The sequence below is a fragment of the Carassius auratus genome, unplaced genomic scaffold, assembly GCF_003368295.1.
Source record: "Carassius auratus strain Wakin unplaced genomic scaffold, ASM336829v1 scaf_tig00025698, whole genome shotgun sequence".
NCBI lineage: Eukaryota > Metazoa > Chordata > Actinopteri > Cypriniformes > Cyprinidae > Carassius > Carassius auratus.
Window position 1 is genome coordinate 199,102 of NW_020525450.1, and position 72,089 is coordinate 271,190.

Here is a 72,089-nt window from a genome sequence, read left to right on the forward strand (position 1 = left end):
AGAGTAACAAACGAGAAACGGCATAGTCTCTGTGCACCGCCCCTACTTTCACAACAACACTACAGCCATAGCTGAAGCCTAACTGTGCGTTCACACCGCCGGCGTCTAGAGCGTCAAAAATCGCTCTTGCCACTCTGCTCATGACGCTGCAGAAAGATTTGTGAGCGCTCAGACGCTCTAACGTAGATCGAATGCTTATTTTGTATTTAAAGCGCCCGCAAAGCAAACAAGCTTGTTGATCTCGTGCAGACTAACCACAAGGAGTTATAACCTCATTAAATATTGTTGTGGACGAAATATTAGGATCCTTTACTTAAAATGAACAATCTCATACACCTTGGTCCCCGTATCACTTTTAATTAATTTTTTTATGTCCCTGTAGGCAAACAGGGACACATCATAGATTAATACAAACGCTAAACAGCAATAATCAACCTGTCCTTTATTCTGCTTGAGAACTAATGTGCCAACTCTCAAGCATTCACCGTGAGACACACGCAATTGACTCTTTTCACACGCTTTGACGCCACACATCAATTTTTTCACGCACAGAAAAACCACAAAGCAAAGAGGACACGGAGACCAACAGACTAGACAGAGCAGGTTAGTTATGATACATAGGGCTGTGCAAAAAATCGAATGCGATTTTCATGCACCTCTCATCAGTAAAGACGCTCCTGTAATTAGAAGTATATCTCCAGCATGTGCGTTCAGATCAGGGTTGCCAGGTTTTCACAACAAACCCTGCCAGGTTGCTTCTTAAAACTAGTCCAAAACTAGCCCAATCGCGTTTCCGGGAGGTTCCCCGATAAAAATTGCTTCCCGGGGTTAAAAAATAAATTTTTGGGAAGGGTTTCCCTGGTAAAATTTGCATTTTAGGGGGTAAATATCACATTATTGGTATTGGGATTGCTTCAAACCATGGACATGAAAAACAACCGCAGACTTGGCAACACTGGTTCAGGTGGAGCAGCAGTAACTGCACAGAGCCTTAGTCTACCGACAACTAACACAAAATCGCTTTCGAAATCGACAAAGAATCGCCTGCGATTTTAACATCGATGTTGTGTAGATTGTCAGTGAATTACGGCTCCGTGTAGTAAATGCCAACCAGTGTTGCCAAGTCTGTGGTGGTTGTTTTTCATGTCCGCTGGTCACAGCAACCCCAATACAAATAACGTGATATTTAGCCCCTAAAATGCAAATTATACCAAGGCAACCCTGCTAAAAAACCTATATTTTAACCCCGGGAAGCAATGTTTTATCGGGGAATCTTCTGGAAGCGAGATTGGGCTAGTTTTGAGAAGCAACTGGGCAGGATTTGTTGTGAAAACCTGGCAATCCTGATCTGAACACACGTACTGGAGATATACTCCTAATTACAGGAGCGTCTTTACTGATGAGATGTACATAAGTAAAGACATGCACAGCCCTATATAATAAAATGGGTAACGTTAAGTTATAGCTAGCTAATTATCAAACGCAGCTACGGTTAGCCATTGCTAACATTAGCACGTTTATCGAACAGCCTTCGATACATTTCTATGTTATAACTTCCCGAAAACAAATACACAAACATATAAAACAAACTTCTAGCGAAATACTAACAGCATCTAACTTGCAAGTTCTGAGTCGAACCTCATTTCTTTCAGGTCCATCAGTTGTCTCCAGCGATTAAAAGCAGTGCCGATGTTTACTCTGGTATTCTTATCGGATTTGATTTATGATTCTGAGCGCGTTGTTTCCCTGTAGCGGGTGTTGGTCTCTTGCCAAGGGCTGCAGCTATCCTTCCGCTCTATTCCCTGAACTGAAAGTAGTGGGCTGTACTTTCCACACGATTGACATCAGGTTTAGGTACGCCCTGCTAGTTATTCGTGTATTGCAGGTTGGCTGGTGGTTATGTCGCCCACATATCGCCTCCCATGGCCGAAACTGGTATTACAACACCTGCCGGGCCGGGGCTAGTAATGCTAATGCTAATTAAGGTTGATATCTCTGCAGCACTATAACTTGACATTTTTTTAATGACATCATCGCCCTTATTTCTTCTCATTCTTTTGATGCGTGTAGGTCATGTTATGGATATTTTTACCTCAATTTCTGCATATGGCACCTTTAAAGCCAGAGTCATTAAGTGTAAATTAAAATAAACTTTATTGGCATTAAATATCTCCTTATTTCTTGTCCATGCAATAGTGACAATAAAACAGGAGTTTGCAGTGGAGACATTAAGTTCATCATACAAAAGACAGAAAGAGTTTTGTTTTGTACACTACAAATTTGCATCACCGTAGGTATTTTTCAAAATTATACATTTCCCACCTGATGGAATGGTACCTGTTGTTATTGAATTTTTGACTAATAACATTCTCTTACAAGGCTACATATTTGACATTGAACCTGTCTATTCCAGACAGTACTTTGTATTGCAGTAAATCTCAACTGTGGTCACTCAGTTCTTTTAGATTATCCATATTTTAAGAAAATGGCAACATCTCCACTGTCGCATACAATAATGACTGAAATAATGAGCTTAAAGGGATAGTTCACCCAAAATAATTTCTCACCTTCAAGTTGTTCCAAACCTGTATGAGTTTCTTTCTTCAGCTGAACACAAACTAAGATATGCTAAAGAATGTTGGTAAAAAAAAAAGTGAAAGTGAAGTGACATTCAGCCAAGTATGGTGACCCATACTCAACCTATGTCTTTAATATTATTAAAATGTGCCGATGCATTGACTCGGCTGCATATTTAGTCTGTCTGTTCAATTAATTGCATAAACTTGGTACCAAAGGTATTATTTACTAGAAAATAAGCAATGCCTGATCAACTGGACCACAGTTTAGAATGTTTTTTTTTAATTCCTGTGAGTCATACAGCTCTGGCTTGTCTCTCTCCCTTACTCCGTGTGGGAAGCTGATGGACATGAAGTCCAGGCAAACGGCCCGTATGAAAGGGTTCTGGACCAGAGCCAAGGAATGGGCACAAAAAGTCAAAAAGTCCCGCAATCAGGCAAAGATTTTTGACAACAGTGCCCTGCTGGTAATAAACATTTTGTCTTTCTATTTTGGTCAGGCATTTCAGGTTCCTGTCAAATTACAGAAATATAGATTTGTATTTACATTGTGCAAGGAAGCAGCAACTATGGTAATGTCATGCAGTTATGTGTCATAATGTCATCAACCCAAATGCATTTGCAATATTTCAGATAATAATGAGCTATATATATCCATATATAAATATTTAAACAATACACATAATTTAGCCCTGCCTACAACTTGTATTCATTCACCCCCAGTGTCCAAGGCAAACTTTACACTAAGAGGTTTTTCTTTTGGTTCACTGCACTGTAAAAAAATACATAAAAAAAAGAAGTGAATTGCATGGCAGCACAGGATGCCAAACGTTTACCATTAATGAAAATATTAGTTAAAGATCGTTAAAAAAGAAATGGTCAATGACTGGCAGAAGCATTTGTCAAGCAAAAACTGTAAAAGTAAGGTAAAATATCCTAATTCATAAGTGTTTTACAAAAAAACTGTTAGATGATTATTGTGAAACATGTATAAAATGTAAATCTCTTGCGGTTAAATATTATTTAGCCACAGCACACCAGCAACTACAGGACGAATTAGTAATTTCCTGTAAAATGTGAAACAACAACAACAAAAAAATACAGTATGGTCATGCAGTAGAGTATGTTAAGTCTGCCCCAGCTGATGCAGGGGCAGTACAGAATATTTTAGAGAGAAAGTTTGATTTTCTTACAGGGAAAGATACATTTGCATATGCCTCAGTTACTCCAGAAAGGACCTTCACCCTTATAAAACCCCATACTAACTTTTTTAAAGACAGCTTGTGTGAATAATAATAATGTCTTTCTTGTCTTTGTAAACCTGTCTAAGAAATCTCTTTGTGTTTGCTTATTGTTTTTCTATGTTAAGGTGAAACTGAAGGCCCTTGGGTACTTTCCCCTCCTGATATGGGGAAAGTATAGACCACAAAACAAAAAGTGGATGGGCCAGCTCCAGTGCCCCTTCGAGCTGCCAGTGGTAGCCCATGCGATCCTGGAGAAGATATTGTGCTTATTTGAAGGTTTGTTAGAAGGTAGGTCACATCACAACATCAGTACATTCATGACTCTCTATTAAGATTGATCCTGTATTGTGTACCTATCCAGTTGGATTGGTTTAAAATGTCACTACAGAGATTTGTTTTTAACACAGTCTAGATTGCTGATTGTGGGTAAATTTGTTCTACTTATTTGTTGTCTTAAAATTGTTATATTTCTTTGATTACTCACATTTTAAACCACATACTGCATCTTAAAAGTCTTGATTTTTGTATTTTTTTTTTTTATCAAAGCATGTTATCCTGAAAGAGAGGAGATGGGGCAGCAAGAGAGGACAGGAGAAGAAGATGAGTCAGAAAGAGAAATAGATGATGAAGACCAGAGAGTACATGGGGGGCAGCGTAAAATAGGAGAGACTGAGTTGAGGGATAGGCAGGAGATGGAGATAGAGGCACAGGGAGAGAGAGTAGAGAGTGAGCGAGGAGAGATAGAGGTACAGGAAGACCAAGTGGAGAGACTAGAGATGGAGGAACAGGAAGAGAGAGTAGAGAGTGAGAGAGGAGAGATAGAGGTACAGGAAGACCAAGTGGAGAGACGAGAGATGGAGGAACAGGAAGAGAGAGTAGAGAGTGAGCGAGGAGAGATAGAGGTACAGGAAGACCAAGTGGAGAGACGAGAGATGGAGGAACAGGAAGAGAGAGTAGAGAGTGAGAGAGGAGAGATAGAGGTACAGGAAGACCAAGTGGAGAGACTAGAGATGGAGGAACAGGAAGAGAGAGTAGAGAGTGAGAGAGGAGAGATAGAGGTACAGGAAGACCAAGTGGAGAGACGAGAGATGGAGGAACAGGAAGAGAGAGTAGAGAGTGAGCGAGGAGAGATAGAGGTACAGGAAGACCAAGTGGAGAGACGAGAGATGGAGGAACAGGAAGAGAGAGTAGAGAGTGAGAGAGGAGAGATAGAGGTACAGGAAGACCAAGTGGAGAGACTAGAGATGGAGGAACAGGAAGAGAGAGTAGAGAGTGAGAGAGGAGAGATAGAGGTACAGGAAGACCAAGTGGAGAGACGAGAGATGGAGGAACAGGAAGAGAGAGTAGAGAGTGAGAGAGGAGAGATAGAGGTACAGGAAGACCAAGTGGAGAGACGAGAGATGGAGGAACAGGAAGAGAGAGTAGAGAGTGAGCGAGGAGAGATAGAGGTACAGGAAGACCAAGTGGAGAGACGAGAGATGGAGGAACAGGAAGACTTTGAAGAGCTGGCACTGATGGAGACAGAGAAGCAGAGAGAACAGGCAGAGGAAATGGGGAAAAAAGAGATTGAGGCAAAGAAGAAAGTAGTAGCACCAAACAGGTAAGTGTCAATACAGAATAGAAGAGGCAGAGAATTAAGGACAACCTTGACTATGTAAAATATGAGATACAGAATGGTAAAGAATGTGTCCATGTACTAAAAGAAGTGGCACACCACATTAGACTCAGAAGTCAGATTGTATTTCACAAGTTTCTCTTTCTTTTTAATAACATGGAGTTATTTGTATGGCAGCAGTTAGGTATCCGGTATGTCATAATGCAATGTGACAATGCCCAATGGTGAAGTCATCAGAGAAAGTGCCAACAGATTGTCCTGCATTACTGTGTACTCACAAGTGTTCACCTGGTTTGCAAGACAGACGCCACACACCTCTATTACAATTTACACGTTTCTTTGTTTCTCTGTACAAGAAGTCAACTGTCAAGATTTCAGCGAAAAGGACAAGGAAAAGAAGCCAAAACAATGATGATGGTAGGAAAAATGCTATGCTATTTTTAATTCAACATTAATTAAATAATAAGTCCTAAACTCTTTTAACTAATCCTAATCTAATAGCTTTTATAAAAATATAAAACTGTTATTTTTCATTTATTTGGGGCTTCAGAATAATCCGGGGAAATTATGATGCATTTACTTCAGATCTTATATTTCAAAGAGAAATGCATACAATACCCTTTATGTGGGTTTATACGCTTACATTGCAATAGTTTGTACTTACTTAATTAGTTAATTTGTCTTTACAGCTCACCCGTATCACAGCACACTGGACATTTTCCCAGTGCAATATGTGTCCAAGACACGTGAAAAGAAGATGCACAGCAATACGGAGAAAATTCTGTACGACTGTAGGTGCATAAACTGATACTATACTACATCAGGAGAAGAGTGCTGAAATTGTTGCTTTTTATCAGAAAAGTCTAAATAATAAGTAATTAATGTTAAATAATTTGCCGTTAGAGCATTTTAATTATTAAACCATTCTCTTCTGCTTTCTCCAGCCCATTCTATCGGGGAAATATGTAGAAGCCTAGCAGGGTTTATAAACCATGTCAGAGGCTATCCTTATATATATATAACCTATTTCACAAATTAAATACATAATTTGTGTATATTTTATTTTGCCATTACTTTCAGCCAAAAGGCCCGGCCCCCATCTTGGGAACCGCAGGAGAACACCAGAATGACTGTATCGTAAAGGAAAGTCTGCTGAAAATACTGTTGTCTCATTGATGGTGCAAAGAAACAAATGTTGTGTCCCTTAAACTGGGCCATGTGCACAACATTAAAGTTGTATTGCATAGAATTGATTACAATCTAATTAAACAGTATTTGTTTTATAAATCAGTTTCATTATTTGTTCCTTATGCTGGGTGTTGGGAAGGACTTCATCACATCCAGTATTTCCATTATCCAAAAGACCAATCGTTGTATTGTGCAGTTTGCCTTTCCACTACCTTCCACCCAGAGAAACTAGTTTGCATTGTCTGGCACTTCCTATGAGCATTTCACAATAAAAGTTCTGTTGTTTCTGCTCCTCTGAAAAATAGGAAGTGATATTTTCACTAGAGTACTTGAGGGTGTATGAATATCTTTCATTTAGTCCTGTGACAAAGTTTCATTTTCACCTCATTCTGGCCCCATATATTCAAGCTATTTAATCAAGCACAATCACGCCTGTATGTACAATAGTAACCCCAAAACTGTAAAATACCAAAATAATAAAAGTTTACACACAAAAAGATATCCCTCTATATTCATATTGAGCAAAACGTATGACATAATACCTATTTTTAGCATTTACCCTCTTTTAACATAAAACATTCACATTTATGGGAACAGGTATGTGCAATATACAGAATAAAGGAAAATTATATGTAATGCTATTTTTGTTTTCATTTATAAATATTTAATATGTATCAATATATAGCCATACATGGTCAATGCATATATTGCAGTATATTGATAAATATAAGCACTGGTTTCTCATATGTATATATGAAAGGGATTATGCAATATACTATATTTTGCAGTATAGTCACATATATTTGTTGTTCCGTATGGATAACCTTTTTAATCTTTGTAGTAGCCTACAAGGTATATAGCCATCTTTGTGGTTAAGAATAACCTTAGTTGCATTTTGTTTTCATACTCTTCGTTGAATGCATTATCTTTAGATGTAGTTCGTTGCTGTGGTGGTTGTTATTGATGTTGCTTTCGCAGCGAGACGCTCCTCCAGAAACCATGTAGCTTGCATTACGTACTTCCACCCAGAAGTATTATCTTCACAGACACTCGCTTTTTCTTTTTTTTTTTATCTTTATTGACTTTCTATTGAACCAATGAACATGTTTACTGCACATATTTGGCCAAATGTATACAGACACCCGCTTTTTAAATGATATCTTCAACATTTCTCCACAGAATTACAAATTGATAACTCAACAATACGTTATGTTCATGTAAAGGCTATCACCTTTTATAATTTCTCCTTGGAAAATGAGAAAACTTTTTTTTTTTACCAGTTTTTGGTAGCATACGATTACGGTAGTGCTTTGTGTTGTGGGCGGAGTTTGCGCTTTGTACTCTGTACTGTTTTGGCTAAAATATCTGAAATAAAATAACATATCTACTTTTTGTTAACATAGGTCATATAGATGTAGTGCAATTATTAGTTTTGGCTGTACTAGATATTTTATATATCCAGTAGATTATCTTTTTACAACCCTACTTTGCAAACCAGAAGAACTACTACTGTAGTGCTGATTTCTATCAAGCTGCATGGTGTGGATATTAGGGAAATGTAGTTTTTTTCTTTCTTTTTTTAAATAGTGTTTTTCTTACAATTGGAGGTTGCAAATAGGGAGATATGAGTATAGTGTGGGTTTAGTGGGATGGTAAACATGCCTATGTAATCAGATTTTAAATATCTAATTGTTAAATGGGGTCAAACAATTTTAACCAATTATAACCCATATTTTATCTATATTTGGATAACTGCCCCCGTTCTCAGGTCATGAGCTCTCGATATCTGTAGCCCCTTGTGTTGCTGAATTATAAGCCTTCAAACATGTACCGACATGAAGTATCGAAGGTCAGTGTCTCAAAACAGGAGCCATGTAGAATCTTCATACTAACATATGTTACTCTCCAGGGGCCTCATTTATAAACGTTGCGTACGCACAAAAGAAGGCGTACGCCACTCTCTACGCAATAATTGATATTTATAAAAAGCAAACTTGACGGGAAAATGTGCGGTCCTTCACGCAAGCTCTGACCCAGGCGTACGCACAAAAACGGGTGAAATGAGAAATGGCGACACCGTCGGCAGATGGAAGAAACACGTGAAAGTGAAAGTGAAAATGACAATACTGCCTCTCATAAATAACATGACTTCACAAAGCAAGTCTTACAATTAACAGCCTACACGAACACCCGTTTGATCGATCAGCAGTGAAACAAACAAACAAAATCAAACGAAAATTACAACAGAAATTCAAATGAACACATATTTGCAAAAAGAAAAGTGAAATATGTTCTGCAATATTGGCATGTTGTGCAATTCATCCTCATAAATAATATAGTTAACAGAACAAAATAATGTACAAAACTGATATTCTCGTCAATGTGTCCGTCTGGCGGAGCAGATATAGTTGCAATTAGAAAGACAGATAGATAGATAATTAAGGAGATAGATAGATAGATAGATAGATAGATAGATAGATAGATAGATAGATAGATGTGTTAATTGTCCACTGGGGAAAGTTGTTTTCATAGTAAAACATTTCTTCATAAGCTACGGAATTATGATATTCATGCATATGCCTTTAGTTTGTTTTATTTTTGATAAAACAATGTATGGCGTGTGTCTCAACCATTCAGAAAGCAACAAGAAATTACATTTGCGCTGAACAATTTCCCATTTCCACGTCGATTATTACCGACATCTGTAGCTTGTCAGATGCAATTAAATGGATGGAAATAAAATGTCCCATCACAATGCGTAATGACGCACAATGGCTGATCTTGCGCTTTTAGAAGATGTGGCAAATGGAAGAATTCGGAGTGAACGCATCTTTAGACAGCAAGAAGACTTGCTGGCAAACGAGGACGAGTGGCTTATGAGCCGGTTCCGACTTCAAGTCCTAACAACACTAGGATTCCTGGCGACTGGCACTTTTCAGAGGGAATTGGCTGACAGGTCAGGAATATCTCAGCCGACCCTTAGCCGGGTAATGCCAGACGTGTTAAAAGGCATAATAGCTTCGTCCCATAATTCCATAAAGTTTCCATACACGGCGGGTGAACAGGCAAACAAGAAAGCTCAATTTGCAGCTATGTATGGTTTCCCAAATGTCATTGGTGCTATTGACTGCACTCATGTGCAGTCTTGATTTCGCCCAACTCCTTGGCCACCTCTCTGATTGAACTAATGACTTCCCTCTGCATTTCAAGGACTGCATCGGTGAGGACACGTCCACTGCTGGAGGGTTGAGAGCCGCGTGCCGTGGAGACGCTGGGTCCAGACAGCTGCTCAGCTGCAGCATCGTAACCACTGGCCCCGCTGGAACACCCAGCAACTGAAATAAAATTGTTCTATATTAATAAACTGTAATTGTGTAGCCTGCATACATGTGACTTTGACTGCATTCATTTTACTTATTTCTCTTACCTGTGTCACCCGGTGCATCTGGCGCGTCAGTGTCCCCCTCCGCCTCAGTCACCACTCCACTTAATAGGGATCCCCAATAATTGCCGCCAGTCTCTCATCAAGAGGGGTCAGCTCCGGTGTCCCCTTTCCCCCACCCGTGGCAGACACACTCTGGCGATGGAGCGCAAGACGTATTTTTGCCTCGACTTTGATGTCCAACCATTTCTTTTTTATTTCGGCCACAGTCCGAGGTTGTGAGGCTACAGCATTTACAGCGTCTGCCACCGTTTGCCACTCAAGTGCCTTTTTGGCATTAGTAATGCCCACACTGTGCCCTCCAAACAACATTTTTCTCCTCTTTTCCACCTCGCCAACGATAACTTCTACTTCACATTGAGTGAAGTTACGTTTTTTTGATTTCCTCTCTGTGTTTGCCATGATTTCGCAATCAATGAATATTAACTTGTGGGCGTTTCACGGACTATTTATGGGCAACTATGGGCGTGTCATGAAGCCGCAAAAGCTGCGCTACATTTAGAATTGATTGTGATTTATTAAGGGAAAAATCCGTAGGATGTGCGTGCGCACAGTTTTATAAATCCGAATATTTCTGTGCGTACGCACGTCCTATGTTTCATCCGTACGCCACTTCTGACGCAAATCCTACGCAAAGTTTTATAAATGAGGCCCCAGGTAACGACCTTTCCAACGATGTCTCTGGTTCAGCTATACAACAAAGTTTAAATTTTCTAATTTCACGGACACAAGCCATCTCAGGTCTAGTTTCAGGGAGCACACAGGCTCAATATATAAAATAAAGCTTTTAGTTTGTTTCTGACTGTGTAAACAGATTCACACACACACACACACTCTCTCTCTCACACACACACACACACTCACAGTCTCTCTCACACACACACACACACACACACACACACTCACAGTCTCTCTCTCACACACACACACACACACTCACAGTCTCTCTCTCTCTCTCACACACACACACACACACACTTGTATCTATCTTTGTGAGGACATTCATTGACACAATGCAATCTCTAGGTCCTTATCATAACCCTACCCATCACAACTCAGTGTCTGAGCTGAACCCTGACCCTAAACTGCCCAAATCCTCATTATAACCTGATCCCTGATCTCTTGACCCTCAAACTGACCTTTACAGGCTCTCAGAAAGTGAGGACTGGTCAAAATGTCGTTCATTTTACTCATTTTACTCTCTTGGTCCTCAATCCAATGGACTAAAAATGAAACTGGTCCTCACAAAGACAGTTGTACAAGTACACACACACACACACTGCTTACATGAATATCTATTTATACTAATGCTGCTACAATGGTAAAAAACATTTTTTTAAAAACACAGACTAAAAGACTATGGTCTATGACAGGAGTAGGCAAGTTCCGTCCTAGAGAGCCTTAGTCCTGCAGAGTTCAGCTCCAACCCTGAAAAAAACCTCACCTGTCTGTACCGTAGTAATCCTGAGTGGATTGATGAGCTTGTTCAGGTGGGTTTGATTAAGGTTGAAGCTGAACTCTGCAGGTCTGCGGCTTTCTAGGACCGAACTTGCCTACCCCTGGCCTATGATGGGTAGTCGTCTCCTCTTGTACTTGTAAAATTATTATTGGTATTTAAAAACGAGAGTGCATTACACATACCGTTGGCTCTGTTGCATCCTCTGTATTTATTTAAAGATTTTTATTGATCTCTACAACAAAGAGCAAACAGTTTTCTGTTTTCATTTTGCTCCTTCCAACACCTGTCACTGTTGGAAACTACAAACCCCATTTCCAGAAAACTCAGGATGAGAAAGTACCATTGACACAGGCATATATTGGGATTTTATATGCTCATTCTGGCATGCTTTAGCTCCTCCAAATCACCTGAATGGTGCTTCATGGTCTGGAATATATAATGTAGTAGCCTCAATATCCCTGTTTAAAGTTGATTATCAGATGGATATGGTCATAACATTTACTTTGCATGGCCTCAGATCACGGAGCTTCTTAAAATGATATTGCAGTTTGCGTTGTTGCTAAGAGGTAAATTGCATAACTGATTATTAATACTGCTATGTTGTTTTGTATCCAACCCTGCTAACCGATCATCTGTATAACATGTGGTTTACTAGATGGTTGATATATATTTAGACAGGAACTACATTGTTTTACACAGTCAGTATTGAAGTATATAACATGGCCAGTAGCTATCAGTGTAGTATGTTTCATACATCGATCTTAATATGTGATCTGGTGTGACTGTGACCTCTAATGGTCACTTTGCCAGTCCATTTCCTCCATTTCCCCTTCATCTTCCACCAGCTTAGGAGTTGGTTGAAGAATGCCTCTGTATGTGCATGCTACAGTCTGCTGCTTGAGTTTGAGGTAATGCAGTCTTCTCTTAAGTAGACTGATGAGGCCCTTGGAGGCCTCCTCTGTGAATCCATTGGGATAGCCTATAAATCCACACATGAAGAATAATGGAATTACCGTCACACTAAACATTTTATCAGAGAGAAATGTTAAATACAAAGTCAAACTGGAAAATAATAACTGGATAAAAGAATCTTTGAAGGCTATGTACTAGCATGATTGCTTTTCATGTGAAAACAGTTTGACCTATGAATTTTAAAGTGCATAAAGCCATATAGTTTGAGTTACACTTACTTCCTGTTTTTATGCAATCTGAAATGGTGGCTATCAGTGTCTGGACCTTTGCAGCGGAGTCCTTAAGGTACTGACAGTGCTGCATCATCTCCTTCACAAGGATCTGCTTTTCTTCTGTCAGTCGTAAGACCAGCATTAGTTGATCAAAAAGCTTCTTCTTGGCGAGAACGTCTATACCGTCTGAAGGAATGAAAACATCATACATTAATAAACTAATTTGATGTTGATACATTTTAAATAAACACAAAGTTAAATATTAATACAGCACCTGTGTTCTGTTCCTGCCAAGGCCATATCATGCTCTCTGCAGCTTTGTTGGATAGTTTCTGTACAACTGAGTGTGTTTCCACAGGATCACCGTCAGGTTGTTGGTTGTATCTCTGGATCTCATCTAGCAAGCGCTTCTTTTCTTTGGCAATCTTCTGAGTAATCTTCTGATGCATTTTGTTGCGATCTATAATAATAATAAAGACAATGGTATTAAAAAAGAGCTGCCATGGCATTTAATGAACCGAAACAATATAACTTCCATCTACATCACTTACATTTAATAATACATACCATTCTGTCTATAAAGGTAGTGCTTCTTCTGACAAATGCTCACGAAGAGTGCTTCGATGGAGACCTGCAAACCACGAGCATCAACAGAACTGGCTGCTGGATTTCCTAAAGAGAAATGTTTCAAACATTAAGTTTTAAGTTTTCTTAATTGCGCATAGTACAGCGGCAACAGACACACTTTAGGACAATGTTTAATTTGGACAGAAATCTATCTCGTATGTTTTTTCATAATGTACTGGACACTGACTGCATGTTTCATCATCAACATCATTCATTGTGGTGCTTTACATTAATTGCTGGCTACATCAAAATCTAAAAGTAGTTAAAAGCATCACCTCACATTCTGTATTGTGTGCTTGGGCATGCATCACGAAGCAACCCAGCTAACAGGGAACGTTCCCATAACTTTCACTAACATTATCTAAAAGTTATGTAAATGTTAGAAAAAAACGTTCCTGACATAATGTTTCTGGAACAGTCTTATAATGTTTTCATAGTTAAAATACATTATCGTAACTTTAGGGAAAACATTCTCATAACAACATTCTTGTAACGTCTTTATGATGTTATATTTAATTGACTGGTGTTCTCAGAATGTTGAAGGAAAACGTTCCCATAACACGTTCTTGTAACGTCTTTATGATGTTATTTTTAATTGACTGATGTTCTCATAATGTTGAGGGAAAACGTTCCCATAACAACGTTCTTGTTACGTCTTTATGATGTTATTTTTACTTGACTGATGTTCTCAGAATGTTGAGCGAAAACGTTCCCATAACAACGTTCTTGTAACGTCTTTATGGTGTTATTTTTAATTGACTGATGTTCTCAGAATGTTGAAGGAAAACGTTCCCATAACACGTTCTTGTAACGTCTTTATGATGTTATTTTTAATTGACTGATGTTCTCATAATGTTGAGGGAAAACGTTCCCATAACAACGTTCTTGTTACGTCTTTATGATGTTATTTTTACTTGACTGATGTTCTCAGAATGTTGAGCGAAAACGTTCCCATAACAACGTTCTTGTAACGTCTTTATGGTGTTATTTTTAATTGACTGATGTTCTCAGAATGTTGAGCGAAAACGTTCCCATAACAACGTTCTTGTAACGTCTTTATGGTGTTATTTTTAATTGACTGATGTTCTCAGAATGTTGAGCGAAAACGTTCCCATAACAACCTTCTTGCAACGTCTTTATGATGTTATTTTTAATTGACTGATGTTCTCAGAATGTTGAGCGAAAACGTTCCCATAACAACCTTCTTGCAACGTCTTTATGATGTTATTTTTAATTGACTGATGTTCTCAGAATGTTGAGCGAAAACGTTCCCATAACAACGTTCTTGTAACGTGTTTATGGTGTTATTTTTAATTAACTGGTGTTCTCAGCATGTTGAGCGAAAACGTTCCCATAACAACCTTCTTGCAACATCTTTATGATGTTATTTTTAATTGACTGATGTTCTCAGAATGTTGAGCGAAAACGTTCCCATATTAACGTTCTTGTAACGTCTTTATGATGTTATTTTTACTTGACTGGTGTTCTCAGAATGTTGAGCGAAAACGTTCCCATAACAACGTTCTTGTAACGTCTTTATGATGTTTTTTTTACTTGACTGGTTTTCTCAGAATGTTGAGGGAAAATGTTCCCATAACAACGTTCTTGTAACGTCTTTATGGTGTTATTTCATAATGTTGAACAAGTACATTCTTAAAACACCATTATTGGAATGGTTTCATTTTCGAAGTGATGACAACAGAAATTACAAGTGTGACAAGTATGGTAGACTAGGCTATATACCACATTTCTGATCTTTGTTTCTATTTTTCCTATTTGTTCCCTATATTGTCCTAATGACAAATGTGGTTAGAATTGGTTTATATTATAATATACCTTTGCAATAAATCATCATGTCTTTGATCAACAAAATGTATTTTTTTAGAACAGAATATGACAAAACATATAGCCTATCTTATTTTAAATTAAATAGGCATAGGCTATACTGCAAAGGTTATGTCATGACATATTTTATTACAAACTTTTCCTGAACAAGGTCTACATTGTGAATGGATCTTCAGGTTTTGTACACCACAGGCTTTATTTTATTTTATTTTATTTTATTTTATTTTATTTTTTTGCGCTGAAGTGGACAGGACAGAAAAGTCTTGGGTGGAGAGAGTGGAACAGGAATAGCATAGAGTCAGGATTGGAACACCGGTCGGCTACCTAACCAGTAACAATTAGGCAACTGCATCCAAAGTACCGCAAGAGAATCAATCTCGCGAACAAACCAGAGTTGCCAAGAATTGGGCTACTTTAACACTGCTCCGCGGGTTGTTTTTCATGTCCGCAGGTTTTAAGCGACACCAATAACGTGATATTTAACTCTAAAATGCTCTAAAAACCCTCACAAAAAACGTGTATTTTACCTCACCGGAATGCGATTTTTCTGGGGGATCCCTAGAAACATGAGTGGACTGGTGTTGTGAAAATCTGGCAACCCTGAAACAAGCCGTCTTAGGTTCTGACGTCATCACGGTGCGTATGCTTCATGCTGCGCCGTTTTCAAATGAATGGAATTTAAAATCTGCAGCTCACCTTTATATATGTCTACTAGGGATGGGCGATACCACATTTTTTCAATGCGATACGATACCAATACTTTTTGTTACAATTTTAACGATACCGATACTAATACCGATACTGCTTATAATTTTAAAAGTGTATGTGATTTTTCTAAATAATCATAATTTAGTATATATATATATATATATATATATATATACATTTGCAGTTACCATGGCTACAAGAACAATGATTTGTGGTGTTTTTGTTAAAACCATGGGTAATTTTCGTAAGGGAACCTGAAAAAAGAATGTGTGTTTGAGCCCATGTGAAAAAGTAGCACAATTTACATATGATTTACAGTTTGTTTTAATAAATATCAAACATTCAATTCAATTGTGCATTATAGCTGACACCTACATGAACAATTACAGTTGTTTTTATGACTGTAAATCATTCTCCTCAAATGCTACTGACGTTAGAAAAGTGTATACCAATATCGCATGTAACTTTAGAAATGGTCCCTAAATTTGAGACTCTCGAACGTCCAACGTCAAGCCAACTTCATTTTTTCCTAGTTTTCTTTTCTCTGCGCCGGATTGGTGATGTCCTTTACCCAGGCATAGATGTCCATCCATTCAGCCGCAAACATGAGGTGCGAGCGGTCGCGAGCGTGGATGGGAGAATGGTGCAGTCCAAACCCCTCCGGGATTTGGAGCCCTATGCAGACTCCATATTCTGCGTATAGGGAGTGGCGGTACTGTTGTCATCTTTCGAGCAAGTCGCGACCGTGCATGCCGTGTTGTGATGGTGAATGGCACATTGCACTGCGCGCAGCCGCATACCAATCGGTGTTAACGTCATACTACTGTGTCCGCGAGACCTTTTCTTTTTAGATCATACACACACCGTCCCGATTGGCCTGCACACACTGCTTAAAACATTTAGTTATAAAGAAATTATAAATATAATTAAGTATCGATACTTTGCAGAAAATACCACAATAGAAGCTTCTGAGTATCGATATATCGATACTGCACATCCCTAATGTCTACCTCTGAGGCCAGATCGCAGCCATTCTAACAGGTGAGTCGATTACACAGTAGCTTGTGTTTTTTTTCTTTAATATGCAAATTTTTATGACCGGGTAGCTAAATAGTTTAGAAGCTTGCAGTTATTTATGTGGGAGACCATTAACTTATAGGCTAACGTTATTTGTTGTTGTGTGGGATTTACTTTGAAGGCCTTTGTTAAATTGAACTCCTATTTGTGTGCAGACAGGCTTTGCCGCTTTATATTTGATAAGTTACTGAATCTTACACGTTTCATAACATTCTGTTTTAACGCAAAATATGTATTAATTAACATTAGCCGTGTTTCCACTGTAGGGCCAACAGCAAGTGCATCACTACACGAATCAGAAATATATTAATACGCCATGCTAAAGGATACGCATTTGCTTAAAGGCCATTAATGTCTTACAAAAAAAAAATGTATGCCTGTAAATGTCATAATCACTCAACTGAATAAAATCAGGTTATTGTAATTGCTATACTTTTCTGTGACTGTTAGTTGCACATGTAGGCTAATTAGACAATTAATCAGCTATATGTCAATACTTACAGTTATATCTCTCTCTTTTTCTCTCTTACAGTTACTTTGCAAAAGTTTCTCAAACATGGAGTCTGACATGAACGGGGTCAGATTTTTTTTATTTTATTATTACAAAAAGAGAGTGGTTAGTACTTCAAGGTTGTAAGAGTTTGCACTTGAATACAGTGTCATATGCATTGTTGTAACTCCAGCTGTGTGTGATCTTTGTAGAGGTGGAGTGGGCTAAGCGCAGCACAACAAACCAAACACCAAAGCAACCCTGTGTTTTCCATATTATTTTATATAATTATGCACACAGTTTTATTTTTCTTGGTGCAGATATTGCTGTGTAGCATAATACAGCATTACTTTTATTTTCAGATTGATTGGCTGAGCCTCATGGGAGGCAACACACCTGGAGAGTCGGTCAGAAGACTGCTTGGGAAACTCTGGACAAATGCTCTTTGGGCCCAATATAGTCTTAAAGGCCGCAAGGGAAAGAAGAATTTCCAGGAACTGGAAATATGTAATGTCATAATCCTTGAGTAGTTTCTCAGTTGTTTCTTATTCCAAACATTTTATAGTAAGTTGCAGAAGATAAACTTTATTTTCAGAGCAAGCTAGGCCAAAGACTGCATATGAGCCATTGAGGAAATGAGCAGTGTTTTTGTATGCTTAATCATCATTTATTATAAGTAGCAGTAACATGTTTGGTTTTTGTGTATCTTAACTGGATTTTAAGATGCCTGTCGTCGAACACACACCAAGGTGCTGGAAAAAGTAATTGAGGACTTCATTTCAGAAACACTGAAGTTTGCACCACACAGAGATAAGGTAAGGCTTTTTTAGTTTGTAAAACATTAATAAGGAAAACATAGGACATATAATACAGATTATACTGTATAGTAATACTATGTTTTGTTTCCATAGATGCTACAATCTCAGGCCGAAGCAGAGACTTAACACTTAATTCGTTGTTTTACACACAGAACGTATTTTATGTAAGATTTGGAATGTTTCAGTTTGTGGAATGTTTGAGTATATAAAATGTGAAAGTTAAGATATCAGTAATGCCATTTTTTTTTCATTTAAATGTACTGTACGTTACAGTATACTTAAAGTATCCTTGGCAAAATGTAGACAAATACAATATGAATGAATATATTAAAATATGAAAAATGTTTGTGTAGTGTCTTTAAGTTTTTGGTGTAGACAAATATAATTAAAATATTTTACCAAATGTTTGAATTTATATTTGTTTATAAAAAAAGTTCCCAGGATAATGTTTGGAGGATATTTGGATATTTTATATGACGTTTAAACATTAAGCATTTTTCCCCCCTATCATTTTCCTAACAAGATGAAAAATCTGGACATTTGGAATGTTTAAAATCATTTAGAAATAATGTTTTCATAATGTTTTCAAGATGATAGAATGTAATGTTTCTATAACGTTCACACATACCAAGAAAGAGCGTTACTAATACATAAAAAAAAGCACATTTCAAACATTTAACGAACATTCCCTAATAACATGTTCATTACGTTTTCAAGATGATAGAATGGAATGTTTCTCTAACGTTCACATAAACCTACAAAAAACGTTCCTAATACATTACAAAAATGCACATTTCAAACATTTAACGAACATTCCCTAATAACATTTTCATAACGTTTTCAAGATGATAGAATGGAATGTTTCTATAAAGTTCACATAAACCTAGAAAAACATTCTAAAACATTCCTAAAACATTTTAAAAAACATTCCTAAAACATTTTAAAAAATGCTAATTTTAAACATTTAAAGAACATTCAGTAATGACGTTTTCGTAACGTTTTTAAAATGGTAGGATGGAATGTTTCTGTAACGTTCGCAGAAACCCCACAAAAAATGTTCTCAATACATTAAAAAAACTTGCCGCTCTCAACATTTACAAAGCATTCCGAAATAACGTTTTCATAACTTAAGGGAAATGTTAGTAAAACGTTCTGACAACTCATTTTTGTTAGCTGGGAATGTCTCATTTCCTGAAGAGACTGAGGATGAGTCAGGACCTCTGACACCTTCTCCAGGTATGACACATAACGGCAGGTCACATCCATGGCCAAAAATACAGCATCCTGGAACTCTTTTTGGAGAAACATTGGATATGCAAAGATTTCTCCTCTATACATATTCAGACCTTTTGGCGAAAAACAAGAAATAAGTAGAGAATACATTGCACACTGAAGAATAGGCGTCAGATGTTTTATCTACAAATATTTTTCATTGCAATCTATCAAGACCAATACCAACCTTTGAGGAGGAATCCATGCCTGCACACAGCAATTTCTACACCTTCTTCGTCCAACTTGTTGGCCTGCTTTGATGTCTCTCTTGCTGCTGTCCATTGGGATTCCCCACACATTGCTTTTCCTGCTGTCTACCAAAGTTAAAATTTTAATATAAGGGCTGCACGCTCAAACTCACTCAAAAGCTGAAAACTTGACAGTCTGATTAGATTTTGTCTTTGATTGCCTGACCCATCTTCCATCTGCAAATCCCTGGAATATAACAAACAAATTGAAATTATTTGCCATTTAGCATGTAGGATGAAATTTGCAAAAGTCTAATTTTGTCAGATATTGTGTCAGACATACTGTATGGGCGGCAACCAATACTATAGATATACTGTGCACTCTGGATTAAAATCTAGTTGTATTTTGTTCATTCAGCTCAGCAACTTCACTCTTTGTGAAAGTCTGATTGCATTGCTAACCTCAGCAACCTGCCATTGCCATCTCAACACCTGGTCAAAGATTCCCTCATCCGAACATCTCATTTTACTTCCAGTTAGTTATAAAATAAGCCAAAGATATCCGCTGCTCAGCCTGATTGAAAACTTACACTCTTGACAGCCCCCCGGACTTCCTCAACAAAACTGGACACCTCAGAGTCTTTGGATAAAAATACTCCATCAAAAAACCCTGGCTCTTCACTCCTACAACAAAACTTCTGGATAACCACTTTAGTAAGTTTTACATAATAATGATAATAATAAATTATAATAATTGTATTCATGTGACACTTAAAAAAACAAGTTTACAATGTCTAACATGGCTATTATATTCAACAGCTACAGTATCAACAGCTTAATTTTAAATAACAAAATGAGAACTATATTATTATAATGTTAATAGCAAGGACATACATACATTGGCTGTTTTTAATGTGTACACAAAACTCACTGGTTTGCTTTCTGGAGTTTTCTGTCTTCATCCTCTGAAACAGCCACCATTAGCCGTGTTTCCACGGCTTGGATAAATCAGACATCAGCTTCTTATTCTCTATCACAATCGTGAATTTATTTAGTAACTTATATTATCTGTCACAAGCCTCGTCTCGAGAGTTTTTCTCACGTTGCCTATCATAAAAGAATATAGCCTAATAATGTTTTTTGTTCGGGAGTTTTTATAAAAATAGAGATATTATCATTCATTCTAAATGTGACGGCTACTGTGGCTAATAAACAGAAACAGACTCGACTGAATAAGCAGGCTATTTTCATGAGCTTTCAAAATCAATAAATAAAATGGATATAAGTGTATTTATGTGTGATTAATTTTGAGTCCTGATAAATTAAATCAATATGATCAATGTATCACTTATTCTATAGTTAAAACATCGATGCTTTTGATTTTGAATATATAACAAAGCATGCAAACAAACGGCCTCTTTTATCATCTTCGTTTTGTGATCGCACATGTTCCAGTGCCTTATTTTTAGTTTTCTGATAACTTCTCTTTGTTGGTGAAATAATGAGGTTACATGACGTTGTTCTGAGAGGCGTGTAAAGGGCGTGTTTTAGTGACGTGCAGCGGTGCTTCAAGCTCCACTGTGGAAACCCTGCGCTATTCTGGCCTCGGTGCTACTGGCCTGGGGCTATGAGCCCCTCCCGGCCAGCTTTAAGCCCTGGCTCACACTGACCCAACAGTGGAAAAGCGGCTAGTGACAAACAAATGGCTCCTTTTCCAGAAGTTGGTCCTCTTCAGAGTTGCAGTACACATATTGCAAAAAGCTCCTCTGAAGCATCTGCATTCACTTTGCCAGTCTGAAAAACAATTTATAGAACAGTTTTATGTTCTGTCAATGTTCCTTCTCAAACTAAAGAAAGGATGCAACTGCCAATGTGGTCTAATATGGTCTTCAGTTCAGTTCATTTCAGTAACCTGAAATATTACAGCCACTTGTGGAACTTAACTTGATTTGTGGGTATATTTGAATTTGTGCCTTGTTTGGACTCAAAGACTATTTTTGCCATACTATCCAGAACGAATAGTGAATGCATTTGTCTTTCAGCTTAAAAATGTGTCCTCACTCTTCCAAACCACTTTGTTCTCTGGTCCAACATTGCTGTGCAGGCTTTCCCTGACATTCCAGGAGCTGTTGTCTTCATAGCTTCAGAGGAATAGAACAGATCTTGGTGGAAAAGTGTCTGTGCTTGCATGGTAGCGGGCCAGTAACCACTCCTTACAAAGTCACTGACCTCTGGAGCCCATTTATATGTATTATGTATATATATTTAATGTATTTATAAAAGTCATTTATGGTGGTCTGCCTACTGTGCAGAGTGTGGCGTTTATGAACTGATTAAAATCTGCACAAAATCACTCTGAGAGCAAACATTCCCTGCAACGGATGATGGCTTCTGTCACGTGACACTGGTTGCACTTCATCTGGACAATGTTCTCAGCTGGACAATGTTCTCTCACAACAAGTTGTGAAGGTTTTGTGGCCTCGCCTGTTGCCAACATTGTTGGACCCCTTTCTGTCTTTGACACCAACTGGACAAAGATGGATGCTGAGCAAAAGCATGCCCATCAATGCTCTCTGAATCCCGTAGAAGCATATTAAAATCTTCAGAGAGAGAAAGAGAAAAATAAAAACATACTAGAAATCCAACATTGCAGTTCCACTACCACTGACTTCTTTTGAGGCATTTCCATTGCTTTTAATACAGGAAGAGTCCAGTGATAGTAGAGAAGGCAGAGGGTGACAGGATATATTCTGTGTAGGTGCTGGCTGTAAGTAGTGTTTCCCACTTAACTGTGAAACTAAACTACAAACATTTGATTTTGCTGAGAAACAGTGATGCTATTGTCTAAAATTTTCCTATTTCTGTCATGTTGACAGGGCTGAATGCACCAAATTGTGGTAAATTTAATATTTGAGTCATGTTTGGGGAGTGTGGAAAAGCATAAAAGGAGCATCAATAGATGACTAGTTGCTAAACATAGCTAAAGTGCAGGTATAATGAGGCTTCCTTTTTACGGAACTAGTTGTTTTTATTTGAAGCATACAATATTATGAAAAGTGTTTTAAAGTAGTTTTTCTACCTTCCAGGATTTTGGTAGCTAGTACCTAAAGTTGTGTTGGTGCAGCTAGCACATGGAGAAGTACCAGTACCAACTGTTTGGAAGTAAAAAATAACATAAACCACATAGAATTAAGTATAGTCCTTTCAAACACTTTGCCAGATGTACAAAAATAAAAGCTGAAAACTTGCAACATGGAAACTATCAAACCTAAATGCATTTGTCATTATAATGTAATTGTCACAAGGTGACGATCTTTAGGGGCGGAACCAAAATTCGGGAAGTTTGGTTCCGCCCGGAAGTGTTTCCGCCCCGTAGCGCCGTAAGAGGGAAAATCAGGGAATTCGATGCACCTGTGCCTAGTTAGGGACAGCGGTTGGTGATTGGAGGATACGCTGGACAAGACAGTACTTAAGGCCAAGTTATTTCACAGTCTGGGAGCTCTTTCTGGTGTGTGTGAAGCACTGTGTCGTGCCCGTCTTGGTGCGCTGCTGGTGGCTGTCTAACTCTCTCTCTCCCTCCCTCAGGCTGGAATTGTATGATTGTGAAGACATCGCGAACCTTAAAGGTGGAGAAGTGAACGGATTATACGGCGAATTGAGACGACGTGAAAAAGGGGATTGGAAGCGGCATTGATGTGAGTACTAAGAGCAAGCCGAAAGTGCCCTGTATATTGACCTGGTGTTGTGTAGATCTCCCCAGGAGGAGGAGGGCGGCCCTACCCCTAATATAGCGTGGTGGGAGAGCCGAAGGAATACTTATTGAAGTAGTCACAACGACGACATCACTAGCTAGGCCGCATATTCCATCGCCAGATCCGAACCAAGCGAAGTGAAGGAAGATGGGTGTCCTTTTCGTACACTGAGTGTGGTGGGTGAGTCTTCGTGCTGTGAAAACCTAAAATTTTGACGTGGTGCTGTATATTGCTGTGGGTTGCTGTGTATTGCCATGTGTCCTGTCAGATAAAACCCACGCACTACGTCGCGGGAGGACAAGGAGACTGCTGGTTCTAGCCTAGTTCAGTACAGTTTATGTTGTGAGCGTGCTTCAGATCTCCGGAGATAGCACGGTACGCTGTGTCCAAGTTGATACCTGTGGAGAGGAGGAGAGAGAGTGAATAACACGAGGAGGAATAGAGCGAACCCTGTACTTACAGTACGCTGTGTCCAGCCCAGAGGTGAGAGCCATTCAAAGCAAACTAACTGTGCTATTGTGCCCAAGTTGATACCTGTGGAGAGAAAAGGAGAGAGAGTGGGTAACACGAGGAGAGACCGAGGAAACCTGTACTTACGCCGCTGCCTGTGGAGAAAGAGAAAGTGAGTGAGCACCCAAGGAACGAACGGTGTGAACCAGTACTTACTGTGAGCTGCAATCAGCGAAGAGGTGAGAGCAATACCAAGCCGAATTAACTGTGCCTTTGCGTCCCAGCCGTTGCCTGTGGAGGAAGAGAAAGAGAGTGAGCACCCCGAGAACGAACTGTGTGAACCAGTACTTACCGTGAGTTGTATTCAGCGAAGAGGAGGAAGAAGGAGGGCGCTACGGATACCTAAGACTCTGGCCGGGCCCCGAGTCCCACGCCCCGGATCCCCGTGGCCCCCTTGCTCCCTGACCTCTTCCCGGCCATAGCCCATCTGGAGGGCTGAGTCAGAGTTTAGTTTTAATTGCCCTTTCCCTATTCCCCAAGCTATTTTTAAATATTTAAATAAAGATTGTTTTATCACTTGTTCTCGTGTTGTTTGGCCATTGGGTTGGCTTTGGGGACCTCCTCGAGGTGGAAGTTGAGAAGGGGTGTGGCTTAGTCAAAGCATAGCCGCCCCTGGGTGTGACATAATTACAATATGAAAGTGCACGCATACAGAATATTGAGTAACAACAGCATTATCAAACCAGCACCTTCTCTAAATCACACATCACTCTTCATCTAAAGTATTTGACATCAATTTGATCAGATGTACACTAACCAGCAGATGAACTTTTTTTTCCTCTGTTTGCTGGTGGTCACATGCTGCCCATCACGGTCCCTCTTCCACCAGCTCACTTTAGATTGTCCTGTGACTTCAGCCTTCTGCGTTTCTAACTCTGTGTTACGTTTCTTTATGCACATGTAATGAAATGTAGATGGGTGAAACACAGGCATAAACTAACTTAATTACACATTTGTGAATAACAAGAATGAAACTTGCCTGTATCTCTTCGACAAATGCATCCCCAAGCTGAAGAACAGCTTCTAGCTTCTTATTTCCTCTTGAGACTGTACTTAAACAGGAAATAAAGGTGTCAGTTAGATCTGAGATCTGCCTGCAACTCAAACTTGCTGACTATTAGAATTGAATGGAAAGTTTGGACCACATCAAGTCATATGAGGGTTTAATTTTCGGGTAAGAGGATGGTGGTGTCTTGACTATTTGCAGGAGAATGCAGATTTTCATTACAACCTTTGGATGTAACTATAATGATATTTCTGTTTATTTTACCAAGGCTACAATTATGTCACCTAACATATTAGCTATTATTATCATCAACTACAGATTCAAGTTTTTTTGTAAGCAATTACTGTTTTTCAGCTGAAGAAAACGGGTCTAGTCTAAATCTTGCTTCATTTTCCTTTACATTTAATCATTTAGCAGGTACTTTAATCCAATGCCACTTACAAATGAAGAGAGCAATATAAGCAATCAAGCCAACAATGTGTAATTTAGGTAAATGCACTATGTATGATGATGACATTAGAAATCAAATATCTTGGGGATAAAAGTCTAATCTAACCCTACAGTATCATGCATCTGAAAGAATCTAGTAATGTCTGCATGTGGCTGAATTATTCCATGCGCACATTATAGACCCCTGGGGGATCCCGTAGGTTATGACTAACCATGCCACTTTAGCTAAAAACATTAGCAAATACTAATTCAGTCTGTTGATTTGTAGTGTTGTCATCAGCCATGTCTAAAAGCTGAAGAACCATGTCAAAACATGATAAAAAAAACAGCTTTTTATTTATTTCAAACTGCAACAGGCATACAGTAGAAGTTAGCTTAGGCTAATGTCAATGGTAGGATACCAGATGTGCTAATTAAGGGAGCACCCCACGGTTCCATTAACAACTAATTTTTTTATTCCATCCTACCATTTTAAAAACGTTACGATAACGTCATTACTGAATGTTCTTTAAAAGTTTAAAATTAGCATTTTTTTTCTAGGTTTATGTGAACGTTATAGAAACATTACATTCTATCATCTTGAAAACATTATGAAAACATTATTTCTAAATGATTTTAAACATTCCAAATGTCCAGATTTTTCATCTTGTTAGGAAAATGATAGGGGGAAAAAAAATGCTGCAGGTTTAAACGTCATATAAAATATCCAAATATCCTCCAAACATTACCCTGGGAACTTTTTTTATAAACAAATATAAATTCAAACATTTGGTAAAATATTTTAATTATATTTGTCAACACCAAAAACTTAAAGACACTACAAAAAAACATTTTTCATATTTTAATATATTTGATCATTTTCATTCATATTGTATGTCTACATTTTGCCAAGGATACTTTAAGTATACTGTAACGTACATTTAAATGGAACAAAAAAAATGGCATTACTGATATCTTAACTTTCACTTTGTTATGTGGTAAGAACGATGGAAGGCCAGGGTGGGTGCAGTTAACAGTCTTTAATAAAGCAAATGTCTTCGCTGAATAATTTAGTACAAAAATCACAGGCTTCTATCTGTGCCAAAACAGAAACATACAGACGACTGGGTCTAAGAAAAAAACAACATAAATCCACAAGGGCAGAGGCAGGGACCCCGAGATGCATACAGCCCGTCCAAAACAGTGAAGACAGCTGGCAGTGTGAACAGCCAAGGGCAGGCGCTGCACAGGTACTCAGCAAACAGGCACAGCTGGATAATACACAGTCCAATGACAAAATAACTCACAGTAGAAGCAATGACCTTACATTCCACGGAAAAGACAGTACAGGACTAGGAAACAGACGTGTCTCACGAGAGGTCATTGAATAATCCGACAACAAGACAGGGCTAGAAAGAGGGAATAAGAAGCAGAGACAATCAAGGGCAAAAGAAGGGACAGGTGAGGAGAAGGGAACGAAAGGGGAAACAGCTGAAAGTGATAATGAGCGGAGGAGTGGATGTGTGTGCGTGATAGTGTGAGTATGTGACCACATTTTATATACTCAAACATTCCACAAACTGAAACATTCCAAATCTTACATAAAATACGTTCTGTGTAAAACAACTAATTAAGTGTTAAGTCTCTGCTTCGGCCTGAGATTGTAGCATCTATGGAAACAAAACATAGTATTACTATACAGTATAATCTGTATTATATGTGCTATGTTTTCCTTATTAATGTTTTACAAACTAAAAAAGCCTTACCTTATCTCTGTGTGGTGCAAACTTCAGTGTTTCTGAAATGAAGTCCTCAATTACTTTTTCCAGCACCTTGGTGTGTGTTCGACGACAGGCATCTTAAAATCCAGTTAAGATACACAAAAACCAAACATGTTACTGCTACTTACAATAAATGATGATTAAGCATACAAAAACACTGCTCATTTCCTCAATGGCTCATATGCAGTCTTTGGCCTAGCTTGCTCTGAAAATAAAGTTTATCTTCTGCAACTTACTATAAAATGTTTGGAATAAGAAACAACTGAGAAACTACTCAAGGATTATGACATTACATATTTCCAGTTCCTGGAAATTCTTCTTTCCCTTGCGGCCTTTAAGACTATATTGGGCCCAAAGAGCATTTGTCCAGAGTTTCCCAAGCAGTCTTCTGACCGACTCTCCAGGTGTGTTGCCTCCCATGAGGCTCAGCCAATCGATCTGAAAATAAAAGTAATGCTGTATTATGCTACACAGCAATATCTGCACCAAGAAAAATAAAACTGTGTGCATAATTATATAAAATAATATGGAAAACACAGGGTTGCTTTGGTGTTTGGTTTGTTGTGCTGCGCTTAGCCCACTCCACCTCTACAAAGATCACACACAGCTGGAGTTACAACAATGCACATGACACTGTGTTCCAAGTGCAAACTCTTACAACCTTGAAGTACTAACCACTCTCTTTTTGTAATAATAAAATAAAAAAAATCTGACCCCGTTCATGTCAGACTCCATGTTTGAGAAACTTTTGCAAAGTAACTGTAAGAGAGAAAAAGAGAGAGATATAACTGTAAGTATTGACATATAGCTGATTAATTGTCTAATTAGCCTACATGTGCAACTAACAGTCACAGAAAAGTATAGCAATTACAATAACCTGATTTTATTCAGTTGAGTGATTATGACATTTACAGGCATACATTTTTTTTTTTGTAAGACATTAATGGCCTTTAAGCAAATGCGTATCCTTTAGCATGGCGTATTAATATATTTCTGATTCGTGTAGTGATGCACTTGCTGTTGGCCCTACAGTGGAAACACGGCTAATGTTAATTAATACATATTTTGCGTTAAAAAAGAATGTTATGAAACGTGTAAGATTCAGTAACTTATCAAATATAAAGCGGCAAAGCCTGTCTGCACACAAATAGGAGTTCAATTTAACAAAGGCCTTCAAAGTAAATCCCACACAACAACAAATAACGTTAGCCTATAAGTTAATGGTCTCCCACATAAATAACTGCAAGCTTCTAAACTATTTAGCTACCCGGTCATAAAAATTTGCATATTAAAGAAAAAAAAACACAAGCTACTGTGTAATCGACTCACCTGTTAGAATGGCTGCGATCTGGCCTCAGAGGTAGACATTAGGGATGTGCAGTATCGATATATCGATACTCAGAAGCTTCTATTGTGGTATTTTCTGCAAAGTATCGATACTTAATTATAGTTATAATTTCTTTATAACTAAATGTTTTAAGCAGTGTGTGCAGGGCAGGCCAATCGGGATGGTGTGTATATGATCTAAAAAGAAAAGCAGCAGGGGTTCAGATAAAAAATCGGCAGCTGGCAGCAGGAAGTGGCTGCCATTGACAGCTGGAAGGCAGTAACTGACAGCCGGATGGTAGGCGGGACCTGCCATTCGGTGGGAGCCAATCAGTATCGACCAATGTGGGCGCAACCAATCAGATATAACTGCACCCAAACGCTTCAGTAATGGTTGCGATTGATCAAATGGCAAGTTCAGAAATTGGTCATCGGAGTAATTAATGTTTTTTTGCGTTGTAAGTTTGATTTTAATTGTTATCTTGGTGAACGACTTGGTAGACTTGGTGCCTACTTTGGTTTAATTGTTCAATGAAATCTAATTAGTGGTAGCAACGTCGTTTGTGTACCTTGTTAGGGGCCTACCATTAACTTCAAATTACGTTTGACGTACCATTTAAATATTAACGTTTGTTAGCGTGTTAACAGTCTATTGAATAATATAAAAGAATGTTGTTTGACTGGAATGATAGAAGATAAATTTGCAACACTAACCATATATCTTTGCATGTTAAGTCTTTCAGGAGATTGTGTGATATACATTAACTTTAGAGTTCTTTTTTTTTTTGCACTATTGAGGTGTGTTTTCTCTAATACTATGCATGTGCAGAACTGTTCTGTGTACCAGTTGAAGTTGTAAGCATGTGAATGCAAAACAATTTTTTTATTTTATTTTTTATTATCTATACAAAATATAATGGACCGGTTCATAATTCCTTATAACTTTTAGGTCTAGTTTCACAGACAGGGCTTGGATTAAGCCAGGATTAGGCTGTAGTTAAATTTAGAACATTGAAGTAGCTTTTGTAAACATGCATTTAGAAAAACAAACAAAAACACATTACTGATGTGCATCTTGAGACAAAACCATGGCACTGACACTTTTTTTTTTTTTTTTTTTGTAATACCCAATAGTTGCCAGATGCTGTCCTGTTGGAAATTCTTCTTTACGTGATCCTGGAGGAGGGGTGATGCTACATTACTAAGTCCCTCTTTGGTTTGTTCCAAATTCAGAAGTCTGCTGTACTGTATACAGACTCCTTTCGAAAGAGGGCACAATCCAGCTGGCTTGACTGAGTATCTTCTTTTACATATTTGATTAGAGGTTTAAAAAGGTGCCATAACATTACATTTCTCAGTTACCATGTCTGAATGTTTATCTTTGTAATAATGCTGTTTTCATGCTACTCATCTCAATATACAGGTGGAACAAAATGGAGAACAAGTCTAAGCCATGTCAGGAATTCAACAAAATGTACACCCTGCAGACACTGCGATGAGGTTTACAACAACTGCTTATCGGGTGTGCAAATTATGCATGAAAATGTAATCACTGCTCTGTGTACAAGATGACAAGATGCAATGGGAATAATCATTAATATGGCTGTGCATGCATGTCTACTGTTAATAAAGCAATTTGGGTATTAAAGTCACCATTTTCTTATGAATAATAAAATGCAGCAGCTAGAGTTCTTCCTAGAATCAGGAAGTATGACCGGATTAGCCCAGTTCTGTAAACCCTATCAAACTCCCTATCAAACATCGTATAGATATTAACATCTTCAATTATATTAATCTGTTTCTTTCTTTATTCGGAGGTCACTGCAGTCACCCGGATCCAGTACGTATCCAGACCAGATGGTGGATCAGCACCTAGAAAGGACCTCTACAGCCCTGAAAGACAGCGGAGACCAGGACAACTAGAGCCCAGATACAGATCCCCTGTAAAGATCTTGTTTTTTCTCCATTCTGTCACCGGTGGAGTTTTGGTTCCTTGTCGCCTCTGGCTTGCTTCGTTGTGGTCACTTCATTTACAGTGATATCATTGACATGATTGCAAACGATTCCACAGATACTATTTAAACTGAACCGAGCTCAAGGATGACATCACTGAACTGAATGATAAACTGCCTTTTAAACTGACTACAAACTGAGTTTACTAATGTCATTCTGCATTATTGACTGACACACTATTTTCCTATTTAATATTGTAAAGTTTTTTTGCTTTGATCTGTATTATTAAAAGCACTATATAAATAAACGATGCTTGACTTGACCATGTTGCAAGAGGAAAATGAGGAGAGATGCACATCCACCCTGGGTTTTACAGTGATTGGTGCAAGATGCTGGAGAAGTAACTCCGTATGCCTCATCAGTTCTGATCTAAGAGTCTTGAAAATACCTCCGGATTGTTGTTAGTGATTCTGATTGATATTTTAGTCTTCTTGCTTACTGGATATATTTTATACGGTTTACATTGTAAAGCACTGACTTTGACAACTTACTAACCCAGTTACAAATTTAACAGCTACTTTATACTATATATATATATATAGTTGTTTCTTGAAATACTACAAATATAACCGCAAATTATGATTTTAAATAAAGGTCTCTGAGACTTCTCTCTTTTCAGTCATTTGTGTATATAGCCTATAATAAATATACAACATACACCGAGTAAGTGCCACTCTCGTATATAAATTGTTTTATTTCACACAAACAATGATACATGCATGCATAAACATTCAGCTGGAAATTAACGTTTAGCAAAATGATCTTATTTCTTTGTTTATATTTGATCAATATTTTAAATCAAATAATATACAATACTGACCTTTATACTTATTTAAAAAAGTATTAAACATAATCATAAGTGTATATAATTATTTATTTGTCTTGTTGCCGCCGGCAGCCTCCCAATTTCCGGGTATTAGCGACAGCTGCCATCCGGTTTTATTGGCAGCCACTTTCTGCTGCCAGTGACAGCCACTTCCTGCTGACAGCTGCCGATTTTTCGCTGAACCCCCTCTCAAGAAAAGGTCTCGCGGTCACGGTAGTATGACGTTAACACCGATTGGTTTGCGGCTGCGCGCAGTGCAATGTGCCATTCACCATCACAACACGGCATGCACGGTCGCGACTTGCTCGAAAGATGACAACAGTACCGCCACTCCCTATACGCAGAATATGCAGTCTGCATAGGGCTCCAAATCCCGGAGGGGTTTGGACTGCACCATTCTCCCATCCACGCTCGCGACCGCTCGCACCTCATGTTTGCGGCTGAATGGATGGACATCTATGCCTGGGTAAAGGACATCACCAATCCGGCGCAGAGAAAAGAAAACTAGGAAAAAATGAAGTTGGCTTGACGTTGGACGTTCGAGAGTCTCAAATTTAGGGACCATTTCTAAAGTTACATGCGATATTGGTATACACTTTTCTAACGTCAGTAGCATTTGAGGAGAATGATTTACAGTCATAAAAACAACTGTAATTGTTCATGTAGGTGTCAGCTATAATGCACAATTGAATTGAATGTTTGATATTTATTAAAATAAACTGTAAATCATATGTAAATTGTGCTACTTTCACATGGGCTCAAACACACATTCTTTTTTCAGGTTCCCTTACGAAAATTACCCATGGTTTTAACAAAAACACCACAAATCATTGTTCTTGTAGCCATGGGAACTGCAAATTAAGATTATTTACTAAATTAAGATTATTTAGTAAAATCACATACACTTTTAAAATTATAAGCAGTATCGGTATTGGTATCGGTAATGTTAAAATTGTAACAAAAAGTATTGGTATCGTATCGCATTGAAAAGATGTGGTATCGCCCATCCCTAGTAGACATATATAAAGGTGAGCTGCAGATTTTAAATTCCATTCGTTTGAAAACGGCGCAGCATGAAGCATACGCACCGTGATGACGTCAGAACCTGAAAGACGGCTTGTTTCAGGGTTGCCAGATTTTCACAACACCAGTCCACTCATGTTTCTAGGGATCCCCCAGAAAAATCGCATTCCGGTGAGGTAAAATACACGTTTTTGGTGAGGGTTTTTAGAGCATTTTAGAGTTAAATATCACGTTATTGGTGTCTCTTAAAACCCGCGGACATGAAAAACAACCCGCGGAGCAGTGTTAAAGTAGCCCAATTCTTGGCAACTCTGGTTTTTTCGCGAGATCGATTCTCTTGCAGTACTTTGGATGCAGTTGCGTAATTGTTACTGGTTAGGTAGCCGACCGGTGTTCCAATCCTGACTCTATTCTATGCTATTCCTGTTCCACTCTCTCCACCCAAGACTTTTCTGTCCTGTCCACTTCAGCGCAAAAAATAAAATAAAATAAAATAAAGCCTGTGGTGTACAAAACCTGAAGATCCATTCACAATGTAGACCTTGTTCATGAAAAGTTTGTAATAAAATATGTCATGACATAATCTTTGCAGTATAGCCTATGCCTATTTAATTTAAAATAAGATAGGCTATATGTTTTGTCATATTCTGTTCTAAAAAAAAATACATTTTGTTGATCAAAGACATGATGATTTATTGCAAAGGTATATTATAATATAAACCAATTCTAACCACATTTGTCATTAGGACAATATAGGGAACAAATAGGAAAAATAGAAACAAAGATCAGAAATGTGGTATATAGCCTAGTCTACCATACTTGTCACACTTGTAATTTCTGATGTCATCACTTCGAAAATGAAACCATTCCAATAATGGTGTTTTAAGAATGTACTTGTTCAACATTATGAAATAACACCATAAAGACGTTACAAGAACGTTGTTATGGGAACGTTTTCCCTCAACATTCTGAGAACATCAGTCAAGTAAAAATAACATCATAGAGACGTTACAAGAACGTTGTTATGGGAACGTTTTCGCTCAACATTCTGAGAACATCAGTCAATTAAAAATAACATCATAAAGACGTTACAAGAACGTTGTTATGGGAACGTTTTCGCTCAACATTCTGAGAACATCAGTCAAGTAAAAATAACATCATAAAGACGTTACAAGAAGGTTGTTATGGGAACGTTTTCGCTCAACATTCTGAGAACATCAGTCAATTAAAAATAACATCATAAAGACGTTACAAGAACGTTAATATGGGAACGTTTTCCCTCAACATTCTGAGAACACCAGTCAATTAAAAATAACATCATAAAGACGTTACAAGAACGTTAATATGGGAACGTTTACGCTCAACATTCTGAGAACACCAGTCAATTAAAAATAACATCATGAAGACGTACCAAGAACGTTGTTATGGGAACGTTTTCGCTCAACATTCTGAGAACATCAGTCAATTAAAAATAACATCATAAAGACATTACAAGAACGTTGTTATGGGAACGTTTTCGCTCAACATTATGAAAACATCAGTCAATTAAAAATAACATCATAAAGACGTTACAAGAACGTTAATATGGGAACGTTTTCGCTCAACATTCTGAGAACATCAGTCAAGTAAAAATAACATCATAAAGACGTACCAAGAACGTTGTTATGGGAACGTTTTCGCTCAACATTATGAGAACATCAGTCAATTAAAAATAACATCATAAAGACGTTACAAGAACGTTGTTATGGGAACGTTTTCGCTCAACATTATGAGAACATCAGTCAATTAAAAATAACATCATAAAGACGTTACAAGAACGTTAATATGGGAACGTTTTCGCTCAACATTCTGAGAACATCAGTCAAGTAAAAATAACATCATAAAGACGTACCAAGAACGTTGTTATGGGAACGTTTTCGCTCTACCTTATGAGAACATCAGTCAATTAAAAATAACATCATAAAGACGTAACAAGAATGTTGTTATGGGAACGTTTTCGCTCTACCTTATGAGAACATCAGTCAATTAAAAATAACATCATAAAGACGTTACAAGAACGTTGTTATGGGAACGTTTTCGCTCAACATTATGAGAACATCAGTCAATTAAAAATAACATCATAAAGACGTTACAAGAACGTTAATATGGGAACGTTTTCGCTCAACATTCTGAGAACATCAGTCAAGTAAAAATAACATCATAAAGACGTACCAAGAACGTTGTTATGGGAACGTTTTCGCTCTACCTTATGAGAACATCAGTCAATTAAAAATAACATCATAAAGACGTAACAAGAACGTTGTTATGGGAACGTTTTCGCTCAACATTCTGAGAACATCAGTCAATTAAAAATAACATCATAAAGACGTTACAAGAACGTTGTTATGGGAACGTTTTCGCTCAACATTCTGAGAACATCAGTCAAGTAAAAATAACATCATAAATGCGTAACAAGAACGTTGTTATGGGAACGTTTTCCCTCAACATTATGAGAACATCAGTCAATTAAAAATAACATCATAAAGACGTTACAAGAACGTTGTTATGGGAACGTTTTCCCTCAACATTCTGAGAACATCAGTCAAGTAAAAATAACATCATAAAGACGTAACAAGAACGTTGCTATGGGAACGTTTTCCCTCAACATTCTGAGAACATCAGTCAAGTAAAAATAGCATCATAAAGATGTAACAAGAACGTTGCTATGGGAACGTTTTCCTTCAACATTCTGAGAACATCAGTCAATTAAAAATAACATCATAAAGACGTAACAAGAACGTTGTTATGGGAACGTTTTCCTTCAACATTCTGAGAACATCAGTCAATTAAAAATAACATCATAAATGCGTTACAAGAACGTTGTTATGGGAACGTTTTCGCTCAACATTCTGAGAACATCAGTCAATTAAAAATAACATCATAAAGACGTTACAAGAACATGTTATGGGAACGTTTTCCCTCAACATTCTGAGAACATCAGTCAAGTAAAAATAACATCATAAAGATGTAACAAGAACGTTGTTATGAGAACGTTTTCACTCAACATTCTGAGAACATCAGTCAATTAAAAATAACATCATAAAGACGTTACAAGAACGTTGTTATGGGAACGTTTTCGCTCAACATTCTGAGAACATCAGTCAATTAAAAATAACATCATAAAGACGTTACAAGAACGTTGTTATGAGAACGTTTTCGTTCAACATTCTGAGAACATCAGTCAATTAAAAATAACATCATAAAGATGTAACAAGAACGTTGTTATGGGAACGTTTTCGTTCAACATTCTGAGAACATCAGTCAATTAAAAATAACATCATAAAGATGTAACAAGAACGTTGTTATGAGAACGTTTTCGCTCAACATTATGAAAAAACATACGAGATAGATTTCTGTCCAAATTAAACATTGTCCTAAAGTGTGTCTGTTGCCACTGTACTATGCACAATTAAGAAAACTTAAAACTTAATGTTTGAAACATTTCTCTTTAGGAAATGCAGCAGCCAGTTCTGTTGATGCTCGTGGTTTGCAGGTCTCCATCGAAGCACTCTTCGTGAGCATTTTTCAGAAGAAGCACTACCTTTATAGACAGAATGGTATGTATTATTAAATGTAAGTGATGTAGATGGAAGTTATATTTTTTCGGTTCATTAAATGCCATGGCAGCTCTTTTTTAATACCATTGTCTTTATTATTATTATAGATCGCAACAAAATGCATCAGAAGATTACTCAAGAATTGCCAAAGAAAAGAAGCGCTTGCTAGATGAGATCCAGAGATACAACCAACAACCTGACGGTGATCCTGTGGAAACACACTCAGTTGTACAGAAACTCTCCAACAAAGCTGCAGAGAGCATGATATGGCCTTGGCGGGAACAGAACACAGGTGCTGTATTAATATTTAACTTTTTGTTTATTTAAAATGTATCAACATCAAATTAGTTTATTAATGTATGATGTTTTCATTCCTTCAGACGGTATAGACGTTCTCGCCAAGAAGAAGCTTTTTGATCAACTAATGCTGGTCTTACGACTGACAGAAGAAAAGCAGATCCTTGTGAAGGAGATGATGCAGCACTGTCAGTACCTTAAGGACTCCGCTGCAAAGGTCCAGACACTGATAGCCACCATTTCAGATTGCATAAAAACAGGAAGTAAGTGTAACTCAAACTATATGGCTTTATGCACTTTAAAATTCATAGGTCAAACTGTTTTCACATGAAAAGCAATCATGCTAGTACATAGCCTTCAAAGATTCTTTTATCCAGTTATTATTTTCCAGTTTGACTTTGTATTTAACATTTCTCTCTGATAAAATGTTTAGTGTGACGGTAATTCCATTATTCTTCATGTGTGGATTTATAGGCTATCCCAATGGATTCACAGAGGAGGCCTCCAAGGGCCTCATCAGTCTACTTAAGAGAAGACTGCATTACCTCAAACTCAAGCAGCAGACTGTAGCATGCACATACAGAGGCATTCTTCAACCAACTCCTAAGCTGGTGGAAGATGAAGGGGAAATGGAGGAAATGGACTGGCAAAGTGACCTCAGCTCTGAGGATGATGATGATGATAATGATGATGATGATGAAGATAATGATGCTGAGGTGGGGACTCAAGTCACTTGACTTGGGACTCAATCACAGTTGTAATCCCTTTTGTTTTGACTTGTACTTTGACTTTAAAAGTTTTTTTTTATGTTGCTGGATTTGTAATAACCATGGTTATGTTTGCAACTTATAATTTCTGTAAATATTTGCAGGTTGCTGTATATGTTTATGGAAATAGAAATACAAATTTGATTTGTCATCAAACTATTGAGTTGACTTTGGCTCATCACACATCAACACTTACAAAAAGAGAGAACTGGGAGCTTTCAGATACGACCTGAACTAACGGCATTTTGGACCATTAGAGGTCACAGTCACACCAGATCACATATTAAGGTCGATGTATGAAACATACTACACTGATAGCTACTGGCCATGTTATATACTTCAATACTGACTGTGTAAAACAATGTAGTTCCTGTCTAAATATATATCAACCATCTAGTAAACCACATGTTATACAGATGATCGGTTAGCAGGGTTGGATACAAAACAACATAGCAGTATTAATAATCAGTTATGCAATTTACCTCTTAGCAACAACGCAAACTGCAATATCATTTTAAGAAGCTCCGTGATCTGAGGCCATGCAAAGTAAATGTTATGACCATATCCATCTGATAATCAACTTTAAACAGGGATATTGAGGCTACTACATTATATATTCCAGACCATGAAGCACCATTCAGGTGATTTGGAGGAGCTAAAGCATGCCAGAATGAGCATATAAAATCCCAATATATGCCTGTGTCAATGGTACTTTCTCATCCTGAGTTTTCTGGAAATGGGGTTTGTAGTTTCCAACAGTGACAGGTGTTGGAAGGAGCAAAATGAAAACAGAAAACTGTTTGCCCTTTGTTGTAGAGATCAATAAAAATCTTTAAATAAATACAGAGGATGCAACAGAGCCAACGGTATGTGTAATGCACTCTCGTTTTTAAATACCAATAATAATTTTACAAGTACAAGAGGAGACGACTACCCATCATAGGCCAGGGGTAGCCAAGTTCGGTCCTAGAGAGCCGCAGACCTGCAGAGTTCAGCTTCAACCTTAATCAAACCCACCTGAACAAGCTCATCAATCCACTCAGGATTACTACGGTACAGACAGGTGAGGTTTTTTTCAGGGTTGGAGCTGAACTCTGCAGGACTAAGGCTCTCTAGGACGGAACTTGCCTACTCCTGTCATAGACCATAGTCTTTTAGTCTGTGCTTTTAAAAAAATGTTTTTTTTTACCATTGTAGCAGCATTAGCATAAATAGATATTCATGTAAGCAGTGTGTGTGTGTGTGTACTTGTACAACTGTCTTTGTGAGGACCAGTTTCATTTTTAGTCCATTGGATTGAGGACCAAGAGAGTAAAATGAGTAAAATGAACAACATTTTGACCAATCCTCACTTTCTGGGAGCCTGTAAAGGTCAGTTTGAGGGTCAAGAGATCAGGGATCAGGTTATAATGAGAGAGACTGTGAGTGTGTGTGTGTGTGTGAGAAAGACTGTGAGTGTGTGTGTGTGTGTGTGAGAGAGAGACTGTGAGTGTGTGTGTGTGTGTGTGTGAGAGAGAGAGACTGTGAGTGTGTGTGTGTGTGTGTGTGTGTGAGAGAGAGAGACTGTGAGTGTGTGTGTGTGTGTGAGAGAGAGAGAGTGTGTGTGTGTGTGAATCTGTTTACACAGTCAGAAACAAACTAAAAGCTTTATTTTATATATTGAGCCTGTGTGCTCCCTGAAACTAGACCTGAGATGGCTTGTGTCCGTGAAATTAGAAAATTAAAACTTTGTTGTACACTGAAAAAAGTAATAAGTAAATTTACTTAATTTTTATTTGGCAAGTTTTTGCACAAGCATTTTTCAAGTAAATTTAACACATTTGGAAATTAAGTAAATCTACTTAACTAAGTTAAGTAAAAAAAAATTATAATAATAATAAGTACATTTTATTGAGTAAAATTTAATTAAATAATATTAAATTAATGTATTTAGCAGACACTTTTATCCAAAGCAACTTACAGTGCATTCAGGCTAACAATTTTCACCTATCATGTGTTCCCGGGGAATCAAACCCCCAACCTTACGCTTGCTAATGCAATGTTCTACCACTGAGCTACAGGAACACTTCAAGATCTGGTGAAAAATAAGTGAAATAATTTCACTTACTTACTTTTTTATTTTGGAAAAGTTTTTACACTAACAAAAAACCTGAAACAGATATTCTAGAAATTTCTAAATGTAGAATATTTTTTTTCAAAACAGTTTTATCAAATGAGGGTAAATAAGTCTCTCATTTCTGTCCCTTTAAACCAGTTTACAGCAAAGACAGCACGAAGGACTGGATGCACATGATAAATATTCTGCAATTAAGAAAACAGACAAAGGAAATAGCACTGTAAAACCCAATAAGTAAACTTTACTCAAACCGTTTTAGTAAACAGATTGCCTTGATTTAAACCATGTAAGTTTTAAAACTTTGCATTTAAGTAATTAAGTGATTAACTAAGTGCTGATTGTGAATTAGTGATGAACAGCTGCTGTTAACAAACAGAATCACTGAAGAAAAGAGAAACACAAGAACTACTACAACTGACTTCAGACACAGACTTAGATGAAATCAACTGAAATAAAATACATGAAATCTCTCAAGATCTGATTAAACAACCCCACAAACAGCATCAGCAGCTCCACTTATTAATAACCAGACTGACTTTATTTCTGTCAGACGTCTACAGAAGATCTTATTGAGAATGAACTAAGGTTTAGATGTTGATTTATTGTTTCATTTGAAGTAACCATGTTAGAGATCAGTGTCTGCTTTAGTTGGGCTCTTGACCCTTGATTTCTGTCTTAGTCTTTTCTCTGGCTGTTATAACCGTGTGTTTCTAAAACACATTTGTTGTAACTCAAAAGCCCAGAAGAAATGCCATCAGGTGTTAACCTGCACGTAGGTGTAGGTTGTTATACTTTATATTGGTGATGATAATCATCAATTATTGAACTGTACGGAGTCTAATCTCTGATGAAATAGGTGTTGTGTAATTTGATTGATTATAGTGAAAGTGATTATAAGAGCCAGTGCTTCTGTAAAAGTACATGTTTGTCGGTACATGTTTGAAGGCTTATAATTCAGCAACACAAGGGGCTACAGATATCGAGAGCTCATGACCTGAGAACGGGGGCAGTTATCCAAATATAGATAAAATATGGGTTATAATTGGTTAAAATTGTTTGACCCCATTTAACAATTAGATATTTAAAATCTGATTACATAGACATGTTTACCATCCCACTAAACCCACACTATACTCACATCTCCCTATTTGCAACCTCCAATTGTAAGAAAAACACTATTTAAAAAAAGAAAGAAAAAAACTACATTTCCCTAATATCCACACCATGCAGCTTGATACAAATCAGCACTACAGTAGTAGTTCTTCTGGTTTGCAAAGTAGGGTTGTAAAAAGATAATCTACTGGATATATAAAATATCTAGTACAGCCAAAACTAGTAATTGCACTAAATCTATATGACCTATGTTAACAAAAAGTAGATATGTTATTTTATTTCAGATATTTTAGCCAAAACAGTACAGAGTACAAAGCGCAAACTCCGCCCACAACACAAAGCACTACCGTAATCGTATGCTACCAAAAACTGGTAAAAAAAAATGTTTTCTCATTTTCCAAGGAGAAATTATAAAAGGTGATAGCTATGGAAGTAAATTAATGCCAAATGTTTTTGAATTAAAAAAGCTTGCTGAATTACAATAATTGAAAAAAATATGCATTGCAATAGCCGTACCTGCATTTAAATGCATTTAATTTTTAAGTCTTGCATAATTATGGGCTGAAATTCAACATGGTTGTATATTTAAGACATGAATATTTAAAATAAAAACATTTCAAACTGATTTTCATAATAAAAAATTCAAGAATTCATATTCACCTTTCAGATTTCACTTCCAAAATATTCGATCTGTTTAAAAATACAACCTACAATATTCAACAGGCAAGTTTCAGTCCATTTTATTTCGCTTTACAAATTCGCTTCCACAAATTCAGTGGTTCAAATTCGACAGTAAATTCAACGTTTCACATCCGGGAACAACAGGAAAATCAGTAGATTACTGATCACAATCTCATCTGCTGTAAATCGTCTTCACCGGCAGGGGGTGCAAGCGCTACTTTGTTTTAACAAGCATCAACGAAACCGTCACGAGAGGCCTTCATAAAACATCATTTGACGAAATGGACCGAGCGGTGAGTTGATTAGGCCTATATTAAGTGTTTAAAGTAATAATTTTTTAAAAGTGTGTTTTAGTGAAGTGTTTGTTCATTGTAAGGATGTAATTTTTTATTTTTTTATTTCATTTATCTGGCCAGCAATACTGAGGTATTTAACATGCTATTATAATTTCCCTTTAGCATTTGCTTTTGGATTATGTTTTGGAAAGACTCCGTACACGCTTGGAAAATGCTGTTGGACGCCTACCCCTTGACATGGACTACCTGGAGTTCATCTGCTCTCAAGAATTAGTCTTTTTAAGTGCTGTGACCAATTTAGTTACCATTCCAGCTGATATTTTCGAGGGCATCACAGAACTGCTCAGACTAGTTCGACTAAACCTGTCAGACGGGGAGACGCGCACTTCGACTATTCTGCAGGAGTCAGGGTCGATGGGACGACCACGTCTTCTAATCTCACCAGACTACATCACAATCTCCTGGACATGAACTTTTCTGTTCCAACCATTGCTTGCATGCTTGGAGTAAGTACACGCACAGTTTTCAGACGAATGGCTGAATGTAACCTCTCCATTCGGGCGCGATATAGCACTCTCACGGACGAAGAGTTAGATGATTGTGTGACAGATGTAAAGCAACACATGCCTCAGTGTGGATACAGAATGATGAGAGCAGCTGTAAAGGGACACCAAGTGCAGTTCGACCGGGTCAGGGCAGATACAGTGGGAGTCATGTCCCGAAGGGCACAGTTGGGCTGCGTGGTACGAAGGACCCATTCAGTGTCGGGTCATAGGTCAATAATGCACATTGACACCAACTATAAACGGATTCGGTAAGTTTGTCAGGCTTGTTTACTCCATTATTGCATGTTGCAGTCCCTTCCAGAGCTCGGAGTGCATTTTTAAAACATTTGCATGATATTTTTGTTACAGCTACAATATAGTCATCTTCGGGGTGTGGATGGCTTTTCACGCAAAGTGCCCACTATTAACTATTTTTGACTTCTCTATATTCTATTCACTAACCATCCGGCAAATAATTTCCTCTGTTTAATAGATAATGTACCTTGGAGCTTCATCTAATAACCTTGCTAAAACCACCTTGGATTTTTTTCAAGAAGCAGCGGAGACATTTGGCTTCCCTCTCAGGTAGACCTGATCTAGAGTAAGATCTCGTCATAATATTCAGTTGTTCAAGTTCAATAAATGAAATGATCGACACTCTTAAGACCAAACACTGGCGCTGACATATGTTATGATATTCCAGTAAAAGTTGCTTTCAGTTTTAACAGCTCAAAATGTATTTTAGTCTAGCACTAGCTTAAGCTGTAAAACAGGAGCTTATGTCTATGAATCTTGCATTGAGTAATTTAACATTTCTGAGAAATGTGTTTCAATCTCAGTGCTTAAACATCCATGTTCTTAGGGTACGAGGAGATCAGGGTGTCGAAAATGTGGACGTGGCTCGCCTGATGTTCACAGTTCGTGGGACAGAAAGAGGAAGCTTTATTTCAGGAAAGAGCATCAACAATCAGCGGTGAGTTAAATAGTTTTTTGTTGAAAATCAATTTTATTATTATTACCCACTTTTATGATTTATCAACCAGTACATAACATCTGCCTAAAATGTTAGATTTAACTGACATATTACTTTTCTTTTCAGTATAGAGAGGTTGTGGAGAGACGTCTGGTCATCAGTGACAAATGTCTACTACGATGTTCTGCATGCTTTGGAAGAAGGTGGCCACCTTAATATTTCTGACCTTACTCATCTGTTCTGTTGCCACTATGTATTTCTCCCACGGCTTCAAGATGATCTCAACCTATTCCGAAACACCTGGGACAATCACCCAATACGCACAGAGGGTAATATGTCTCCTAACCAGCTGTGGGTGATGGGAAGTGTCCGCAATGCTGTACCTGAGCCTGACATAGAGCTATGTTTGTGGATTTTGACAGTAAAAACTTTTGAGTAATCACACTGTATTCAATACAAGATATTACATTTTTATACTGCATTGATGAAACTTTATTCTGTGTTCAGAACTGTAATTGGTATCTCATTTGTGACATGAAATGCTGTGTTACTGTTTGAAGGGATTCAGCACACCACAGATCAACTGGGAGAGTAGTGGACTGATGTTGATGCACATTCCAGCATTGTGTCTCAAACCCAATGTCCCCTGACTGATGAAGCACTCAGAGACACTGTAGACCCCAGAGGACCTTCACAGACTTCGGCTGGGACATCTATCTAGCTGCACTTCATTTTTGCCAATCGATTATGGAATAAATGTGATTGTCATCTTTAGCCTTAAAGAGGCAGACTTCTAGCAGAAGCAATTAAGAAAGAATTAATATTTGTACTCAATACGTTAAAGTATCTGAATAAAAAAAAACCTGTATGTAAGAATGTTGTTTTTGTTTAATTTGTACTTGTTGGATTTGACACTTCCATCAGTTAGTGACAAGCACAGTGGATTATGGATTTTTTTATTCAAGAATAGACTTATTTTTATTATTTGTACTTCCATTGAACATGTTTAAATATACATTTTACATAAATTCTAATACTTTAAAAGAATAAAGTACTTTATGATATTTAGCAAATTCTGACAAGCTATGGAACAACTAACATTCAACAATGTCTATAGCACTGCATGAGCCCATGCATGAAAAAAAACCATTGTGGAACGATACAAGCTTACAGTATAAGTGACTGCGTGTACATAACATTAACCCATTACTTAATGTACTATATCTTATAGCATAGTATCAAAAAATAGCAACATGATCAACAAGCATCATGTACAAAGCAATCCCAAAAATGAAAAAGAAAAAAACCTGTAAGCTGGGTTTGAACAAAGCATTGGTCCTAAGTGCAGTAACAGCATTTAAAAAAAGTGTGTAACAAATGTAACATGTACATGTGTCTAAAAACTACACATGGCCAAAACCATACTTGCAAGTGCCAATGCACATCATCAAGCCCTTGTTGAAGGACTGGAAACTGTTGTAGTGCCCTGGGAGCCGGAGAATACAGAAGCAGCTAGAGGATTTTGGGAGATCACTTTTCACAATTTCCACAGCCATATTTTCCTCCATCTGCTCCCATCCGACCCAGAACTTCAGAAGGTTTTTTAAGTCCTTGCTGGAGGCTGAAATAACAGAAATTATAGAATTTCACCCTAAAATTATAATTGTCTTATTGTTTACTCCTTCAGAAAATCAAACTCTAGTCTTTCCCTTGTGATATTTGTGATTAGATTCATATAATGGAATTTCAGAGGGTTTAAAGATGGGGTAGCATTTTATAATAACTTTAATAAATCCTTAATAAGCATTATATAATGATCAAATCATGAGAACATACATAGCTATAAATATGAGATGTGCTTGTTAAAAGGATCGTTCACCCCTAAATTCAAACTGGTTTTATAAGCCCTTGAACTAAACTGCTTTATTCCTTGGATTGGTTTTACGATCGCTAGAAACTTTTTGAAGCATCTAATTGATAGTTGTATAGATGTCAACAGAGGCACAGAAATCTTTCAGATTTCATCAAAAAGATCTTCATTTGTGTTTCGAATATGAACTGCAGTTTTATGGGAGTGGAACGAGGGTGAGTAATGACACAATTTTACACAAAAATTCTTGAAAATCTACAAATGTCATCAAACTCCAGTTCATATATTAAGTAATGTACTTTTTTACATTTACAAATGTACAAATGCAAAAAGGAAATGTAGCTATGAGTGATCTGGATGTTTAGGAGAAAAATGTAAGAATATAAGAATGAACAAGTCACACTTTATATTAGGTGTCTTAAACTTCTTGCGTCAAAAAATATTATGTACAATGTACTTATTATGTTCATCTTCTATTGCAAACACACAAGCTGCTATTGAGGTGGGATACGGGTTAGGGACAGGTTTGCTGGTATGGGTAGCTTTAAGGGTTGGTAAAGGAGTCTAATCTTAACTAACCACCCTTTACACAAGTATTGTTTCATTAGCGTTAAGTCCAACACACACAAAGGTAGTAAATGATTAATAATAAACATTTACAAATTATGAATATTTTCAACTTCATATCGGGCACAGCAAAAACAATAATTTAATGATTGGTAAAAAAAAAACAATACACACCACAACAAAAGATGAGCAAACATATTAAATTAATGACCTTATAGGCTGTGATTATGAATTAATATGTTATTTAAATTGCATAATCATATAAATTCCAAGTTTAATGACATTTGTAAGCACTTTGATTTACAGTAAATAATCTGTTAATCTTTATGTAACTAGTTCATAAGCAATCATTAACAAGCACATTATCTCACATAGCTATGTGGATATACTGTACAGTATATTAAAGGGGTCCTATTATGCTTTTCCACTTTTTCAACTTTAGTTAGTGTGTAATGTTGCTGTTTGAGGATAAAAAAAAGCCTTGCCTCCGCTCACCTGCTAGCCATTATTAGCATTGAGAAAAAATGAGACATGGAAGACTAGCTTCTTACATTAGGCTTTTTATACTTGTACTTCAACTGCTGTTTAAAAAAAAAAAACTGTGTAAGAATGTTGACAATGCACATACCTGTCTCAATGAACTGCTTTAAATACCCTGTGATCCGTTCCTTCATATCAGCTGAGTATTCTTCATCATCTTCGTCATCACTCTCTCTAGGACAGGAGATGTGTGAAAGCAGCATCTAAACAAGAAACAGAACGAGAGTCTATAATCAGTCATGTATTCATGTTTGCCAAAAAATGGCTATTGATATCATGTTTAAGGGAAAAACTATTTGTAGTCCTCTTCTGGAGAAGAAAGCCTTACCTCAGGAGTGCATGAGTCCTCCGATTCCTTGGGAAAGAATACCACATCCTTCCTCTCAGTTAGACGAGGCCAAACACAAGTGTCTTTCAGTCCTCGTTTCAGTTGCTTGATTTGGCGTACTCTTCTCCCGAGAACCTACAAAATACAAAGAAATGGTAAAAAATTAATTAGATTAAAATTTCAACACAGACAGAACAATACTAACAAGGTTTTTGATAAAAATAAAAGATCATATATATATATATATATATACACACACACACACACACACACACACACACACACACACACAATCTAAACAGTAAATTAGTAAAAAACTATTATACACCTGTGTAACAGTGCCATTAGAAGCATAATACAAAATCCATTACCATGTATTCAATTAAAATTAGGTGCAAAATATAATTGAAATGTATAGAAATGAGGGTAGTGGATACTATCCACAAATGTTAGTTACCGCATGTGACAGCAGACGTTCGTAAAGCCACCTTCTGTTTTCTTCTGTTGGACCAGGAAGATCCCAAGACAAACAAAGATCCAGGACTTTACTAGACTGGTCCTCATTCAATGGAGACTGTCCACTGAGCTAAACATACATCATAAAGAGGCTGCCCACTGCTCCGGGTGTGTGCTCACAGGGTGGTGATGGCGCAGTGGGTAAGATGCATGCCATTGGTCGGAGAGACCTGGGTTCGAATCCACTGGTTGACACCAATGTGTCCCTGAGCAAGACACTTAACCTCTAGTTGCTCCAGAGGCGTGCGACCTCTGACATATATAGCAATTGTAAGTCGCTTTGGATAAAAGCTTCAGCTAAATGAATAAATGTAAATGTGTGTGTGTGTGTGTGTTCACTGCTCTGTGTGTGTGCACTTCGGATGGGTTAAATGCAGAGCACAAATACTGAGTATGGGTCACCATACTTGGCTGAATGTCACTTCACTTCACTTTAAGAATATTTGTAACACACATACATACCAGCAACAACATTACATTCCAAATAGGTAAAACCATTTTCAAATAAATAAATAAACACACACACACACACACACACACCAAGTTGATGGTCTCCCGTATGTCAACATCTGGGCAGTCCTCCAGTTGCAAAGTGGCAGTATCTTGAGAACCTTGAAGTAGAACATGAACAAAAGCTCTGCTGAGCCCTGCGAGACATGGGCCGCCGTGCAGAAAAGAATGACCTAGCATTCTCCCCGCTACTAGGAAGAGGTCACTTTCAATGAGGAATTGTGAGGATGAGGGCACCAAGTGGTCTGGCTGTCCCTCAAAGAGGCAAGTAACTCCTGTGTTTCCTGTTAATTCAACTGCAAATCAGCTTTAGTAAATCCCATCAAAATAACTAATTCAAAAAATTTACATTTTTCAGTGCAACTAATTAACTGCATACCCAAGTTCAAACTGAAACCATACTTCAGTTTTTCAAGAATTGTAGAAAAAAAGTGTCTGGTGACTCCATCACCAACTGCAGCATCCCCTAAAATCAATGAAAATACAGTTATTAAAGCTGACATCATGGATACACTATAAGCTGCATATTTTATAGCATACACAGTTTCATTTTCTCTAGGCTGTACCTTCAAGTTGACATTTGACAGGACAGGCCCACTCTACATTTCTTTGCTTGTAGAAGTTGATCAGTTGCCTTTCCTGTTCTTCAGCACACGTTCTCAAGTCCATACACATTTAAAGAGGTTTCTCTGTCTCATGCAGTCTGAGAATTTCCTTTCTGTACAAAGCCATAGCTACTTTTGGATCCGGATGGGTTTTCCAATCTGGTAAAAAAATAAACAATCATGCAAAATCAAAAGAGCTTTGTTGCACATCAACAGAAGTGTATATATTTTTTCCATCTCTACTTGTTTACCATAAATTCAAGATAGACTATAAAAATAAAGACTTATTTATAATGTCAGCAACAGAACAATGTCAAAAACAGTCACATCCTCCTCTTTTGCACTGTACAAAAAAAAAAAAGAAGCAATTCAATTACCGGTACCATTATCCACGTATAAAAACTCAGCAGTGTCGTTCACTTCATTATCCATACATGACAACTCAGTTGTGTTGTTATTTTCATCATCCATAGATCTAAAATTTAGGAAAGTGGGGAAAAAACAACAATTAAAATTCTGCTTCTAATATGAGGTAAAGAGTACTGTACTTTTATAAATATTTTTCTATTTGTGCTAAAAGTAATACTCTTTGGCATGCACACCTTTCCCCACATTCACTGGCATGAACTTCCAAGATGTCAAGGGGCATTTCTTCTTGACAAATAGGACAGCAAGCCTATAATATAGAATAACCAACCATTTCTTAAAAACTTTTTTGCCTCAACTACAGGATTTGACCAACTACATTTAGCAAGAAATGCAAGAATACCGAGAGAGTTTACCTGTTCATTGCTCTTTTTTTCACTTTCCACATCTTGTGCATCATGCAGAGTTTCATCCTGACTTTCATCTCCATCTTCGACCACAACAACATCAGAACAAGTCTTACTGTGATTTGTGAGGATCTGAAGTGGGTACAGTATTTTTTGCACATTGCTTTAGGCATATCTCGGACTGCTTCTGATGATGGTGGCAAGGGAGTGACATCGAGCTCATCTTGTACTGGAGCTATATAGAGGACAGAATTCTCCCCTATTTTGGAGGTTTTGATAAGCCTGCCTGTGTACCCACAGTCTGCAGGTGCCACAAGTGAAAGCTTCCGGCTTCCCCAACCCCCTAAATGTATAAACACCAACAACAGTTATGTATATATATATATATGGCATGCACCAATATGAAAATTCTGGTCGGTACCGATAATTATTTGTATCTGAAAGCCAATAACCAATGCATTGGCCATAAAATCAAAATCTTTATATAATTTTTGAGAGCCAAACAAATGTCTCACCATTAATTAAATGTAGCCTATTTGCCAGACTTGCGCTGCACATGTTGCATTAATGGTATTTTACTTTTTTGAAGTGATTTCAAATAATAGATCAAGACATTCAAAACCATCATTGTGAACAGTGCACATCTGAAGTGTCTCTGCTGAGGGAAATAATCAATCACTTATCGGCTTTAATACAACATGTTTAATACAAATGTTCTATATAATAATAATATAAGGATATATATAGCCTACGACAACGCTTACTAGACCACCACACAATGTAAGGTTAGTGCCACAGCTGCCCAAAACTAACTAAAAATAATTTATGTTATTGTAATGTTAATACATCAGCTTGTGTAAACTGAGCTATTTAGTCACAGTTGGCCAAGTCAAAGTATAGACTGCATTCTATTGAACAAATTAGGGATTTAATGGATTGAAAGTGTGGCGAGTGGGGCGGGGCCGAGAGGCGTGGGAACGAGGAGTGAGGCCAGGTATAATGATTGGAGATGAGCTACACCTGCGCCCCACCACCGGTCTCGAGTCCCACGGAGGAGATGGAAGGATATAAAACTGGAGCGACGACCGTGAAGGACGAGAGAGGACCAGGCCTGGGACATTATTTTATGTTTTGCTTTTTATTTGTGCGCGTCAGTCGCCGTGAGGGGCTGATGCGCTGTTTTGTTTGTTTTGGTATTATTAAAATGTTATTTGATTGTGCGCCGGTTCCCGCCTCCTTCTTCCCGATGAATATGGGGATTTCATATTATTACAGAAAGATACAGTAGATTGGACAAAAGTTTAATCAAAAGCAAGTCTTTAGGAACAACTAGAAATCATTTGGAAGTCATCAGAGACTGTGGAAAAGTACTGTACATAAAACAATGAAAGCCAGCTTGGCATTTGGACTGCATACCAAATATTACATTTTCAGTTTGTTATTTGCCTAATAAATGACAGTATTATTGTCAAATAGTTTTAAACAAGTTTTGACAGATTCTAAAATATCTGTTTTCTCTGTGGCAGGTGGTCTAATAAATTTGTTAAGCACTATGTAGGGGTGTAACGGTACATTTAATTGGCCTGAATATCACGGTATGGGTCTGTTAAAGGGATAGTTCACCCACAAATTAAAGTTCATACAGGTTTGGAACAACTTGAGGGCGAGTAAATGAAGAAGGAATTTTCATTTTTGGGTGAACGATCCCTTTAATATTATAGTAATGTGCAGGAGAGTGCTCTCTGTGTATACTTTACTGCACAGCTGACTGTAACTTCATGACTTCGATAACGAGGTTAATACTGAACAGTCATGTTAGTGTACCATTACACCCCTTATATATATATATATATGGATAAATAGATAGATCTTACATTTCCTATTAACACACTAAAGCAGACTTCTCTTATAAAACATCAAATGTGCATAACGCTTCAGCACAGTACTGTTCTCTTTGTGTGTATGCATGTATGTATGTGTGCGTAATTAATAACTAATTATTTAGACAGCTAGGCCAACCAATTACTGAAGGCAGTAAATATTACCTGCTGCCTGGCACATTACCTCCTGATGAGTCAAACTCTCATCTAGAGTGCAGTTCTGGTCCCAGTCCTGCTGTGTATGGAGCAGTTGATCTGGACCACTAGGGGACCGCTCACATTGGGCTGACAGCAGATGGAACATGACCTGAAATGGTTTGGGTTTTATGGGCACAGGACAAGGTCCAGTGAAACGTCGTTTTCCTCTACGATTTGAGAACAATCCAGGAAAGGACCTGTTTTAAAAACTGTAACATGGAAGTCAGAACAGACCTACGATTCATAATAGGCGAGGATTGTTATATACAGTTTCTACTTCCCTGGTCATTTCTGTTTGGACAGAAGATGGCCCCGGAGTTTGGCCTCTAACATGAGATGACCTGACAGACCAAACAACAACAAAAATCTACATTTTGACCACAATGTATGTGTTGCCATTTAATAATTAAAAAAGCAATACCTGTTTATACCCTGACTAGTAGAAGACCCATCAGCTCTCTCTTGTGTCAAAAGTGCCAAAAGGTGCCTTGCTGATCTCAGCACTTCATTGTCTCCCTTGTGAAAAACAAACACGGCATGGATGGAAGATGGAAAGTATCTTAAAAAATATTACGTCAACATAGATATACAATTATTAATGCAGATACAGAACTGTCTTTCTGAAAACCATCGAAAACTGACCGCCAAAAATTGATTTTCAAAAAGGCTTTGACTTCATTAAATAAACATGACCACTGCAAGTTTCACAATCAAATACCAGAGCGGGTGTTTTTCATCACTGTATTTCAGAAGGAAACTGACTGCGTTTAGAAAATGTTCGATTTCATTTTTCTTTCATTTAGCATGTAATGCTCGATACGGCAGTGTTTGTGAGCTCAGAGCAGCCGTTACCGGAGCTCTCTCTCTCCCGCGATTAAAGCGGGGCCTGCAGGCAGAATATGAATAGAGTGTAAGGCTGCTGGAAACACTGTGACATTAGTTCTATCATCTGCTTATGCCTACGATGCTTTTGAGAAATTAAGCCCTTACCTGGACATAGCAGTGACAAGTCCTATTTAATTTAAAGACGGAGATGAACTACTCTACTGGTAGAAATGTAACTTAATTTAAAAGTGGCAGATTTATTTTATAATTGCGGTTGGGTTGTATTTAATGGTCCTATATAATATATAAAAATGGTGCTATTTAGTATATTGTCATTAACCAAACATAGCATAACCAAACAATACACCCAATTTCAGCGTATTAAGCACTATTCGGACGGGACTAGTTTTCTAAACTACGTTTGAGTTTCGATTCTTACCACCTGACGTCTGAGATGTTCATGTACCAATTCGGACGGGACTAACATCTCCGTGTTTATTACAGAGGTGGGAGGGTCTGATTTGTGCATCTGGGCGTCACAGAGATCACGCGCTCTGTATGCGTGCATTGCATTCATTCAGAATGACTGCCTTAGTATTATTACACAATAAATAGGGGAGACCGGGGATGGTTGTAACACTTTGTGAGATGATGACAAATACAAGGTGGTCCTTTGTTACAACCTACCCCACTTCTGGGGTAGGTTGTAACACATACTGGGGTAAGTTGTAACAGGTAGACAAAATATACAAAAACTAAGGGTACTCCAAGTGATTTGACACAAAAACAGTTTTATTTTAAATGAATGACTGCAACAATAAATATGTGTGAATATGGGGAGTGTATGAGCATATTGTGTGTTTTTGTGCATGTGTGCCTTTGTGTGTGTGCATGTCTGTACGTGCACATTCGTGTGTGTGTGTGTGTGTGTGTGTGTGTTTGTGTGTGTGTGTGTGTGTGTGTTTGTGTGTGTGTGTTCTTGTTTTTGTGTCATATCAGGACACAACTCTGTATAATGACATGGGTATGACACAGCTATTACAAGGAGAGGGAGACTTATGAGGACATAACCCATGTCCCCATTTTTCAAAACGCTTATAAATCATACAGAATGAGTTTTTTTGAGAAAGTAAAAATGCACAAAGTTTCCTGTGAGGGTTAGGGTTAGGTGTAGGGTTGGTGAAGGGGGATAGAATATACAGTTTCTACAGAATAAAAACCATTACACCTATGGGATGAACACACTTTTCACAAAATGTGTGTGTGTGTGTTTGTGTGTGTGTGTGAGCAAATTAACAGACGTATGTTTATCCCCACTCCAGAGAATGAACAAATGAAATGCATTCTTCACCAGTCACAAGTTCTAGTAATTCTGTAGAATTGTTAAAATCACAAAAATGTTCTTGGTTGTATGTAAGGGGATGGTTGTAACACTTTCAAAACACGTGTTACAACCTACCCCTTCACGGTCACCCATTGTTTAGCAAGCTGTATTAGCAAGGTGCTTTGAAATTGGCAGAAGGTTGATACACCATTCTTTACTAGAGAAACTACAGTTTGACCTGATATAACTCATACAACATTATCTACAACGGTAGAAGTACTAAACAAAATATTATCTTGTTAATTTTTTTTACTTTCTGACCTCAGAATTAGATTTTCTGCTGTAGCTTAAGGAGAGATAGCAACACAGACTGAAAAACCTCCATGTGGGATTGTAAAGGAAGCCTGATGAAACTGAAATTGTCACATGACTCCTATCTTGCCCCTGATTCATGGAATTGGTAGTGTTACAACTCTCCCCGTGTTACAACCATCCCCGGTCTCCCTACTAAATGGCTAGTATAACAAAACCATGTTAATGTGTGGTTCCTTTAGATTAACTTGGTTTCCTTTTTTGTTTTATTAAATGTACTTAAAACATTATGTAACTGAGTACATAAATGAACGTGAGTAATCTTACCTGGTGCTGATATTACAATAGACGGTATTAACAGTTTACGTGATCTTGCTCTTGATTTTATCATTTTATTTTATTATTTATTTGCCGCTAAGCAAATATATCAAACATCCGTGCGGTAAGAGCATCTATGGTAATTCATTAATTAATTTTCCCCGGCCAATTCAATGTACATTAATTATTCCGTTTATTTTTATGAAATCCTTTTTGAAATTACTTTTTAGGGTTATTTTGTTTTTATCTTTTTACATTTTTAATGTAGCCTACAGCACTTGATCGTCTTGATGGCCGACCCATCGATCGCAATCGGATGCTAGATCTGAGACTGTTGCTGTAAAATAATAAAGGCTGTAAAATACATTATGCCTGATTAATGTTCAGTTTTTCAAGCACCTCTCTTCTTATATTTTACATTTAAAATCTAAATTAGGATTATAATATAATTTTATTATTCAATATTTTTTTTCCTTTTTTTTTTTTTAAATGTAAGCTTTTATTCAGCAATAATGTTAAATTATAAAGATATCTATATTTTGAATAATAATCTGCCAGGATACACGAATCAATCCTGTAAAAATGTAATAGAAAAATATTAAGCAGCACAATTGTTTCCGACATTGAAAATACAGTGAAGGACCATGTCTCAAAGAAGACTGGAGTAATGATGGTGAGAATAGGCTGATATTTATTTATTTATTTAATTGTCGTGTCCTTGATCATTATAAGCTTATTTTAAGCTTGATGAGCAGTGAATTGATATGCTTCACTTTCTGCGTAGTCAGTTCACAGCAGTGATGGAAATTAATATTTTCCAACAAAGGTTATTTTCACCCTTAATGGGCATTTTATATTTTTTTTCCTAGAAGAGTGCATTATATTTAGAATCAAATTCTTAAATTCAATCAATAAAGTGTCTGCAAAAAAATAAAAATAAAAAAATAAAATTATACGAATTATATGAAATTCAGGGTTGTTACCAAACCAATAAAAATCATTATAAACGAAATGTATCTTTGCAATGCAGAGGAAACACGCTGCATCTGAAGAGGCATTTAGATGTATTTACACACTGTTTAATGCAGGACATAATTCATTTAAACCTGCAGTTACAAATGCAGAAATAATGTTTTGATATTTTAATCCTAAAACGTTGAATAGCTTACTGATATTTACAATTATAAAGAAAAATGTAAAGGTACTTTAAATGTGAATTGAAAACCGCCAGTAGGTGGCAGAATTACACTATTACAGTTTTTTTTCTGATTGCTTAAGCACATTTTTTTGTAACTATTGGCTATTTTTGCAAAACTCTAAACACAAATAAGAAAACCTTTCACCCAATTATCAAAACATTGTACTTCTCTTGCAAAAGCGAACACAGCTAGATTAACTCTTCACACCTTCGTAAAAATTGTGTTTTCATATCAAACAGTAAACACAAGCCATCATCTACTAAGCACACAATGTGCCAACTACACACTGATGAATACAAAACACATCTGGCTTTTGCTTTCTCTGTGTACAGATGTCAATTTGAGGTCATACTTTTGTCATAGTGTCATGTAAACATATACAAGGATCCAAACTTCAAGTATTGGTGTTTATTCACACTCATCAAAACCAAGACAAAGTCAGAACACAAAATTTCACCAAAAAAAAGACGATCAGCCTACATCATGTTGTCTTTCTGGGTCCGGCCACAAAATTTAATCCACATCGCATGATGCCTGGTCAATATGTCCACATGCCTCCTCCATTGCTTGTAAAAGGGCTACCTGTTGATGAGGATGACGGTCGTACACTTTCCAGCGCCAGGCAGAGAAGAACTCCTCGATGGGATTTAAGAGAGTATGGAGGGAGCTTGAGTGAGTGCCATGAAGGATGGGTGGTCTGTAAACCAGTTGCGGACCAAAGCAGCCCTATGGAAACTAACATTGTCCCATATGATGACATATCGGGTATGCACTGGTCTCTGGTATGAACAGTGAGCATGTCATGTAAGGTGTCCAGGAATGCAATAATGTGTGCAGTGTTCTATGGGCCTATGGTTGCATGATGGTGAACAACACCATTTTGGCTTATAGCTGCACACATGGTTATGTTACCACCACGTTGTCCTGGGACATTGATGATGGCACGGTGTCCAGTAATGTTCCTGCCACGTCTCCTAGTTTTACTGAGGTTAAAACCGGCCTCATCTACAAAAAGTAGCTCATGTCCCATGGCATCTGCTTCTAGTTCCATCACTCTCTGGACAAGACCAAACGAATGCAACACATCAGGCCCATGCACAGCACTACAGTATGCACTTCCAAATTCAGAACCAATGACACTATAGCTTACCTGCACATAGTCATATCACAGTTGCTTTACACGTTCTGTGTTTCTCTCGAAAGGAACTCTGTAAATTTGCTTCATTCTTATTCTGTGGCGCACAAGTACACGACTCAGTGCAGAAATGCTATTTTGAAAGATGGTGTCATTATCAATTATGCGCTGCTGTATTTCGCACAGTCTTAATGCATTATTGGCAATCACCATGTTCACTACATGGGTCTCTTGCTCTGGAGTGAACATTCTTCCTCTGCCCCCAACATCTGGACGTGTAGAAATTCTGTAAAGTAACAATTTCAGTATTTTTGCATGTATGGTACTGTTGTGTTTCTCATTAGAGTATGGCAGTGCTACAAAGTACTTACCGATTCTCATTTCGAAATGTCCTAATGATGCTTGCCAAAGTGTAGCGGCTCAAATTAGGCTGAACCCGTTGGCCAGCTTCCCTCAGGGTCATCCCATGGTTGATGACATGGTCCACTATTGTAGCTCTGATGTCATCAGTTATTCTATTTCTTACTCTTCTTACCCTTTCTCTTTCCCCTCCTCGTCCTCTTCTTGCACCTCCTTGTCTTCTTCCTCTAACTTCCTGTAACCCTCTCGCTTCTTCACCTCCACGTCCTCTCCCTCGGCCTCCTCTGATTCTCACTCTTCTCACTCTTACTGCTCCTTCCATTGTACTCCACACAGACAGCTTACCTGTGACTTATTTATAGTGCTTAGGCTGATTGCAAAGTAAACTAATGATCTAAAACAGTTTTCACATTTGAAAGTGTGCCAGACAGTGGGCAAAATAGTGTTAATGATAGCCATGCATGTGTATAATTTTGCTAGGAGTGTGTTGGTAATTGAGTGTGTGGCGAGTGGGGCGGGGCCGAGAGGCGTGGGAACGAGGAGTGAGGCCAGGTGTAGTGATTGGAGATGAGCTACACCTGAGCCCCACCGCTAGTATCGAGTCCCACGTAGGAGATGGAAGGATATAAAACTGGAGCGACGACCGTGAAGGACGAGAGAGGACCAGGCCTGGGACATTATTTTATGTTTGCTTTTTATTTATGCGCACCAGTCGTCCGTGAGGGGCTGGTGCGCCGTTTTGTATTTACTTTTGATTATTAAAATGAGTTTTTGATTGTGCGCCGGTTCCCGCCTCCTTCTTCCCGATGAATATGGAGATTTGTTTGTTACAGTGGTGCCGAAGCCCGGGAGAAGGAGGGACGCGCTGCTGAAGATCCCTCGCCGCTGTGGTGAATCCGCGGTGCCCTCGAGCAGGCGAGGTATGTGCCGCCAGGGACGCTCGAGGCGGTGGGCTGGAGCGAGTTGCCGGGGACGGGCGAGCTCGCTGCCGACCGCCCACGACAAGGAGGGGCGGCTGCCGTCCGTGAGGGAGCGGAGGAGTCGGCGCCGTTCGCCAGGGGGCCGGAGCCTGCTGCCTCCGTGAAGGAATCCGGAGGGGCAGGGAACGGGGGACTCCTGCCGCTGCCCAAAATCGGAGGAGCCGTCGCCGTCCATCGGGCGGCGGAGGAGTGTCGCGCCGTCCGCCGAGGGCCGTCCAGTGCCACCGCCAGGCACCGCGGAGGAGATCACCCAGCTGGTGGAGGGCCGAGCAGCAGTGCGTCTGGGAACCGGATTTTTTTTTTTTTTTTTTTTTTCCTCTCTCCCCTCTCTCGTCCTTGTCGCTCCTCCTTCCATCTCCTTTTCTCTCGCCTCGTCTGTCCTACCCCCAGGTTCCTGCAGGTCCCCGTGAGCGGTCCCCCCCGGAGGGAAGGGGGGGGGGGGGAGTAGAGCGCAGTCTCGAGGGTACCCCCCGGCCTGCGAGGGGCAATGGGGGTATGTGGCGAGTGGGGCGGGGCCGAGAGGCGTGGGAACGAGGAGTGAGGCCAGGTGTAGTGATTGGAGATGAGCTACACCTGAGCCCCACCGCTAGTATCGAGTCCCACGTAGGAGATGGAAGGATATAAAACTGGAGCGACGACCGTGAAGGACGAGAGAGGACCAGGCCTGGGACATTATTTTATGTTTGCTTTTTATTTATGCGCACCAGTCGTCCGTGAGGGGCTGGTGCGCCGTTTTGTATTTACTTTTGATTATTAAAATGAGTTTTTGATTGTGCGCCGGTTCCCGCCTCCTTCTTCCCGATGAATATGGAGATTTGTTTGTTACAGAGTGTAAGCAGTGAGTTGTGTTTAAAGTTCTGCAAAAAGAGTGTTGTGCAGTGAATTGTGCCTACAGTTTTGCAAAGTGTGTTACAAAATTGCAAACTGAGTGCAAAGCAGATCTCACTTAGACTCTTCAGCAAAACGCTAAACACATTCTCATTCTCAAAACACATTCTGCACTCTAATGCACATGTCATTCATACTGGTAAACACAAGTGGCAACAATCAAATACAAATAGAGAACATGTGTCATTGATTGAACACAACCACTCAAAATTGATTTAACCTGTTTCAAATGATGTGACACAACCAATATAAGCCAGTTCAGAGAGCAAACAGGTTGTTGCAGGTGGGAAGGAGAAAGTCTGAAAATGGATAGAAGAAACAATGTGAGAGGACGAGTGCGTATGCGAGGTGGGCGACGAGGAGGAGGGCAAGAAAGAGGAGGAGGAGGGCAAGAAAAAGGAAGAGGAGGAGGAGGAGGGCAAGAAAGAGGAGGAGGAGGAGGAGGAGGAGGGCAAGAAAGAGGAAGAGGAGGAGGAGGAGGAGGAGGGCAAGAAAAAGGAAGAGGAGGAGGAGGAGGGCAAGAAAGAGGAGGAGGAGGAGGAGGAGGAGGAGGGCAAGAAAGAGGAAGAGGAGGAGGAGGAGGAGGAGGGCAAGAAAAAGGAAGAGGAGGAGGAGGAGGGCAAGAAAGAGGAGGAGGAGGAGGAGGAGGAGGAGGGCAAGAAAGAGGAAGAGGAGGAGGAGGAGGAGGAGGGCAAGAAAGAGGAGGAGGAGGAGGAGGAGGAGGAGGGCAAGGAAGAGGAAGAGGAGGAGGGCAAGAAAGAGGAGGAGGAGGAGGAGGGCAAGAAAGAGGAAGAGGAGGAGGAGGAGGACAAAGAGGAAGAGGAAGACAAAGAGTGGAAATATCTGATGAAATTCGAGCAACAGTCATAGACCATGTTCTTGTCCATGGACTGACAATGAGGGAAGCAGGACTTAGAGTGCAACCCAATTTGAGCCGATTTTCTGTGTCCACCATAGTAAGGACATTCAGAGAAGAGAACAGGTACAGTATACTACTTTATTTTTGTAATTGCAAATTTACTGTACTACACTATATGCAGCTGTTTCAATAGACATTTGTAAAGTTCATCACTGTATATAGTACTGCATGGATATTTTTTTGTAACTGTACATCTACTTTTTGTAGAATTGCAAGGCTGCCACATGCAGGTGGAAGGACACTTATATTCACTCGTGAGCAAGAGGCCGTTATAGTGGGCATGGTCCTTCAAGATAATCTAATACGACTCAGAGAAATCCAGGAACGAGTGATACAAGACAACACACACTTCCAGGAAATCGACAGTGTGAGCATTTCCACAATTGACCGTGTCCTCCATCGAAACAGGATGCGAATGAAACTAGTATACAGAGTACCTTTTGAGCGCAACTCACCAAGGGTGAAAGAACTGCGAGCTCAGCCGTCACTTCCTGTTTGTTGTTGACGGCTGAACTGCGTTTGAGCTCCGTCACTATATTCTTTTCATTGACTATTTTTAACTTAAAAATCTATTTTATACACCATCGTTTCCGTTTATATAACGCGTGAATATATCCTCTATTGTATTCTACAACAAAATCAATTAGAGCGACTCGCTATCACTAGATTTATTTTGATCTCCCAGGTCCGCTATTAGCTTTTAGCCAGTTAGCATCAGCAAGCGTGGTTGCTGCTAACTGAGCTTACATTGCTAATACTCTATTCACACACATTACCACTGCTGTACTCACTGTTACTTGCTTTAATGGCGGATGAATGTCTCCACTCTGTGCAGCTCGAGCTCGAGGCCGTGGGGAAGCAGATTCGCGACCTGGAACGGAGGCAGGCCGAGCTGAGAGAGCGGAGAGCCGCGCTGGAATCATCCCGGGCTGACGCTCACAAGTCCGGGGTAAGTATACAGCGTGCTGTTAACAGTCCCACCACGTCTACTCCGTGTGTTTCTCTGCGCAGGCCCGGTGCACCCAGGACGCGATCTTCCCAGATGTCCTTCACTGCGACGCCGGGACACCACGGACCCTGGGTGCATCCACAGCGGGGGATGCGAGCCGGGTCCCGGGCGACGACATCTCCCCCTCCTGCCTTCGAGATCTCCATCCAGAACCGCTTCGCTCCCCTCCGCGAGACAGGACGCGACGCTGTGATCATCGGAGACTCCATCGTCCGACACGTAAGTGCTACGTTAGCCGAAGGTAAAGTGCACACTCATTGTTTGCCTGGTGCTCGTGTTCTCGATGTTTCTGCGCAGATACCTGCGATCCTGAAGGACGACGAGAGCCCGAGAGCGGTCGTGCTTCACGCCGGGGTTAACGACACCACGCTGCGGCAGACGGAGACGCTGAAGAGGGACTTCAGGAGCCTGATCGAGACGGTTCGCAGCACGACGCCCGCGGCGACGATCGTCGTGTCAGGACCACTGCCCACGTATCGACGAGGACACGAAAGGTTCAGTAGACTTTTTGCTTTAAATGAATGGTTGTTGTCATGGTGTAAAGAACAGAAACTGCTATTTGTTAATAACTGGAATCTTTTCTGGGAGCGTCCTAGACTGTTTCGCGCTGATGGATTACACCCCAGTCGAGTCGGCGCGGAGCTTCTCTCTGACAACATCTCCAGGACACTTCGCTCCATGTGACTAGTAAGTCAATTCTCAAATAACCATTATGATGAGTTTTGTTCCACCCGCTTAAATGATAAAAGTACTTGTGCTGTAAAACCTATTAAGACTGTGTCTGTTCCCAGAATAGTGAGGTCAAAATATAAATATAAATATAATGTAGGATCTAGAAAAAATCTTATCGTAATTAAACCAGAAAAATGTAAAGTAAATGAACAAAAACAATTTTTAAAGTTTGGGCTCATAAATATTAGATCACTCACACCAAAAGCAGTTATTGTAAATGAAATGATCACAGATAATAGTTTTGATTTACTCTGCTTGACTGAAACCTGGCTAAAACCAAATGATTATTTTGGTCTAAATGAGTCTACTCCACCAAACTACTGTTATAAGCATGAGCCCCGTCAGACTGGTCGTGGCGGGGGTGTTGCAACAATATATAGTGATATTCTCAATGTTACCCAGAAAACAGGATACAGGTTTAACTCTTTTGAAATACTAATGCTAAATGTTACTCTGTCAGACATGCAAAAGAAATCTAATGTATCTCTTGCTCTGGCTACTGTGTATAGACCACCAGGGCCGTATACAGAATTCCTAAAAGAATTTGCAGATTTCCTCTCAGACCTTCTAGTTACAGTTGATAAGGCGCTAATCATGGGAGATTTTAATATTCACGTTGATAATACAAATGATACATTAGGACTTGCGTTTACTGACCTAATAAACTCCTTTGGAGTCAAGCAAAATGTCACCGGGCCCACTCATCGTTTTAATCATACACTAGATTTAATTATATCGCATGGAATCGATCTTACTGCTATAGATATTGTACCTCAAAGTGATGATATTACAGACCATTTCCTCGTATCGTGCATGCTGCGTATAACTGATATTAACTATATGTCGCAGCGATACCGTCTGGGCAGAACTATTGTTCCAGCCACCAAAGACAGATTCGCAAATAACCTGCCTGATCTATCTCAACTGCTATTTGTACCCAAAAATACACATGAATTAGACAAAATTACTGACAACATGGGCACTATTTTCTCTAATACATTAGAAGCTGTTGCCCCAATCAAATTGAAAAAAGTTAGAGAAAAACGTACTGTACCATGGTATAACAGTAATACTCACTCTCTCAAGAAAGTAACTCGTAGTCTTGAACGCAAATGGAGAAAAACTAACTTAGAAGTTTTTAGAATTGCATGGAAAAACAGTATGTCCAGCTATAGACAGGCTCTAAAAACTGCTAGGGCAGAGCATATACACAAACTCATTGAAAATAACCAAAACAATCCAAGGTTTTTATTTAACACAGTGGCTAAGTTAACAAATTACCAGATGCCACCTGATTCAAATATTCCACCAACGTTAAATAGTAATGACTTTATGAATTTCTTCACTGATAAAATAGATAACATTAGAAATACAATAGCGAATGTAGATTCTACAGCATCTAACACTTCAGTTTCATCCATCGCACCCAAACATAAACTGCAGTGCTTTACAACCATAGGACAGGAGGAGCTAAATAAACTTATCACTGTATCTAAACCAACAACATGTTTATTAGATCCTGTACCCACTAAATTACTGAAAGAGCTGTTACCTGTAGCCGAAGAACCGCTTCTCAATATCATTAACTCGTCGTTATCTTTAGGACACGTCCCAAAACCATTCAAGCTGGCGGTTATCAAGCCTCTTATTAAGAAACCAAAACTAGATCCTAGTGTACTGGCAAATTATAGGCCTATTTCAAATCTTCCATTTATGTCTAAAATTTTAGAAAAAGTTGTGTCTGCTCAATTGAGCACCTTCCTGCATAAAAATGATCTGTATGAAGAATTTCAGTCAGGTTTTAGGCCCCACCATAGCACAGAAACTGCACTTGTTAAAATTACAAATGACCTGCTCCTTGCGTCAGACCAAGGCTGCATCTCATTTCTAGTCTTACTTGATCTTAGTGCTGCGTTCGACACCATAGATCATGACATACTCATAGATCGATTACAAAACTATACAGGTATTCAAGGGCAGGCTCTAAGATGGTTTAGATCCTACCTGTCCGATCGCTACCATTTTGTTTACTTAAATGGGGAGTCATCTCATTTATCATCAGTAAAATATGGAGTGCCACAAGGATCCGTCCTAGGTCCCCTTCTATTTTCAATATACATGTTGCCCCTTGGTAATATTATTAGAAAATACGGAATTAGCTTCCACTGTTACGCTGATGATACTCAGCTATATATATCAACGAGACCAGATGAAACTTCCCAATTATCTAAGCTAACAGATTGTGTTAAAAATGTAAAAGATTGGATGACAAAGAATTTTCTCCAATTAAATTCGGATAAGACGGAGATATTAATTATTGGACCAAAAAACACTACACAGAATCTTGTAGATTACAATCTGCAACTAGACAGATGTACTGTAACTTCCTCTACAGTCAGAAATCTGGGTGTTATATTAGACAGCAATTTGTCTTTTGAAAATCATATTTCCAATGTTACAAAAATTGCATTCTTCCATCTTAGAAACATTGCCAAGCTACGAAACATGTTATCTGTTTCTGATGCAGAAAAGCTAGTTCATGCATTCATGACCTCTAGACTGGACTATTGTAATGCACTTCTAGGTGGTTGTCCTGCTTCTTCAATAAACAAGCTACAGGTCGTCCAAAATGCAGCAGCGAGAGTCCTTACGAGGTCAAGAAAATATGATCATATTACCCCAATTTTACAGTCTCTGCACTGGCTACCTATTAAGTTCCGCATCAGTTACAAATTATCATTACTTACCTATAAGGCCCTAAATGGTTTAGCTCCAGCGTACCTAACTAGCCTTCTACCACGTTACAACCCATCACGCACCCTAAGGTCACAAAACGCTGGACTTTTGGTAGTTCCTAGGATAGCAAAGTCCACTAAAGGAGGTAGAGCCTTCTCACATTTGGCTCCCAAACTCTGGAATAGCCTTCCTGATAATGTTCGGGGTTCAGACACACTCTCTCTGTTTAAATCTAGATTAAAAACACATCTCTTTCGCCAAGCATTCGAATAATGTATCTTTTTAATTGTGAGTGTAGTTGCATCTGATCAAAGGTGCATTTTTATTCATTAGCTTGGGTTAAACTAATTTTACTTTGTTGGATCAGCAGCTATGCTAATGATGTCTGTATTTTGTTTCTATGTTTTGCCACGGGATTCACATCCCGTGGTAACTAGGATTTACACAAGCTCCAGTCTGGATCCAGAACACCTGAGAAGAGATGATGCTGACCCTCAGAGGACCTCAGATGATGCTAACCCTGAATGAACAAACAGAACTAACAATTATTCCTAAATGTGTGACTTAATCATATAATAACTTAATTAATAATATTGATAGTTCATCGTCTAGCTGACTACGTCTTGTATTATTATTATTTTTTAGTTTTTCTAAAATCCTGTCAAATGTGCACAAACTACTAGCTACTACTAAATATTGTAGAAACATAATTTTCTGTAAAGTTGCTTTGTAACGATTTGTTTTGTAAAAAGCGCTATACAAATAAACTTGAATTGAAAAACTTGAATTGAACTCAGTATGTGCAAGTAAGTGTACATTACTGTAAGAAACATTTACTGTAATTCAGATTGTCTACAGTACTAACACATACTATGTGAATGACATTACTCTTCAGTACGTACAATGTATGTGAATCAGAAGTGCATACAGTAGGCCTAATTGTACCCTACAGTATAGCACTGTCTCTGTACAACTTACAAACTTCTAAATACAGTATATTGTATTTCTACACAGACAATATTTGACTTGGAATCCTTGGACAGACCCCATGAGTTCATCTTTGTCGATGAAGCAGGCTTCAATCTAACGAAGAGGAGAAGGAGAGGCCGAAACATGATTGGACAGCGGGCCATTGTTGAAGTCCCTGGTCAACGAGGTGGCAATGTCACAATCTGTGCTGCTATCAGCAACCATGGTGTTCTGCATCACCATGTTACACTCGGGCCATATAATACCCAGCTTCTTCTAAGATTTGTTGCAAATCTAAGAGATTTTATTTGAGCAGCAGGTTCAAGAGCAGCAGGGTCAAGAGCTAAATGACAATCCCATTCCCACCTATGTGATAGTGTGGGACAATGTCAGTTTTCACCGAGCTGCTCAGGTAAGGGAATGGTTTAACATCAATGGGCAGTTTATGAACCTGTACCTCCCTCCATACTCGCCTTTCCTGAATCCGATTGAGGAGTTTTTCTCCTCTTGGAGATGGAAAGTTTATGATAGACAACCCTACACAAGAGTAAATCTGCTGCAAGCCATGGATTTAGCCTGTGGTGATATAGGTGAGGAATCATGTCAGGGCTGGATACAGCACACAAGAGGTTTCTTCCCCCATTGCCTCAGGAGGGACAATATTGCTTGTGACGTCGATGAAGTGCTCTGGCCTGACCCAGTCCAAAGACAAGAGGCACATTGATCATCACATGTTTACTCCTTTGATTTTATATTACTGTACATTGTAGGCTGTATACTGTACAATAAACAAATTGTTTGGCCCTGAACATTGTGCTCTCCATTTGTGAACAGTACAGACTGCTCAATAGATTATGAATGGTTGCAGGTTCATATCAACAAATAACAATAATTACACGATCACAGAGACCAAGCACAAGTTTATGAGATGCAGGGTACAGTACTGTAAAAATAGGGGTAGAAGGAGGAAGAACCAAAAAAAAACATGCAAAGAGCAAAGCAGAGTAGTAATTTCTGATCAATTTTGAGCTACTATGGTAGAACATGTTTTCGTTCATCAAAAGACAAATGACGGAATAATATGAACGTTTTGAGATAAAAAATGTACTTCTCCCTGAGAACTATGTTTTGAACAATGTATTTTCTATTTGTTGGTGTATTGTTTACTGACTGCTTGATAGTGTATATCATTTTGATCACTTTGTTTATGATTTGAGAGCAGTGTTTGATTTTGAACACAGGTAAAACTGTTTTTAGGCGAAAGTTTCATTTTGCAAGAGGAGTCAGAGGTTTTGTAAATAGTGCTTGAAGATGAGGTTTTGTGTTCAATGTTTTCAGAAAATGGAGCAAGGTTTCAGAAATTGTGTTTTAGCAATTGAGAAAAACTGTAATAGTTTTAGAAATTGTGCTACAAGAATCACGATTAACGCTTAAGCATTCAGAAAAACTGTAATAAGTGAGTTATTGATCATTTAAACGGTTGATTAATTCAGGAATGAAACACTGTCATGATGCTCAGAGACACAAAACAGCACCGTGCCTCTGTTTGGAATGAGCTATATTTATTGGTGAAATAGAGCAAAAATAGGCAATATGATGTGTCTTAAACAGAAGTCTGTTAATATTGAGTTCTTGTTTAACTGATGTAAAAAACAAACAAAAAAAAAAACATTATACCATTTGTTATATTTGCAAGAGAAAATAATGGGTATGAAGGTGCATAAGGGTCCGGGCAGTTTGGAGGCCCGCGAAGCCCAGGGGAACTTTTAGTTGAAACAAGGGAACGAATAGAGCCCTGCACAGCTTATCAGAATTCTAGTCCCGAGTCTGACTGATGCCCTGTCTCTTGCTCTCTCTCTTTCCCATACACAACTGATGTTGCAGCAATTACAATATTTCAGTTTTGTTTTTTAATGGCAAAGTGGTCATATCTATTTTCGTTTCTTTATAGAAATATGTTTGGAACATTCGTTTTTTTTATTTCTAAGGAACAACCAAGAGGCCAGCAGCAGGAAGCACAATGAGCACATGTTTGATCAATTTAGCCTTCTTCACAAATCAACAAGGCTTGCCTAAAATAAAATAAATGGATAAGAAAAAAAAAAAAGAAAAGAAAAAAAGAAACACACTTCATGCATTTCACCATACTAATTAATTTTTGTTATTCTAGATAAATGTGCGCTATTGATGATAAAAAAAAAAAAAAAAAAACCTGGAAGAACCCAGACAAGACACAGACGTGACGTTCAGGCAGCCAAACTGTAAAAGTTGCAGACGTAGACGTCACGTTCACAAAGTCGAACTTTAATGTGGCAGACGCAGACGTGACGTTCACTGAGACGAGTCCATGTTACAATGTTACGGCGGGTACTCCGTGCCAAAATCAAACATCCGAACGACCGACCGACCGATCGAACGTATATCCGAACGTCTTGAACTTTCAAACGGCTGACCCACTATTATCAATCAGTTTAAGAGATTTAACAACAAGGGAAATCTCAGCAATAAAGGTCTCAAGTCTAGGCAAAGTCTTGAGAAATTTGTTTTTGTGAATAAAAAATTTACAATTCAACACAAAGAAATTAACAACACTATCAATAGCACAGTCACTCCCAGAAAAATAGAGGAATATATCCTTCAATGAAAAGTTTAAATCACATTTGACAAAATGAGAAAGACAAAGACCCAAGCTCTGCCAAAGAGGCTTAACCTGATTACAGTGGTAGAATAAATTAAACAAAGTTTCTTTCTCAACTTTACAGAATACACAAAGGTCAGAGATATCAACAAAAGAGGAAATTTGTGAGTTAGTTGGGTAAACATGAAGAATCTTAAAGTGTACCTCTCTTATTTTATTGGACATATTTCTCAGGGAGTAACCACGCTTTCTTCCAGTGAATACAGTCGAGGGGATGTGTTGATTTTACTAACTCCATCCAATAAAAGTTTGGGCAAAATAGTTTTTCTCTCATTAACCCTTTAGAACCTAAAGCTAAAATTGGCCGTTTTCACTCATTTTGTTTTTTTGAATATAAAATTAGAAAATATTTTGGTATTTTAAAGTGTAAGGTGTCATTTTTTTTTTCCAAAAATTATAGGCTTTCAGGAAATTACAGTTATTGTACATTATTTTGTGGAATGAGTTAGTAAATAGAATTTAAATAGACAAAAAATTAAAAACAGGAAGAAATGTTACTATTTTTCATTTAGAAAAAATCATGATCGAAAGAATCTAATGACTCAATCTTGAAAAAGGAACTATAATACATATATACAAGTCTTTTTGAGACACTGGATTGCACAGTTCTCACTCAGGAGCCATTTGTTGTACTCCAGTTCTCCAGGCGTTTTTTAAATGTAAATTTAAATGTGGCGCTCTCTGAAGCAGTTCCTGTCTAACTGCAAGCATAGTCCCACATCACATTCCTGGCACTTCCATGGGGTGCTTCTTTTGCATCGTATGCAACTCTGTGAAAGGTCTTGAGTATCACTCACCAGGCAGATGATCGCATCGCTCTCTCAGCCGGCCATCCAGGGGAACATCTGTGAGTGGAGCAGTTAGCAGCTCCTGAAAGTGTTGCCATGTCATGAGCTTATCTTGGTGGATTGCACACAGCTCTTTGTGTAAAATGAAGCTGTTGGTCACTGCAATGTCCAGGAAGTGCTGGAAAATGGTCACATATGACGTATGGGGCACCGACTTTGTTCTGAGCATCTTGTTGGAGGTGTCAAGTCCCCCCATGTACTTATTGTACAGCTACAGCTGCGACCACAGCCCCGGTGTAGATGGCCCATTTGCTTCTTCATGGATAACTGGAGTAAGCCATACTGAAAAAAAGCAACATGTGTTACAAACTCACTATATATGTACATAAAAATACTTTTCATTATGAAGCAATTTATTAGTAAGAGAAAATTTGTAAAAATAATATATAAATATATAATAATGTAATAAATAAATAACTATGATAATAATACAATAAAATAATAAAATTAAAGCCTGCAGCTACTTACATTTGCATACACACAATCACACACACATACATGCACCTACACACACGCAAATATAAAGATATAGACATAAATGCATGCATGCACAAAGTCACACAAGCGCGTACACACACACATTTGCATACACATCATAGACTGTATAAGATACACACATGCACACATACACAAACAGATACACATGCACACAGATACACACAAACAGATATACACACACACACAGATATGACGTTACACATGCACACATTAGCAGTAGCACACACAAACACACATAACCATATGCACACATGCATGTACTTACACAAACATACATACACATAAACGCACACATTCGCATACACACACATGGACCTTTACACATATACACACACACACACACACACACAGAGAGAGAGAGAGAGAGAGAGAGAGAGAGAGAGAGAGATGTCCATGCACTTACATACACACAGAAAATTATGTATGCATGCACACGCACCCATACACATAACGCTAACGTTACATGAGCAAATATGAACGCATGCATGCACATACGCGCTTACACGTGTGTGCAACGCACATATTAGTGTGTGAAACAGTGTTTTTTTTTCGAACAAAACGCCGACACGTTCGGTTTTAAAGAAAAGGTGTGTTTTAAATAAATGCACATAACTTAGAGACAAAGCTTTGATGACACAATTGAAAGTTCTAGCAGGCAGAGGAAAATTATACAAAGTCATAAATTCTTCATATTCCAATATGCTGCCATCATTTCTAAATAAATCCAAAACAAAAACAATACCTCTATCATACCACTTAGCCATGAAAACTGAAATATTATTGACAAACCTGACATGCTTAAACGGTTATTTTGGAAAAGCACGATATTCCACATAATTTTTCTCCATCTCCCATTAAATCGGGAATAGATCTTATTGAATAGAAATACGCTGTAGCGTATTCAAATGCAGCAAAAACTGCAATCAGTATCCCATCTGCTTTACCTAAATATAAAAATAATAGGAAATGAATTATATAGGCTACATAAAATATGCTTACCATTTATCAGACATATTGGCATTTTAAATACAAAGTCGGCCTACATGTCTACTTTATGATACCCTTAAGAGTGTAATGTAACCCAGACTTAATTTCAGGAAGTCTCTCATCTCAGGGGGACATGAGGGAGGTCTACAGGTTTTCTAATAATACAAAGCTTAATGCTAAATCCTGAAGTATCAACAAAAAAGGTCCTTAATATGACAGTTTTTTCAACTTGTCACATTTGTTAGAAAATTATTTTTTATTGGTTATGTTATAACATTTTCAGTAACAACAATTAATATTGTAGTAGATTTTTCCCCCTGAAATATCCTGTAATTGGACCACTAAGAGGTGCTCTACAATTCATTCACAGGTGACCCCCAAAACAGAAACCCTTATTCTCAGCATAACATAACACTTATTAACAAATGACAAATTTTATTCACCTCACAAAACAATACAAAAACAAAACAAGAGATGCATAAATCAGTCTTAAGGGTCAACATTTTATACATATTTTAAACTGCATTTACAGGTCACAACAGTTTCACTTTGTGTATATATAGAAACATTCCAGAAGGTTTTCACATTTGACTTCTAACAGAGGTTGGACCTGTCCCACCACTAAATATTGGAAGAATATTAAAATGGCTTTTGTAATTTTGCTTTTGTATTTGTAGTAAATAAAAATTACCAAATACATTGTGAATAATTTGTTTTCATTTAACAGATGCGGTCCTTATATATCTCTACCCTTCCCATCTGGCATCCTCCCATTAATCCAGGCATCCAGTATCTGGGTCATTTTCGGAAGGTGCGATGATGGGATTATGTGTGTCATCGATGCATCCAACCACACTGGAAATCATAAAGCAGATTATAATTATTACTTTCAGAGGTCACAACAAGATGTTATCAAGTGAACATCATTTATCAGATTATCCTAATTTAAACCGATATCTCAACCACTGACCTGCACTCTGTGAATCTCCGCTTTATAGAATCTCACTGGTTTGTGTTCAGGAAACAACACAAAAACTCTCCAAAAGAGTGTGAGAGCAATTGCACACTTTCCTTCCCGCTCTGATACAGTTGCCTTACTAATGTGCTATGCATCTCCGATGTTACATAAAAAAAATGTGCAATAATTGAATATAGGCCTACTTATAAAAAAATGATTTTCTTACTTAGCCTTTTATCCATTCAAAATATCGAAACATTCTTAAATCAAGATGCATTTACTACATAAGAAAACACCCCTTTATGCCCCTTTAGCACTTTATTTAATAATATGTTTACAAAATGAGAACACAAGAGACAGTGAAAATGCATGTTAGAAACATCTCTCTATGACAGAATTTATATATCAGAGTTCATCAGAGTAAAAAAAAAAAACCATCAACATCTTATGTTGTGCTGTCTTGTAGCCCAAGGATCAGCGGAGTCAGCAAAGTAAATTTCAGAATGAAGATGAAATCATGGTAAAAATGAACAAAGTAGCCTAGGCAGTAGATTATACTGGATAATATTAACTGTCTTTCTCAATGTGTTATTACCATGAAAAGCCAATGGCCAACTAATGACAACATGGTCCATGGCATTGAAGACTTTGAAATTAAAAACCCCTTTATCTTATAACTTTTAACTCTTACTTGTAAAACAACATATCAGACAATATAAAATGAATCAGTTTGACAAATAAAAAAATAAAAAAAGGAAAAATACAACAACATTAATTAAAAGCCTACCACTGTAGCCTATACAGTTACAATAGGTGAATCTGGTGTTTGAAACATTAGAGTCATGAAATACACAGAAAGTCATGATATAGCCTACAGGTGGTAATTTGGTCAGTTCATCACTTAACCTACAATTCAGGGAAGTGCAAATGGTTGAGTATTATTTTAGGTATAACATCTGTAGGCATATTTAGTGCCTATCATGTCCATTTATAGCCTTTACACATCAGCTGGTATACTTGTGTGGTTAAAAAGCTGCAAATGTCAAGATGCTGACGTCACCCTTGTCAAAAAATCCTAAAGGATTCCAATAAGAAAACTGTACAGGATTCTAATTGGATTTTCTATCATATTTTGGAACCGTTCCTATAGGATTCTGATAGGAATAGTCTTGTAGGACAAGACATAAATATCCTGTAGGATCAGTCCTATAGGATTTTAATGGGATCCAGTTGGGTGACTGTTTATATGGGATTTTTTATTTTTATTCTAAAAAGGTACACTTTTCCATTGTATTTGTTTTATAAACAAATAGTACTTGCAGTTTGCCTAAACTCACCCTGATGTAGATATTGTTCATTGTATGTTGCATGACCTTCAGTAACATTGTAAAAAACATGAGCGGTGATTGGTGCAGCAATACAGCATTAGTACAAAAAATTTCTAAGGCACTGATAATGGATTGATCACACACACACACAATATGTAGCACTTGTGCTTCCAATGTAAATTATTCACACTAAACCAGTTCTATACCCAAAGGGAGGAACATATCTAGAGTGAGGAGGAACATATAAAGTGTATACAGGAGACCAGAAGTTGATGTTACATCCCTAGGATGTATGTCGTTGTTTTTATTTTTTGTTGAGGTAGGTTTTCCCCACCCTTTGGGGTGTGTTTATGTATCATATGTGTTCTCTCACTCTCTACCGCTCTCTAATTGATAGGCAGGTCAAATTGCCCACAGGTGGTAGTCATCCGAGAGTGTGGGGCAGACGGTGCTGCTACAAAAGGGCAGAGGGAACACTGCTTGGGAGAGGCTCACT

The 72,089-nt window shown here is 38.2% G+C and overlaps 2 protein-coding genes and 6 long non-coding RNA genes across 12 annotated transcripts in view; 5 read left to right on the forward strand and 3 right to left on the reverse strand.

Annotated features, from left to right (window-relative positions):
- LOC113078425 (uncharacterized) overlaps positions 1 to 2,561 on the forward strand; it is a 5,910-nt gene extending 3,349 nt beyond the window's left edge. The window contains exon 3 of the long non-coding RNA XR_003281500.1: positions 2,197 to 2,561. This is a non-coding gene — a long non-coding RNA (uncharacterized LOC113078425). The remainder of the gene's footprint in view (positions 1 to 2,196) is intronic.
- Positions 2,562 to 2,707: 146 nt separating this feature from the next.
- On the forward strand, positions 2,708 to 7,216 carry LOC113078422 (trichohyalin-like). Its single transcript, XM_026250753.1, has 6 exons — positions 2,708 to 3,043; positions 3,946 to 4,108; positions 4,367 to 5,420; positions 5,791 to 5,852; positions 6,125 to 6,226; positions 6,516 to 7,216. The coding sequence occupies exons 1-6, from the start codon at positions 2,849 to 2,851 to the stop codon at positions 6,563 to 6,565; spliced, it is 1,626 nt and encodes a 541-aa protein (XP_026106538.1). The 5' UTR covers positions 2,708 to 2,848; the 3' UTR covers positions 6,566 to 7,216.
- A 10,135-nt stretch (positions 7,217 to 17,351) lies between these two features.
- LOC113078433 (uncharacterized) lies at positions 17,352 to 19,186 on the forward strand. The gene is made up of 3 exons (XR_003281507.1): positions 17,352 to 17,962; positions 18,179 to 18,270; positions 18,367 to 19,186. It is a non-coding gene; the product is annotated as an uncharacterized LOC113078433 (long non-coding RNA).
- A 101-nt stretch (positions 19,187 to 19,287) lies between these two features.
- Positions 19,288 to 20,680, reverse strand: LOC113078432 (uncharacterized). Of its 3 annotated transcripts, none has more exons than XR_003281506.1 (4): positions 20,665 to 20,680; positions 20,324 to 20,417; positions 19,733 to 19,980; positions 19,304 to 19,619 (listed from the first exon to the last, which is right to left on the reverse strand). It is a non-coding gene; the product is annotated as an uncharacterized LOC113078432 (long non-coding RNA). The 3 variants fall into 3 exon arrangements; XR_003281505.1 differs by having other exon boundaries at positions 19,325 to 19,619; positions 19,733 to 19,859; XR_003281504.1 differs by having other exon boundaries at positions 19,288 to 19,619; positions 19,733 to 20,417.
- Positions 20,681 to 26,348: 5,668 nt separating this feature from the next.
- Positions 26,349 to 28,138, reverse strand: LOC113078424 (uncharacterized). The gene is made up of 3 exons (XR_003281499.1): positions 27,505 to 28,138; positions 27,197 to 27,288; positions 26,349 to 27,100 (listed from the first exon to the last, which is right to left on the reverse strand). It is a non-coding gene; the product is annotated as an uncharacterized LOC113078424 (long non-coding RNA).
- A 161-nt stretch (positions 28,139 to 28,299) lies between these two features.
- LOC113078429 (uncharacterized) lies at positions 28,300 to 29,972 on the forward strand. Its single transcript, XR_003281502.1, has 3 exons — positions 28,300 to 28,995; positions 29,672 to 29,871; positions 29,961 to 29,972. It is a non-coding gene; the product is annotated as an uncharacterized LOC113078429 (long non-coding RNA).
- Positions 29,973 to 40,706: 10,734 nt separating this feature from the next.
- LOC113078423 (uncharacterized) lies at positions 40,707 to 42,209 on the forward strand. Its single transcript, XR_003281498.1, has 3 exons — positions 40,707 to 41,262; positions 41,428 to 42,079; positions 42,180 to 42,209. It is a non-coding gene; the product is annotated as an uncharacterized LOC113078423 (long non-coding RNA).
- Positions 42,210 to 43,356: 1,147 nt separating this feature from the next.
- Positions 43,357 to 51,155, reverse strand: LOC113078427 (uncharacterized). 3 transcript variants are annotated; one of them, XM_026250755.1, is made up of 12 exons: positions 50,992 to 51,155; positions 50,557 to 50,911; positions 48,502 to 48,835; positions 48,322 to 48,395; positions 48,103 to 48,194; positions 47,681 to 47,878; positions 47,494 to 47,580; positions 47,145 to 47,410; positions 46,546 to 46,674; positions 46,089 to 46,223; positions 45,849 to 45,963; positions 43,357 to 44,404 (listed from the first exon to the last, which is right to left on the reverse strand). In XM_026250755.1, exons 6-12 carry the CDS (start codon positions 47,787 to 47,789, stop codon positions 44,187 to 44,189), a joined length of 1,059 nt encoding a protein of 352 aa, XP_026106540.1. In that variant the 5' UTR covers positions 47,790 to 47,878; positions 48,103 to 48,194; positions 48,322 to 48,395; positions 48,502 to 48,835; positions 50,557 to 50,911; positions 50,992 to 51,155; the 3' UTR covers positions 43,357 to 44,186. The 3 variants fall into 3 exon arrangements, with proteins under 3 accessions (XP_026106540.1, XP_026106539.1, XP_026106541.1); XM_026250754.1 differs by having other exon boundaries at positions 48,097 to 48,194; XM_026250756.1 differs by having other exon boundaries at positions 43,358 to 44,404; positions 47,145 to 47,398; positions 48,097 to 48,194; positions 50,992 to 51,154.
- Between the last annotated feature and the right edge of the window lie 20,934 nt (positions 51,156 to 72,089).

Coding starts and splice junctions, on each gene's coding strand:
- LOC113078422 (XM_026250753.1), top strand. CDS start 2,849: ATGTTTTTTTTTAATTCCTGTGAGTCATACAGCTCTGGCTTGTCTCTC. Junction 5,853..6,124: donor AAGCCAAAACAATGATGATG/GTAGGAAAAATG, acceptor TTGTCTTTACAG/CTCACCCGTATCACAGCACA. Junction 6,227..6,515: donor GGAGAAAATTCTGTACGACT/GTAGGTGCATAA, acceptor CATTACTTTCAG/CCAAAAGGCCCGGCCCCCAT.
- LOC113078427 (XM_026250755.1), bottom strand. CDS start 47,789: ATGTGTATGGACTTGAGAACGTGTGCTGAAGAACAGGAAAGGCAACTG. Junction 47,581..47,680: donor TGTCAAATGTCAACTTGAAG/GTACAGCCTAGA, acceptor CATTGATTTTAG/GGGATGCTGCAGTTGGTGAT. Junction 46,675..47,144: donor TACGGGAGACCATCAACTTG/GTGTGTGTGTGT, acceptor ATGTATGTTTAG/CTCAGTGGACAGTCTCCATT.